Consider the following 72,089-nt stretch of genomic DNA (forward strand, 5'->3'; position numbering starts at 1 on the left):
AAATGCTTCTTTAAGCTTTGGGCCAACACTGATCTCCTATTACTACAGGTAATATAGTGTAACAAAGTTAAATTTGCCATTTAGCCCCCTTTAGCATTACTTTAGAAGCAAACATACACCTATACACCTTCACGCAAGCTTTGTTATACTGAATGAGTTGCTCCTCTCCACCAAATGACAGTATGCTAGAAGAGAAGGTGGCTGGCACAGCTCCTAACATGCTTGGTGCTAACCAAAGCCCTCAGCAGCTCGGGGGAGGCTGCAAGGCAGCCAGCTGCAGGCAGGGAGGCTCAGCAGCCCTAAGGGGAGGCAGGAAAGCAGCTGTGGTTTCCATGTATTTGCTTATTTTAAGTCTTCCAATGTGATTCTCTGTTCATGGGTTCACTATGGTGGTGGCCATGAGGGGTGCTTTGCTGAAGGCTTTTCTTTTGTTTTAGTATGGGGACTATGCTTTAGTCCCTGTAGGACTGGAGAGGCTGTGTCACTTCTGGAGCTGCTGGAAGAAGAGCAGGAATCTGTGCTTCTTCCCTCAGGAGATGTCTCACTTTGTTTTCTGTCTTGAGCACCTTGTAATTGTTGCTTTGTAGTGTGGTTTTTGACATTGGTTGGGTGCTGTTGGGTAGGTACTGAGTGCAGCATTACTGGGGGATTAGCATAATCCAGCTGTCCTCTGCCCAGGGAGTGAAAAACTTGCAGAATCAAACCAGTATTTCTGTTTTACTCTGTGTAACCCTATCGTGACTCTGTTATTCTCATTGTAGAGATGAGACCAGCTCTCAAAGCATTGCTCATACGCCAAAGAAATTAGGATGAGGTTTGACTGACAAAGCTCAATAAACAAATCTCAATGCAACTGTGTGAAATAAGACTATCTCTGAGGAAACAAACACAGCTGCTCTAAATGATGGTCATTATAAAAGAAGTCCCACCTGTTCTGTTGCCAGTTTAAGTTCACTGGCTTCTTCAGGTCCAGTTCTAATTTACCCAGGACTGAAACTCTCCCTTTGTAGATATGTCTGTGTTGAATTATCTGCTAGGTCAGTAGTTGTGTGTTGATACGACTATGCTATATGCTGTGGATGTCTGTCTTTGCTTCAAGTTTACGCTCAATTATCTATGTCAGTAACTGGCTGCCATTTGTTACAATGGAGAGAATTCCCTGAGTAGGTGAGGTCTAAGTCTTGTCTCTTATTTCAAAGAAGGCAGTTCCTCTTAAACAGAGAGTGAAAGGCCTGTGTGTCCTTTTTTTTCTGCTATTGCATGCTGCTGTTACTTTGAATATTTAATTATTATTTTTTTTTTTAATACCCAGTAGACATAGTCAATAAGAAGGAAAATGAGAAGTGCCTCTCTTGGGTGACATAAAACTCATGTCTGGTTACCAGGATAAACGAATGTGGTGAGTAACATATTCTGAATTCTTCTACCTTGTATTTACTTGGACTTTCTGCAGTAAAGTATACAAAAATAAGTCAATTATATTATATCTGCCAGTCATGAATGCATAATTAAAAATATTCTGTCTCAAGGAAACTCTTCTGATGTTTATTATTCAGTGACTATAAATGTTTATGTTCATGTTCTTTTAAAAAAACAAAAGCAAAGTTAAAACTGCAGTCCTGCAAAGGCATTTGATTTCATCAGTAAAAACAAATTGTTCCTTTCAAATGGGAAAAAACTTGAGGAAAATGGAGAAGTTAGCAGAGGGGAAAATATGTAGGCAATAAAGAGCTAGGTAAGAAAAGAAAATGAACTGAATAGGAAAGGAGAAAGAAATGAACAGAAACAGCCATGAAAAGGACATTTATAGGGTAACTGCAGGAAGTCAAAACTTTAAAGAACAGAGCAAAAAGTAGGAAATAAGAAAGAAGAGTTTTGGTCACTTTTCTCCTACTGCTGTGCAGGCATGGGAGGTCTGCAGGCAGACCACAAGCTGTGCACACAGTGGGGTGGCCTGACTGTCCCATCACTTGTTTCTGTGCCTCTCCCCTGAGTGGCCTTGTCCTTCTTGTGCCGGCCTCCCCAGCTACTCCTGGTGCTTCATTCATGCTTGTATACATGTCCGTAGGAGGGCCGGCAGAGCAGTCTGGTGTCGTGGCAGCAACTGGCAAGGCAGACTTTCACCCTGCCCCGGCTCCTTCCTTCCTCTGTGGCTCAGAAGTCATAAAGAGTGAATAAAAGTCAAAGAGAAAATGAAAGCCAGAGGTGTCTTAACTATTGCTATAAACAAACACTGAATTACGATATGTTTGCAAAGGTCTGGATTTTTCCCATAGTAAACGCAGATGGTAGAACTGAAAAGCTGTGGCTGGGTTCTGCCCTCACTGAGGTGGACTAAAGCTGGGTTTTGGAAAGGCTTTCTGAAGCCTCTCTGCACTGCCTGACTGGTGGGAATGGGTTCTGCATGGAGTTTTTCTTTTTTTTTTTTTTTTTTTTTTAACTGAAGTTGCAAAGAGTTGTGCAATGGGTGTCTACAGCAAAATTTTTTTTTCTTGCTGATTGATACATGTTAGAGTGGAGATGGGGAAACCATAAAAGACAATATTTATAGAACACCTGGGGAAATTAGATTAATTTCTACTGGAAATAAAGGACATTGTGCAAGGCTGAGTGCAGCCTTATATTTTGACCTTTGTTCTTATGTTATAACCTTGTTATGTTTGTCATGAGTGTAGAATTATTTGCTTATGGAGAAGTTGGTTTTTTGTTTTTTTGGTTTTTTTAAATGTGATTAGAAACCAAGTAAATACATGGTTCCTCATTTGAAATGAGAAAATGTTTAGTACTACTTTGGAATACTTTTTTGGGGGGGAAGAGGATTTAATTGTTGCTTTTAGAGCATTTTTTTGTTAGCTTTTTCAAGGATTTGACTAACCTGGCAGTACTAAGTTCACTTAACAGTAGGAAGGCAGATTGTACTCTTTGAAAAAGTGAGAAAAGTATATGCCTCTTATGGCTTTTATTAATAATTAGTTTATATTGATTGTCCAACGTGAATTCAGTAGAGGATGTGATGCCATTTTAATATTAGAAGCTCTGCTAAGGTTGCTGTTCGGTTTTCTTAGATTTGGTCTAATCAATAATCTCAGAAGAGGCTTAAATAATGCGAAGAAATGGGTTTGAGTCTCGGACTCTGTACTGGGGGGGTGTGGGGTGTGTCAGAAGAAACAGGATCAAGTCCTCAGTGTGAACCTGAGTGATGCACAGCTTTTAAATGGAAGAGGTCTTAGTTCCCCATTCTTTCTTTTTCTTGAAAAGGTTTATCAACAAGAGAGACCTAAAACTCCATGCTCCTTTCCCATTAATTCTACCCCTGGCGAAGTCAGGGAAAGTTTTGATATCAGTTACAAAACTTCAAAATTGACCTGTAGGTCCTCATTTCCAGTAGATTATCTACCACTTTCTGCTGGATTTAGGGTGATGCTGCCTGAAGCCCTTTAGATGTTCATGCATACACATTTTTTGCATCCAAAGTGTTTTGCTGTCTTAGAGAACGAGGTAGGGAAGCTATAGAAGAAATGTGAGGAATCATATGCATCTCTCATAGATCAAGGGGAGGTGCAGTGGGGTGGCTGGAGCTTTGCAGAGAAGGGGCTCAAGCTGGACACCTGGGTCCCTTGAGTCTCGCAGCTGGATACCAGGTTGTACAGTCAGGATGTAACAGAAGTTGTTATGCCCTCAGCTTGGGTCCTGCTGGAAACTGGGAGTCAGTCCTGTAGCTAATTTTCACGTGATTGATGTTAACAATAGTAATTGCTAACACTAAGCTGAGGTTAATGCTCCAAAACACTTGCAATTTCAAGTATCTGCGACTGCAGGTATCCCCTTGAGGGTATTGATCAAGTAAAGCAGGGACTCCTTTTCAGATATTTGATGTGAAACTATATTAATTTAAAGAAGCCAGTAGAGTTTTAGGTTTTAACAAGTGTTGAAGCACTAGTAGGCATGTTAATTTCTACTTTGTAGTTGAACATCCAGCAAAATACTGATAACATGTAGTGGAAATCAGTGTGTTTAGCTTTTAGGTGATGGCTGAAACTTTTTTGTCACAGAGCAGAAAAATCTTGGAGATTAAGAATGCATGACTTGGGTAAAGATTTAAATAGACAATTTTCTTTGCAGAATTGTGTAGAACTATTTTTCAGTTTTAGATAGATGTGTGTTCGGCAGCTGCAGGCTAGTCGTGCTATGATTCAACATATTTTAGTGAGTTGTAATGTATAATCAGTCATATTTCAGATTAATGGCTTGATTAAATTAGGAAAAATGTGTATACATTGCACTTTAAACTACTTTAAAATAGCAGTGTGCAGTAATGAATCAAGCTAATCTCTTATATTACCTGCCTTATTAGAGTAATAATGTGCAGATCTTGTTTTGCAGTACGGTTACAAACACTTTTTGACGTGTAAATTCACTCATGTTCTGCATGCTTCTATTGATTTTTACAAAAGAGAATTGGTTTATTTGACCTACCTTACTTTGTTTTTTTTCTCCCAAGAAAATCAATATAATAAAGTAATTCTTTCCTGCTATCCTCTTCTTCACTAAGCTCTTCTGAGAACAGTCAGAAAATGTCTTCCCTTCAATTATTTCAGACTTGTTTGCATTAAATCCTTTCAAAGGGACCCATGTAAATGTGCTACTTTAATAAGGATGTCTCCCTGTGATATAAGCTAAATAAAATTTTACATTTAAGGTGAGTAAGAACCAGTTATGGAGAAAATTGTTCAATATATGTTCCATCCTAATTTCTTTTTCCATGCAAAACCTGCTCTAGCTCTAAAGTAGGATAGGAGTTTGACGATACAGTATGCATAATTCATGCTTTTGGCCTTCTGTCTGCCCTTCTTTTTCTGGAATCCTACATATTTAGATTAGGTAAAATTATTCTTGCCTCCTATCAATACAGTTTGTTTTCAAGCAATATCATGCAACATATAACATAGACTACTTAGGGCAAAGTACTATTCTTGGTTCTGCATGACAGATCCTGACTTGAGTATTATCTCTGAGTTCTGTACATTTAGGAAGATTAGAATAACATGGTATTATGAACAGAATTTCTCTCTGATATCCTAGTAATTCACCTCATTTTCAATAGAGGTTTAGATTACTTTTAATATAGCTATTCTAGAAGTTTTGCCAACTTATAGTTTTGATTAAAGCTGAATTTAGCTGTTGCTTATTACTGATTAAAAATAATCTGCTGGCTCTATGGCTCAGATATCATTCACATGGCCAAAAGCCATTTTCTGCTGCTGAGCAGGAGCCTCACTCGTGCCGATACACATGTGCTTCGTCTGGATGATCAGACTGAGGGTACTGTGCTGTGATGTGGTCAAAGGAAGGAGGCAGCCTCCCACCTCTGACAGCCATTTGGCTGCCCTTAAGGGCCCTTACAGCTGGGGAGAGTGAGACAACTGGACCCTGTTTTACAGAACAAGATGTTTTCTCCCACAAAGTGTATGGGTCTCATTTGGGAAGTTCACCTCTGTATCAATCCAGGTATGATCTAGTGATGACTTTCCAGAAACAATGGGATACTTTGCACCACCCTGACAATGTTAAAGCAGTGTTTCTGTTTTAATTCAGTGGCAGCAATGAAAGTATCGGTGACTAGACTGCACAGTGTATCAAACACTATTTTGATGCTCATTGCGTGTGGTTTGTGTCCTTCTATTCTATGTTATGTATTACCATTACTGTAAAATCTTCTGAAGTGTATTTTTGAGATTTCCCCACAAAGTGTCATTTTAAATCTCATAATCCTTCCAGGCAGTAGTTTAGACCAACATGCCTCTGAGCTATTGAAAGCTGAGCAGGTCAAATATGATTTGCCAAATTAAAAGTGGCAAAATTTGGCATTACCAAGTGTTTGCAAAACAACATGCTTGTTTTTCATATTCTTTCAGTGATCTAGAGTCATAGTGAGCAAAAAACTCTTTATGGGTTGAAATTTAAGTGTCAGATATTGCTGTCTAGTTCAAATGTGGTGATGTGAGATGCTACCATACTAAAGAAAAGTAGTTGAATTTGATTGAAAATAAATGTTTACTGTTAAAATATTTTTATGGCTCTGACATCTAAAGTGTATTATTGCTTTAATAATAAAAGATTGTGAAGAGACCAAGGTAAACAATGGACTCTTGGTTTTGGGAATTTAAATGCTGACCTTCATTTTAGATTCAACTGGTAATAATGTTGCTGAAACTTTTCAGCAGATTTACAAGTTGAACTTTTTTGGAAAAAATTACTATTGTGGTTTCCATTTCTAATAAGATTTTTGAAGTAAACTACTCCAAATTATTCACAAAGGGAAATAGTTCATTAAATGTCAACGAACTTCCTTATCTCAGTTACCAGTCTTTTTCCAGTGTAATTTTGTGATATCACAATGAATTAACTGAATGCTTTGGTTAGCATAGTTGTCTTTAATTGGAAAGAACTTTGCAGAACCCCCAAACTGATCCCATTGTAGCTTTGAAATGGCAGAATTGAATAGAATTCCTATGTAATATTGCTAATCTGGAATTTAAACATAAAAATAAAGTTCTCCCAGTCAAGAAATCAAGAATTAATTTATTTCAGTTTCTTTAAGTTGGTCTTTTGAGTCTTTCAGGTGCTTTTTTTGAGTCAGTATTTTCACCCTTCAACAAAACTATAAAGTTCTATGTTTAGAATAACAGCAACAACAATGTTAAATTTATCACGAAACTTTTCCATACTGAAGCTTTAGGGAAAAACACCAGACTACTCATGCAATTGAATGTTTGAAGCCCTGCTTTAGAGGGAATAATTCAAATTCTTCCAATTGTTTACAGTGGGGTGGGGAGCTGCTGGCTGTGCTGCCTAACTGCAACGTCTGCTTAAGGCACTGGGGCTGAGCTTCACAGCTGGAAATGAGTTTGTGTGCAGATCCACCTGCAAGGTGGAAGAAGGTGTTCTTCCAAATGCTTTTCCAAATGTTTCATAGTTTGCCTCCTGTTCAAATGTATGCTTACAGAAAGAAAATTAAAATTGAGGAGTATTCCTGCACGTGTAAAATAAACCAAAACTTTCTTCGTGTGCCCAGATACTGTAGCTGCTATGACTTTCAGGTGCTGCAGTCTGGAACTGGAAAATGGCTGTGGAGAGACTTTCTACTCTTAAATGTGGAATTTCCCTTCATCCCTCTGAAGATATTTACTGAAAGACAGGAATTGGTCCCTGATGGTTAATTCACTGTTACAGACAATACAAGCCCATCCTTCCCAAACAGGTTTTATTTACCCATACTATTACTCAGAAAGAATAGTACTGTGAATGCCACCACTTCCCCCAAAGGTCCACTGCTTTGGTATAGATCCAAAGTCTATGAATTTGTGTCAGAAATTCCTACGCATGAGTGCTGTTGGTTGTTTTGTCTGCAGTTACTTAACTGTCCCAGAAAGTGCAATAATTGTTTAGCACTGGAACTGCATCAACTGTTGTGATGTGTTATGTGTTGCAGCTTTTTATTTTAGCTGCAAGGTCCAAATTCGTGGTGCTACCTTCTGCTATGTAACCTTTCCCTACTGAGGTCAGGATTGCTTTTGTAACAACTCTTTTTCTGTCTTGAACCCATGTTTGCCTTTGACAACACAGCCCCTACTTGACTTTGTACCATCTTGCAACTATCTTACAGTAATGACGACTTCTACACAGGCCTTTGAGATGCTGTGCCCAGTGTCTGTGTGTAAGGCTTGGTTCCTGGCTGTATCACTGCTTCCAGGAGAGGGTTTGTGGCCATGGACTTGTCACAGACTCTGAATTCCATGAACTGGGTGGTGGCTCTCCCACCCGTGCACCCAATAACTCAAGCCCTGTTTCCTTGCACCTAGTGTTCTTTCTAATGAACGCTTTTTCCCTCCATGATAGAAACCCATGATAGATAGGGAGAAGCTTAAGTATATAAAATATACTGTTTATACAGCTCTTCTCAAAGATACTGCCTTCATCATAGGTGTCTGTAGTAAATATAGCCAGAGTACCACTGAAAGAGGCAAAATGTGATAGGTGATTAAATCAAGGCGAGTACACACTGCAAAGCTTCTAATAAACATAATTCCTGGCTGCCATCATAGTGTGACTATTAAAATTTATGAATTTGTGTTTTCAAAAATATCTTCATGATTATTTCAGTCTTTCACCTCCAGTGTTATACCTCTAATCAGAAAGCAAAATAGGCACATCAGGTGAGGTTTAAAAAGGGGAAGATAAATGTTTGGTTTTGTGTGGGAGCAATTAGAGGCTGTATAAATGGAGTAAGAATTTGCTTTGTCAAACAGAGATGAGTGTATGGGAGAAGCTTGTTCTTTGCAGCAGGAGGGGAACAGGGGGAGAGAGCTGGGGCAGTGTATATTTGTGCAGGTGTGCCTCTGCAACGCAAGTTGACATTTACATTTATGATTGCCACTACTTTGGAAAACCTTTTGTTTAACGATCCCAAACTGCACATATGAATGCCACAGCAATGCAAAAAGAAGGCATCAACAATATTCTAATAAAAACAAATATATTTTTATTTCTTAAATAAAAGTAAAAATTCTAGAAAGGTCAATTCCTTGCTCTATAGCATCTTGAGCTTTTAATATACCACTTACCACTGACACTGGGATCTGCCTTTAGTGGCTGATAAGTGTCTGATGTGGCAGACTTTAGTGGTTTACCAGACTGTGAAAGTAATTGTGTGAATGGCACTGAGGTGCTTAGTACAAACTCTTGCATGTGAAACAGCTCATATAATTTTAAAATAATTTTTTACTTCATTTGAAAATCCGCTTGTAACTCTTTCAGCTCTTGCTTTTGTTTTAACTGTGCCATAAGAGAACCTTGTTCATATCCATAGAATTTCCATTTAAACCTGTTTGAAAATGATTGTTAGTTGATTATAGCTCTGTGTTCACTCTGACTTTGGACAGTCCTGCTCTACACCTCATATGACTGTTATGTGGCTGTTTTAATTAAAAAATTCAGTAAAACCCATTCATAACATTTCAGGATGACTTTTGCTAGAGTTGCTAGACCTGTTGTGGGCTTTAGTTTTCTCAGGAGTAGCACTATTCCTGTAACTGTAGAATTGAGCTGGAAAATGCCTAGCACAATGCAAGCAATGCAAAAAATACTTTTTATAAATGTCTCTAAGCAGTTTGAATGGTCAAAATTGGATAGATGGTTGAAGAAGCTTAATGTTAAAATGCTTTCTGAATCTTTTGCAATGTCCCTCATCTTCATTTCCCTTTGTCTTTCTGCTCCCCCCTACTTCTATCAAGTTGTTCTCCCTTTCTTGGTGCTGTTCATGAAGCTGCAGCCCAGGGAAGCTGCTGCTCCCTGCAGTGGTGGCAGGCTCTGCACCTTGGTCTGGTACCTTCCCTCAGTTTCTCCCAGCTTGCAGAACCATGACTTGTCCGTCAGCAAGCTTCAATTTTACTACTTTCTTTAATACTACATTCATAATTTCTCAGTCCTAAAGCTGTGACTGAAACTGGATCCTGTGTATTGTTGCTTTAATGATTAAAAAATGTTTCAAATAAGTGTGTCTGACACACACAAAGTGTGTCTGTGAGGCTTACTGGGAGCTTCATATGCAGGATGCACAGCGTCTACAGATGATTATTACTGAATCAAATATAATTTCAAAATAATTGGGTTTGAGAATCAGAAACAGGTGTATCTGTTCACTTATGATCTCTGAGTATATACCATTGCCTGGATCTCACTGCATTGGCTGCTTAGGGAGGTTTTCAAAAGCTTTTCTTCTTGCCTCCCCTGCATATGTTCCTGGGCCACCTCTATCCTTCCATGCCTTTGGTATGGGGGTGTTGTCATCCTTCCAGTTACCTGCCTTGGACTGTGTGTGAGGCAGCAGCTGGGCAGTGGCAGCAGCTGGATACTTTCTAAGCATGCATCTTGCATTAAGGGAGGGGTTGTCCATCAGAGAGCAGTTTTCTGGGTCCCAGTTAGAGATTTTGCGCTGGGTCCTCTACATTCTCACCATGATATGGGACTAAGGGTGGTGTCATAGCTTGGGTGGAGGGAGAAGCATTGCATCCAGCTGCTGAAGTTGCTGTAGATGGAGCGAGCAGAAACCTGGCCGCTTCTGGACTTAGTCTGGGATATAAACTGTGCTTGACTGGTGAACTTCATTGATGACTCTGTATTGACTCTGTTGTGCAGCTTGCTAGGATTTTTATTTCCTTTCAAGTATTTTATTCTGCACTTCTTGAGTTCAGCAACATGTCTTTACATAGAAATCACTGTCATAATTTATGACATGTGCTTGCTGAATTTAGTACTTTGTAAAGGCAATAATCCTAAGTATGAATAAAAATTCAGCACTCCAGGCAGTAATAGAAGCAATTCTTATATTCCTAACATACTGTAGCATTTTTAAAGGTTAAAAAAATTTTGTTTTCAGTTTTTCTCTAAATGGCTTCTGAATGATAGTCTTCTTCAGCTGATTGTTTCTTTGACATCCAAATGACATCCTGTGTTGCACATTCATAATTTAAGATATGAAATGTGTTGCAAAGAAAAGAATGGAAATTGAGTTTGGAGTTAAATATATAGCTCTCAAGACAAAATTAGCAGGGAATAATGCATACATTCCTAGTCTTTATATTTACTTAGTACATACACAGGCTAGGAATGAATAAATTGTATCGTGATGTATATGTTCTCATACATAAAATGGAAACCATAAATATTTGTCAGTCATTTCATATGTAAAGTGCCTATTCTAAGTCAGTGGGAATGTTGTATGAACGAAGTATTCAATTTAACCTCAAAGACCAAGACCATCTTTGATTTAACTGAAAGTGGTGGAGGTGGCCCTTGATGAATTTGAAGAACAAGTTCCTCAGTTATGCCTGTTGTCTTTATTTATGTAAAATTCCGTTTGCGAACTCTGTTACAAATTTTTTCTGACTTAGCAATATTGGCTTGTGATATGTTTTAAACACAATTTATTTATGCTAGAACTTCTGTTGTTACAGATGGAATTAAAGGATTACATACCTTTTTGTTTATAATCTCTTTTGCAGAACAAACTCCCTCATAAACCGCGTTGGAGAAAAAGCACTGTGGAACAATATAAACTTTTGCAAAAACTGGGAGGGTTTTGCAAATACATTGTATTATCCTATATCGTGCCCCTTAGATGCAGACCAGGCTTTTGAAATCCATGCCATTCAGTGAAGGTTTATTGGATTATGGATCCCTAGGAGCAGCTCAGCTGGTGCACATCGGCACGTGGTGACTTTGGTGGTGGTTGCATGAGACAAAACAAATTGCTGTGCCTCACTGCTTCTGCCAAGGATGTTCCAGTCCCATTCCCTCTCCTTTCTCACAGCCTTATGCTGGCACAGGCATTGCTTACCTGGCAGCAGCTCTAGCAGCACTGAGCTGCCATGTGAGCCAGTGGGCGCTGAAGCCTGCAGAGGTGGTGGGAGTTCGAATAGAAGGACCTGGGCAGTCGCAGGGTGGTACTGGGGAGGGAGTGGGACCGCCTGGGCAGGAGCAGAAGGGAAGAAGCTCTTCCCTTCCCTGCTTTTTGGGCCAAGGTGCTCTTAGCTCAGCTGTCTTGGAGACTGCAGAGTAGCTGGGGCATTTGATGGCATCTGAAAAACTGGTTCCAGTATTTATTCCTTCTTTCCTTCCGCTCCCCACCCCACTTGCCTAGAGCTGCGAATCACCTGTTTATGAAAAGCGATTAAAAAATCTGTACATTCATGCAAAATTTGGCTTTCAGATTTGTACATCTTTATATAGTTATAACAGTTTGTGTATTTTAATACTTCTGTATGAAGGATGAAGTGACTTGGTTTTATATTCTTGGTATCCATTTTTATCTACAAAGTATTACTGTTCAATTCTTCTTGTCTGATCAGTTGTTGTTCTCTACTTCTGCATGTAAAGGTATGGAAGTGACTGCGCTTTAACAGCCCTTTTTCTTTTTCTCCATCTTTTTACTTTCAGTAGTTCAACCACAGGTTCTGTTAGAGCGATCTGTGAGCTCCAGGAGTGATAAAGAGCAAAAATCTATTCTTGGGGATGCGTTTGCTTTTCTCGATCTGCCTTGCCTTTTTGCCTATAGTCTTTTGTCTGTAGTTATTAATTATAGTCAGGGCAACATTTTCAATGATTAATTGACTACTGCTTAAAACAATAAGGCTGCTTAATAGACAAAACACAGTGCAAACTTCTATTTTTGTGAGACCTTCTTTGGTAAGAAAGCTCCTATGCACACTAGCGATTTTGGTGCTATAAAATGAGAGGAAAAAAGTTTCTCATAGATATGTGCTGTTTAGACTAATAAACCACTTGCTTTAAAGAGGTCTCCACTCCAGTCTTGACACATTTCTTGCTTTAACTTTTGATTAAAACCTAAACTTATTGGCATTCTTTAAACAGAAAGGGGAAAAAACATTAAAAGGGTTGGACTCATTAGCATGGGCAGAAGGAGGCATGAATTACAGCTTTTTGTGACAACTGGCTTCACAAGATCCTAGAAAGGAATGATAAAGTTCAGATGAAATGAGGATGTGATAAAGCCAATTCCCTTCTTAATTTCACCATGGGATTGAGTTCAAGCTACTGAATTAAGGTGCAACTCCCAGTGTCTGTCCATCTCCAAGTTGCCATGTGCTCCAGTCACTTTTTGGATACTGTTGACTCCCACTGCCTAAGAGATTAGCCATATTCTTACAATAACTTAAACAAATCTTTGACTTCTCAGGTGTCTAAATATACCATCAAGATACTGTCAACGTTTTCAAGATACTTTAAAGACTTTGCAAACCCACTCGATGGGTAAAGTTAAATGGCCTGCAGGTAGTGCTGGCTTAAGCTGAGGCCTGGCCAGGTGAACCAAGTCACTGTATCAGTGTTTCCATGCCACAGCCTCCTTCTTTTTGCCTGCATGCTTTCTCCGTGTGATGGCTCAACAGCATAAATGTCTTTTGCTAGCTGAAGGGAGACTTCTGCACTGCCTGAGGGATTATGACCTCCCCCACTCTTGCCAAAATTAAGTACCTTAAATAGCTGCCATATATGTATAGTGTACTTTTCACAGGAGTACTTCTTAGTCTTTTATTTTTGATGGTTTGAATTTCTTTCAGCTCTTTCCTCTCCCTTTATCTGTTTTTCCCTGCATAATTTATTTCACCATCTTTCTTCTAGTTCCACATCTCTTAACTGGGATGCAAATATAATAATACTTAAATATGACATCATAAATATTTGAAATCAAGCAAAACTAGTTCTATCCTCTCGCCTTCAAAAGCTGTAACCCCTTGTGATGATACTGCTTCCATTAAAGAAGAAGCCTTGATGACAGTTAGTATGTCCCTGCGTCTGTCACTTGGCCCATCTTGCATCATTGCTTTTCTTCTGATTTTGGAAGGGCGCAAGCTAAAAGAGCTAGTAGCCACAGGAAAGTATGAGGTTTTGTGTTGATAGAGATATTTAAAGTGTCTCCAACACAGTTAATAGTAGGTATTATGACACTTATTCTGAGATTTGCTTGTAAGCCTGTATGTCATCTATAATGGCTCTCTTTATAATATGGAAAATGAAGGCACTAAGCATCTTGCATATTGCCTGACCTACATCTTTCTCCACTAATGGAGCTGACAGCTCTCTCCCAGGAACACGACAGGGACATTATTTGTTTTCTCGAGTGCTTCTTGTAGCTTCTGAAGACCTCATCTTACTGCTCTGCAAACACACAACAAAAAGACAGCCTGATTGCATGCTTTAGCAGTCTAATCAGAGATTAAACCAATCAAACTTGATACACTTTCATGGCCTCTAACAGAGTAGAGCCTCCCTTGGAAAGCCTAGAAGTAAAATTCCCACCATAATAAAGGCAGATCTTTACCACTGGCTTGACAGGAACAAGTGCTTCCATGGGTCTCTAACCATAACCCAGACAACTCTGTTAAATAGAGCAAGGAATAAAAATTGGAAATGTACTATTTTAAGATTACTGGAGTCACTTGGTCTGAATGTAATAAAGCAAAAACCCTGCAGTTGATTGAGTTTAGTGATCCTTTACTGAATCACCCCAATTCTACTGGTTTACTGGGAAGCTATGTGAATACAACAGCAAGCATTTACGTCCTCTTCCACTGGCAGGAGAAAACTTTTGTAGAGGTTTAAAATACATGATAAGTTGTATCACCAGGCAATATTTCCCCTCCCAGGATTGTCCTTGGCATCATTTATGTCTGGTTCCTGAAACTAATCGAGATGTAGGGAACAACAAAAAGTATTCTTACAGCTGTATCTTTAGCTTTCTGTCTGTAAACTTTCAGGTCATCTGTAATATATTGTAGATGACACTGCTTATCAATAAAATTGATTTAAGCATCTTAAATCAAACCCAGAATTAGACTAAAATTGGCATTGCTAATATATGTTAGTAATAGGATGGAAACCTCATTTCGTGAAACAATAATGATTTGTACTAGTTAAAAAATTAGACTTTTAGAGTGTTATAATTGGCCTACTAATGTACTGTTGTTAATGCCTAAAGCAAGCCAAGTTGATCTATTGTTAGGCAATAAAGCTTTTGGAAACAAATGGTGACAATAAATCAGAGTTTGGTAAGTTTTTTTAGTTAAAGCCAGAGGATAGATCCTTAGAAAGGGATCTGAGAGAATACCACTTAAAGTGCTTTGTAGATATGATTTAGAGGATAGCAGTGTCAAGCCTTCTGCTGAGCATAGCAAAAAGAGGTGACCTGTCCAGAATTTTTTAAAGATCTGTATATTGCGGGAAACTTATGTTTAGTGAAAGCAGTGCACAAATTGTAAACTCCATAAATACTTAAACATTTCAACTGATGCTGTATAGTGATTACTACCGTTTTTTGGGGAAGAGGATTAAATGTATTAAACGAATGACCTATTTAATTATTAAAAAAAAATACAAGGAAACCCTTTCTGTTTGGTGACAGTTTTCTGCTGAACACCTGTCTTAGCACTTAATATTGTTACACTCCAAAGTGCCCATGTCTGACATCAAGAAGGTCTTTGATCCAAAAGTGATCATGGGGTTATTAACCTGTAAGCCATGTGAAAGACTTCTCCAGGTTCAAACAAACAAAAAAACTTCGCTCTAGCAAGGCAATTGGGAAGAGTGGCTGCTAAGGGCTGGGCACTGGGCTGCTTGGACAGACCTGGTGAGAGAAAAGCCATGGGCAGAAACTTGTTTATTCTAGAGCAAAAAATGGTAAATGGCAAAGAAGAATGACTTTTTGTGTGTCAAATCCATTACGTGAATTTGACAATTTCTAAATCGGAAAGTGTGCTGTTGCTTTTCTCTTTTGCTGTTTTCAAAGGAAAAAGAATTTGTGTTCGGTATCTGTGAATAAGCAGGCTGTTACTGAGATCCCGTTACCTCTGTTACTCCTCTAAATGGAAGCAGTCCTGCAAAGCTTGTTTTCCAAAGATTAATTATTGGAGCAAAAAAGGCTCTACCACTGAGTTTCAAAGTAGAGAAAAATCCTACGATCGTGGAGAAGATCTAGCCATATTTAAATGTATGAAATCTACAACTCTGTTTATATCAGTTGGAAGCATTTTGATTTTTCAGGTTCTCTGACCAAAACAATCAATGTTTCCTTTTTCAACAAAAACTGTGGTCATCTTTTAATATTATTGTATTTTCTTCATAATAATCAGATGTGAAATAATAAACATCCATGTTATTCAGACCAATACTTTGGATATTACATTTATATTCTTCCCAGAATATTTTTTGGATTTTAATAATCTTTGAAGTGTTTGCAAGTAGCAGTATTCCACTGTAGTGTATTCATTGACACTTCTCATACTCACCAAAACAATCCTCAGCAAAATGTGAAGTCCTGATACAAATAACTTTCATTTTTGAGCTTCTTATATAGTCCTGAAAATAAGAATTACTTATTGAAAAAGACAAGTGATTAATCTAGTTAGATGTATTGTTTGTGGACAATGCCAAATGTTTAATATTAAATTAAAAATACTAATACTTGTTTTCAGTTGATTTAACATGGCCATACAAGAGGAATAAACTTTCACTGCAACCCCTCAACTTCATGAATTTTGTTAATAACTTCCTCCTGCTACATAGGTACACTTACCTCTACTGTAATAACTTTGGTGTTCTATATTCATGTTATACCTTCCAGTGAAGGATGTCAAAAACACCCTGTAGTGAATTAATGCTAGCTTTTTGGATTTCTGCATCCTATCATAGCTAACCAGATGATATGCCTATGTAGTGAAACTCCCCTGGGAGAGGAGTTATGATTCTATTGAAACAAATAGAATTTCTTTTTGCAATTTAAATTGCCCTCTGAATGCTAGCAAAAGTCTTTGAAATTTTTTTTCTAACCCTGAAGGTAAATTACTATGGAGGAGAAAATTTTAAGAAATGCTATTCATTCCTAATAAAGAAGTTACAAAACATGAAACTGATCTAGTAGAAGAGAAATACTTAGGAAATAGAAAAGCTCATAGAGAGGCTGTGAAACTCTTGGTGTTAGTTGGGAATCACGAGATGGAGGAAGAAGACGCAACAGGTTAGTTTGGAGCTCCTGAGGTACTTTAGTGTATGCAAATAATAAGAAAAAGTAAGAAGCCAAATATCCTGAAAGATGCTTTCAGGATTTGTTTATGGTCCACCTGCAATTCCAGAAAACACTGTGAAAACAGTTTCTCTTCCGTATTGGCAACTTGCTCTATTTCTTATCAGATTTTTATTTTTACAGACAACAGGCTTCTGGCTGATCACCCAGAACTTCTAGTCACAATACTCTGATGTTAGACAGTTGCATTGGGGTGATAAAATTGTCATAAACCTATATTGGTACAGGAATACATGAACTACCATTATGGGTCTGACCAGTGGTCCATTACATCCAGCTAGTCTCTCTAACAGCAGACTTTACCATTACTGTTATAGCGCTATAAAAAAGGCCCTAAGTAGAAATGGATGAAAGACTGCTTGTAATTAAGTCTACAAATACTGTTTTGCTGTTCTCGGAAATTCTTTGATATGTTTATTATGAATTTTGCTAAAGCACTTCTAATGTGTGCTCAAATAGAAGAAATGAAAGTTCTCTTCTGCCTTGATCAGAGCTGGACCTGTGCAAGGCAGTAGTGAGACTATTCCACAAGGATTTTAGTTTTAAAATATAATTCTGTCCCAGAGCCAGAAAATACCAATGCTTTCCATCAGTATATCAAGAGCATCCTGAATCTATAGCCTTGGAGGGTTCCCTTTCCTATCGTGCAGTCTTCGTAGTTGTTTTAGTCATATTCAGCTGCCCTGAAGAACTATGCCTTGGACTGCCCAACCACCTCTGTTTCCCCTTTGACGTTGAAATTGGGATGGAAAATTCCTGGACGTTCTCTGAACTCTGTGACCTTATAGGGTTGGCCTAATCCTGCTTTGAAATAAGAGGTAGGAAGGATATGTGTAACCAGTAGCAATTACAGCTAGACAAAATCAACTTCGACAAAGATAAATCAGAAGGAAATAACTTTCTTAGGAATCTGCCATGGGACGTGCAAAGAATTCGCTGGTGCACCTCTGAGCTAAAATGCTAATACATACAGTGTGTTTATCAGCTTTGAGGCAGATAAATGATGGTAGAAAAGTGATGTGAGTACTTGGAGAGGGGGCTGGCATATGCTAATTTCATTGTGTGTTTTGTTTTTTTTTTTTTTTTAAATCCCCTTATTAAAATTCAGTGGGGCTTAAAAGTGTGAGGGAAGATCTGCACATTTAAAAGTAGAATTTATTCCACAAATTGATGACATTTCAAACAAACTTCCTGGAGGAAAAGAAGGGGTTGAGAATGGAGAGAGGAGAAGGGAGCAATCAGCAGGTTGCAGCTGTTTGAAGTGACAGCTCAGAGGATTTACAAATGTAGCTGCTATGACTATATTGCTTGAGTCACAATAAAAAGTAATAGAAGTGGAGGTGTTGAGAGACAATGACTAAAGTTGATGGAATAGTAGCAATGCGTTTAAACATACAAATGATTTTGGAAATGGAGGAGCCACAGAAAAAGAAAATCGAGGAAAATAAATGAAAGAAACCCAGAAAATGGATATAAGAGTGTCCCAAGCAGGTCAGCATGTGTTGGATGTGCATTCTAGTGGAGAGTATTTACTAAAGTATCAGGATTGTTCATGTGGCTTTGTATTGTGAAACATGTTTTGTATAATGGGGAGCAGCTGGGAGTATTGGTACTGGTATGAGGGATTGCTACTTGTACCTAACTCTAATGAAGCTATATGTTTCCATATGCAGAGGTAGTATGCACAGACTGGAGAAGTTACAGCACCAGGTTGTTTAAGTCTAACCAAGTCCAACAAAGGACTTGTGCATGAGGCTAGAGGAGTGTTCCTCTTCATTGTGGTCTCCTTCAGCAGTGTCAGTTACTGTAACCAACCACAGGCATCCCAGTAATTCATTGTGAGTGAGCGTGAGATTGCGAGTAATGGCAGTGGATGTATTTTGAATAGGTGGCACTGGCAACTCCGGTACTGGGACTGTTCACTTTTGGGAGTCTGCTGATAGAATGCTTAGAGACAGTCCATGCAGGAACCTAGAATAAGCTGGAAACATCACTGGTGTCAGTCTCTTGAAGACATACTGGATCAAATGGGATGTGGCAAAGGTGCTTGGATGAAAGAAAACAGGATACAGCCTTTGAAGTAATGTAGTAGAAAGAGATGTGTCAAGTATGGTCATTTTTAGACCTTTCATTAGTCCAACCTGGAAGTTCTCTGAAGGTTTTATCTCCATCAGCCTGGAAAACAGCAGCTCTGAGGTAGAATGTACAAAATCTATAATTGCCTTAAGCTCACTGAAGGAAACTTAAAAAAAAAAAAAATTAAATAGCTGCTATGCAATAGTAGATGAAATGAGTAGAAAGATGCTAGGTTTTAGATAGCAAACTAAAATGACCATGTTAGTATAGCTGTTCTTCAAAAGCCAAGGATGTTACAGTTGTTATGTACGTCCCCCGTAAATGAGATGAAATCAGAGCACTATAGTAAAGGCAAAGGAAGGGAAAATAGTATCAATCATTGGCAAGGCCTTTATTCTGAGCTGGAGAAATTAGTGTTATTTATAGAAGAAATACGATCAGAAGAGTCTCTGAAATGTGTACCGGAAAAGGCAGTCTGAATTTCTTATCTTTTTCTTCGTACTTAATTTCTACCGGAATATACCTTCTCTTTCTCAATTTGAGTGAAAATACAAAATTAAGGAGCTGAGAATATTGCAGTTAAATGTGGAACTGTTGTTCAGCACTTCCTATCGTTCATCCATAGGAACGCAAAGTCTGTAGCTAACAAGTAGTTTGTATAGTACCTTGAAATGGAGAAATCTTTTAAGTCTTCCTGCAGAGTACATCTCTTCAGTTTACTGTTAGCTGCTGCACCTTTTTATGGCCACTATTATCTTTCTCTTTTTACATATGTACAGTATACTAGTATATGTTAAAGTGGCCTGAAGAAAACCTAAGGGACGAATTCTACCTTCTGATGCACTGCTAATACCCAGTCAATAAGAGCCTCAAGTGTTTTGTTTTAAAAGAATTCATTGCCTTATAAATCAATGTGCTACAGTTGGAATTTTTAAAAAATCCTGCAAAACTTCATAATAAAAATGTCACTGGTCTGTTCTGGGCTCATCCACTGTGATAAACACAGGATTCAACAAAAACAGGGACGGTGTGAAAGTGTTAATAATAGCCAGGTTCAGCATCTTGATCCAGTCTGTTTTCCTGTTGTGTCATTGTAGAATTGCTTCTGACAAAAGGAAAAAGTCTTCCAAAGATATATGTGTAAATTAGTACCAGCTTATATGTAGGCTGAAGTGTTCAAAGCACAGTTAATTACAGCTGTGTGTGCTGCAGCTCTGCACGGAGTGCTTGATCACACTCATGCATTGCTGATGGAAATGTCACTGTGGAGTTAGATTTGACTGGAACTGGACAGGCAGGGAGGTACTGTGCAGCCTGTGAAAGTGTTAATTAGCCTGATAGCCTACATGCAGCAAGCGGCTACCCAATACGCTCAAGTTGTTTAAAATTTCAGCAACACTAACAAAACAATAATGAAATACTGAGCTGCCATGTATCTGCAAGTCTTGCATGGCAGTTCCAACCTCTTAGAGAGAAAACGCAGTTGGAGAAGCTGCTGTACGGATTGTGGAGGAACTGTGAGGGAGAGGTGCCTGCAAGATCTGAACAAACGCTGTAATCATTTCTGCAAGTATTCACCTTCCGAAATGAACTAACTTTTAATTTTACTTATGGAAAATGGAAAGCCTTGTTCAGATACAGATTGTCAGTCTTAGTCTGCACCAGGACAACACATTTTGTTGCAGAAATATAAGCATATTTATACTGTCCTAATTTAACTCACTGGCATATAAATGCTTTTGTATTAATCTGACTAAAACTCTCGTAACATGGATAGATACACTGTAAGCCAGGAAGGCCAAATCTTCTAAACTGGTTTTTCCAAGTGAAAGGGACAAAGTATAGAAAATTACCAGTTGCTATGCCCTCTGCTTACTTGTACCTTTTAATATCTAGAAGCTAAAGCTGGTTTTAAGCTAATATTGTCTCTAAGGAGAAACTATTGCTGCTTTTAGATGTCCCCACGGGTTTCCCTCTGAAATACTTTCTTACTGCTATTTTGTTTGCAAAATTATTTTCCTAGGTTTGTAGTAACCTCACCTCTCTTCAGGCCATGTATTTTCATGTATCGTAGTTTTTCTTACCATTCTCCCTCTTTGCATCTGCTCCCGGTGAGTGCTGCATCCTGCAATTCCGTTGCTGCTCTGCTGTGTGTTTCTGTAGGTATCTCTGTCTCCTTTCTTTTGTAGCTCTTTTTTTTTTCTTCTGCCTCCCCAAAGCCACGCGGTGTGTATGCACATAAGTACTTCAGGCCAGACTTATTTATGAATTTGTGAGAGGCAGATGTTTATGGGTATTCTCTGTTTATTCTTTCATGCAGCTGATGGCTGTTGCTGCTTTGGTTTAGAGCCACAGAAGTAAATGAGTCCTTGAGTGAATAACTACATGTCACCCTGAATAGAGCAACCCTCATGTACTTCATCTGCAAAAAATTCAGAAAACTGGAAACTGCATAATAGCAACCAGCAGGATACTGAGCCAGTTCAAGACTTCGGCACCAGAAGACTTCTGTAGCCATCTTCTATGTACCCAAGTCTGTCTATTCTGTTTCATTCCCAAATGTATCTGCCTCATAAAAAATGCAGAGATAAAATGACATAAATGTGTATAGAAAAATATCATCTAGCAAAATCAACAGAGGGGAAAAACAGTGTGTTGAAAAGAGAGTTCTACCACAACCAAACAAGACTCTAAAAATAAAAAGATACAGTAGTAATAGCACTACAGTTTGACCATCTGTTTAATTTAGAGTCTTTGTGGGGCGGTACTGAGTAGAAGTTCAGGAACTACCTAAGTAGGAAGGAGACAAAGTACGCGGTTATGCCACGGCACACTGAGCTGCCCCTCTGTATTTTGATAACAGGCATTTCCCTTTCTGATGCCAGTTTTAGTATGTTTAAAATTGTCCCTCCAAAAATGCAAATGTGAAAGCTCAAACCCAAATAAGTTTCAAAATGTATAGTTCAGAAACAAGAGCTAGTTTCTACCACAAGTGGCAAAATCAGTATGAGGTATCTCTTGAAGTATTTGCCTCTATTTCCTTCCTCTGCCACTTCTGCCTTAGTGGAAAGGAGGCTGCTTACACAGTGGCTGACACTGCGTGAATACCTTCTTGCCTATTCCTGTAATCATTCAGTGTTCATCATAGGATTTTTATTTTTATAAAGCAGCTTGATATGTTTTGTGATGGTATTCCTGTTAACGTCAAAGAAAAGCATTTGGCTGAGAAACACCAGCAACTCCTTTAAAAAAATCCTCTAATAACTGGGTTTTTATTACCCTGATCCTAAAGGTAACATGACAAAAAAAGGAAACCAGATTTCAGCCAGAGCTGCATGGCAGTAACAGCTTAGAGAGGTAATGGTACAAAGTGAAACACTGGAGTTCTCACACACACTCTTGCTGTGGATTTGTTTTTTCCTTGCCTCCTTCAAGTGCTTGGGAAGATTCTACAAACAGATCTTCAGCACCAGACTCTTTACTCTAAATTTCTGATTTGACATCACTAGAAAGCTCAAATAGTGAACTACTTACGGGCTTTTATTTTCTTTGGCCACCAATAACAATTACTCTACTACTAAACTTGCCTTTAAATTGGGCTTCACAGATACGACATAAAAGGTCAGAGCAGGGAGAAGAGCAGTGGCCCCTTGGGCCTCTCTGCCCAGAGTTGCAGGGAGGGTCGGAGGTCCATGGAGTCATAAGTGGGAACAGATCCATCTTCTCAGCCTGGATGCAAAATTAATTTGTGGGGGAATACAGAAAAGGAGGGAATTGTCTTGCTACTTCATCTTCTCCTCACAGCTGGAGGAGGAGTATGGCTTGGTCAGGATGGTTGCCTGTGGTGCTGATGGGGGATGGAGATCTTTCTTCAGCATGGATCATTTAGGCTTTCCTAAGCTGAGAATCACGTTGTCCATCTCTCTCCAGCTTGTTGCTCTCCTCCCATAAACTTTGCTTTGTTTAAAGGCAATAGTTTAGTCTGTCACTTGTAAGTAGTGAAATATTGCTTTTTGAGCCTCACATATTGTGTAATCCGGTTTTACAGTTCCTGGCAGTATATAGAAGAATAAAAAAATGTCTTTTTAAAAAAAAGTAGCTCTGGTTATGAAAAAATGTAACAAAAATAATGTTTCATTTATGATAGTGTAACGTATTGCTGCAATTTTCGTATGGATGATTGAGCGACACAAAAAAGCAGTGCTTTAGTCACTAGCACAAGCCAATTTTTGAGCGTCAGGTGGGTTAATGCAAGGGAGAGCTCTTATCCCTCTCCCCATGGGGAACCTCTGCAGGGCTGAGGGCTCGCATCAAGCATGGCGTGATGTGAAGGATGTGGGGAAGATTTTTCAAGTGCTTGGGACTGTGGGCAGATGGGGGTGCTCAGAGCACTTCAAACCAGTGTCACTGTCATCAAGGGCCTCTTTTAGAGGTTTTGGGGAAAGCATATGTGAAAGACTGTATAAGCAGAAGGGAAGGATGTGGGGAGCCTTGTCCATGAGAATTGCTGGAGGTGGGCAAGGGAAGGGGATTTGGATGCCTTCCTGAGATGGGAGATGAAGAAATGCAGCAGAAGTGAGCTAAGCCTACAGAGTCTGGGTCTGAAGAGGATGTTTTGCCAGAGTGGAGACCTGAATAAAAGTGGAATAGATGCATCTGCAAATGAGAGGCTTTTGAGTAGGGCTTGGAGGCAACAACAAACCCAAAACACTGCAACTTAGTTGGTGGCCTAAAGCCACAAATTGTTCTTCAGTGACTTCTATGCAATTAATTTTAGTCTGTTTAATTTCTGAGTAATTTAGGAGACAGCAGATAAGAACTGCTTGAGTTAAGAGAGAAGGAAAAGAGTGACAGCAGTTTCAACATCCTCTCCTGACTGTGACCATTGCCATTTTAAAAATGCCTGAGACTATTAAAACTGCATCTATTGATTTTTACATGATTTTTCATGTATTGCAAGCCTTCTTCTTTAACATGTCTACCATGTAAAAGGTGCAATTGCCATTTGCTATATATCAAGACAAACCGATTCTATATGGAGAAATAACTCACGTAGCTGTTGGAGTGTTGAATCTAGACAGATCTATGACACTCATTCTAGTTGCAAATTGGTTCTAGGTGTTTGAGAATGTAGCATCTCAAAAAAATGTCAACAGAGAAAGTAAAACTTGCAATAGTTTAAACAAGTTTCAAGTACTTAAAAAAAAAAAAAGCTACTCTTTTTTTTTTCCCCTGCCTTTTTTTGGGAAATAAATATTGCCAGGAAAAATATTGCAGATACATATTTGGCAAAAAAGTGTTTTTTTTCCCTTCCTATGTCTCATGATGAAATATGAATAAAAACAGTACTTACAGCCAAGGCCAGTTCTGCTTTAACATTTCTACTTATTTTTCACTGTGTTCTGTTTTCTTAAATTCTTTCAATATAAAAATATATTGAATTCAAGTGATACAGCATTTTAGGATTCTGCAAACTAGACCATAACCTATGATCTTTTTCTTTAGATCTGATTTGCAGAGTAACTGTCTTTCTCCACAGTGAGGATGAGATGCTCCCCTATGAATGTTCCTTAGCTCTTAGACAGCCATTGCAGCCTCTGATCCCCCTAAGGAGCACAGGCTGAAAGAGGAAAAATCTGTTTGTATTAGCTACGTAACCATTCTAAACATAACCAGCTAAAAAATTTAGATTGGGCGCTTTTATTTGATCAAACTGGGATGGGCATCAGAATGATTTGATCTTCAGGATCACTATAATATAAAATTCTGTAGATAACTATGAAATTTAAAAACTTAATGTTTTGTCAGTGGTATATAACTTCTGGAGCTGACTGTGGATTTTTGTGTCCCTTCCAATTATTATTGTGTTGGCTGTTTTCTTAATTTTTCAGTATTGAATAGAGCAAGCCAAAACACCTTTCATTTTCCAAGTAGTCAAGAGTATGGGTGTGTACGAATTAGTGACAGCCAGACCTGGCTTCAAGATGCAGAGTTTGATCCAGGTTATGCATACTCAGTAAATTTGGGAACATTCAGATTCTTGAAATATGTTGTACCCATTTAAAAGAAGGATTTATAAATTAGTCTGAAATTGGAGTATTCTCTACTAGAGGATGTTATGTTGATCCTCTTCTAATAGCTCCATCACATATGAAAATATTAACTTTGAGACCTTGCACAAGAAGGCATTTGCTTGCAATTTTGTTTGTAAAGGATCAGTCCACCTTGAGTACTAGACTTGTAGATGTTGTGTTATCCTATGACTAAATCTGAGTGAAGATGCTTCCCCCCCCCGCCCTTGTGTTTGTAACAATGATAATTCTTGCTTTTTGGCACTCTGCATGGAGTCTCTGCACTTTTCATTGTACACAGCAACTTTGGAAAATTAGAGCAATATAATATAGAAGGAAAAACTTTTGGTTCTTTTGTTGCTGGTTTTAGCTCCTGCCTTATCGATCACTGACTCATCAGGGAGAAGATAATAATTTGTTGTCAGATAGGTGAAATGGCTGCCTACATGAACAATATGATTTATGACTGACTGCCACAACAGACAGTAAAGCAAAGGAAAAAAACTTCAAGTTACTCTTAATTTTCTGGGTCCTGGCTATTGTACTTGACTAGCATGTGCTGTTTTAAGTCGTGTCCACTTATACGCACCTATCTTTTTCTATGGCTACAACACTGACCATGAAAAGCTTGCCTCATGAGACATGAGGATTCTGACTTGGTGGAAACCATCTTAATCTCTGTTAGAATATTGCTGTTACCAGCTGCATTACTAAACTAAGTTGACCTAACTTGAAACACATTTCTCTAGCCTTAGTGTTCCTCTCTATTTTTACTAAAAAGAATTAAAACCAGATTTGCTTAACCTTTTTTCTTCTCCTTTTCTGTCCTTTTCTTCCAAGACTGTAGAGGAAATAGTTTTATTTCTTTGGGTTTGCAGGAGGTGAGAGGGATGGAAACCTTCTAGCATGAAAGTCAAATCAGTAAGAACAGCTTATTCTTTTACTGCCAGAGAGTTAAGCTGAGCTTTTCACTTGGGTCTTACAGCAGTAAGTTCCATAGCCGAAATCTTAGGAAAATTATCTTTTGTACTGCAGAGGCTCTTGTTTGACTAACTTTTGAGACTTCAGTGAAAGTCAGCTGTTTGAAGACTGTTACGGTCCTGGAGGGAAAGAGCCAAGACAGACCTTGGGATGTGGATCACTGGTTTTATTGGTGCATCAAGCACAGGTCATGTCTGTAGCTCTCTAAAAATTACTGCTCAACTAGGGAGGATTCAAACTCTTTGAAAGGTGCAAGCATGGTCCTCTCAAACACAATATTTTGGTAGCCCTGATAACCCAGAAACAGCTGTAGTGTCAGGGAGAGATAATGTTGCTGTCTATGATGACTCAGGCAGGGCTATCTGTAAATGTCACTCCACTGGGCTTCACTGCCAAAAGCCATTTTGGCAGTAGAGGCAGGGATCGGTCCTCAAAGTGAGGCAGAAATGAGACAAGCAGATGTAGCTGGTGATGATGTGATGAGGAATAAAACAATCCAACATTGTGTTTGCTTCTTGCACTCTTATTTACACACAAAAATGCCTTAAGAAGAAGTTGTAGCTAGGTTACAAAACATGAGTACTGATTTCAGTTTGGTGAGCTGCCGTTGCATATCTTATGGGTGATTAACTGGCATGTATTTGTCCATATGAGGATTTATTTGTTAACTCTTCTGTTCACTCTGCTACAAAACGACTTCAGTTTGTTTCCACTGATGTTAGTATGGGTGATAGACTACAGCTCCTTCTCACCATTAATTTCCTCTTTTCTTTGTCTGCTAAACTGAAGATGCGTTGGTAATCACTGCTGGTACGTGTCCTGGGGCAAAGGTATACAGCTGGTCAGGGAAGGAAAAGAAATATGTACTGGGCCGGGCTGCTGTTAGGTTGATGCATCTGTGTTTCCTTCCCCTGGAAAAACTGAAGATGTCTGACTCCAAAAGGGAAAAATGAGGACAAAAAGGCTATTCTCAGCTCATTCTCCTGCTATGAAGGAAAAAAAAAAAAGGGAGGGGGGAAGAATAAAATAAGATTTCTTCATGTGAATATTATTTCAATATTTAAAATATTAGTATTGTTATACTTATAGGAAACTACCAATCTAGACGTACTGTAAACTAATTTTATTCTAGTTCTTAATACTGTGTTGTGTTAATGATGCTTTAACAAATATTACATTCTTATGTGGTTTTTTTTTTTTCTCCTTGGAAATATGATTCTGTGTTTTAAGATTTAGATTTCAAATGGCATTCTATCCATAAGCCCTGTGACATTTTTGCAATTCAATGATACCAGCACACTTTATTTTCAATGTTTTTATTCCCCTATTTTAATAAGTCAAGGCGGGGGGGGAACCCACATAGCCGTACTTACAGATCCATCAGTGTACACTAATGCTTCGTCTCTGATGCAAAAAAATAAACTCAGAAGTGCTTTATATATGCTCTAGAATGATATTTTTCACCCTAAAAAGTAAAGGCTAATTTCAAAAGGCACAATTTTTGAACATGTTTTTCCTTTCAAATTTTCATTTACAAAGTTTTTTTTAATGAAAAATATATAAACCCCACCTCCCCTTCTTAATCCAGAAAACTGTCCCTATATAATTGGGAATAATTTTTGTCCATTGATATTGCTCATACATATGAGAGAATGGGCTTAGTTATTATCTGTGATTCAATCTGCTCTTTGAAAAAAGGTCCCAGCAATTACCAGGTCAGTAAGTTCATCTTTCCAGTTGCCTTCAAGTGTTGTAGATTTAAGTGCTTGTTTGAAGGTAAGAACTGTATTCCCTCACTGCGTGAACAGTATCATACTGTGAGATTTACAAGCAAGCAGCTTAATATCTTCCCCAATATTGTCTTCAAGGTATTTCACTTCCTTTATTTTCCTTCTTTAGTAAATAAGGCTGCAAGTTTCCAATCTGAGTGCTTAAAATTAGGCTTTTAGATATGTAGTCAGGCTTTTAAGTAGCAGTGTCCAGATTCTCAGAAGTGAAACTGGGTTGATTTTGGAAGCCTACAGAGTGTATTAGAAGAACAAGTTTAAGCAGCTAGCTTTGGCATTTTTTTTAACCTCAATTTTATGATTTGTACTGAGGTATTTTCTTCTGATAATGGGGAGGTATGTGGTCCTCCTCATACAGCAGCAAACTCTAAACTAAACTGCTTACTTAGAAAGAATTCAAGTTGTAAGGCTCTTCTATGACCACTGAGTACAGTTGTCAGATCACAAATCATCCTTAATTTATTTTACATCTTAAAGTTATTCCATGCTTGAGTGTCAAAACTGGGTAAAGAGCTCTGAGTGTGTGAAATGAATTCTTTATTCTCTTTAAATTAATTCTGAAGTTTGAATGGTTCAAATATGAAATATAAAAAAAAATGGTTTTCACCTTGTAAAACTGCTGTTTCACCTCTCTCCTAAGATCACATTACTTAGAAACCCATGACCAGTTTTTGTGTGCTACCCTCCTTTTGCATTGCTTGTGCAGTCCCCAGAGATGCTCAGCAGAAAGCAGCTGTGTAGTGGTGGATCCTAACAGCCAGGTTAGATGGTGCTCCTGCAGCCATGGTGCCGGGACATGTGTGCAGAGGCAATACAAGACGTCCCATGATTAACTTCACTCCTGTAGACAAAGGCTCAAGTTAGACAACTGTAAGACTGCTCAAAAATAACTGCTTTGGAGCAGATAATTTGAGCCAGCCCTGTATATCTATAGCCGCCCACACTAAGTGGTCCTGTATTGCTTCTCCCTGCCAACGTTCTGTCGGAAGGTAAATTTATGGTTGTGTTTGTCCGTGCTGCGGCTGGGTCAAAATAATAAGCTTCCTTCATAAGCAAGTAGAACATTCTTTCTTTAAGGAAGATTTCCAAAAGAATAATGTGGAGGAATTGGTGTAGCCACTGCACTTAGATATAATTGCAAACAGGTGCCTTTAATAATGGGTCACTGCTGCATTTAGTCAGGTTAAACCCCACTTTGCCATGCCAAAGTGAGATTGGCTCATTGCACAAGGGAGAAGACTCTTGCCAATCTATGTGAGCTCCAAAGCCTAAGTCGTAAAAGCCCTTAATGTTTATCCCATGTAAACTACCATTGCTGTTATTTTATAGCCAAATCAGGATACACAAATAAAAAAATTGAACCTTCATAGACTGTTTTTTGGATGAGTCCAGTGTATATTAGAAATATCTAAATAACATCTAGTGTTACTAAGGTATTTAGTTTATTTATCTTCATACTTAACCTGTTTCTCGTGGTAAGAAGGCTTATGCAACCACTGCCTCTGTGTCCTCTCCTTCAGCTAGTGAGAAATGGCGCTGCTCAGACTAATGAATAGTTTTTGTGTCTGTTGGGCAGCTTTATCGGGTTCATTTCTGCTGGTTTTGCAGTGGGTCACTGGGTATAGGAGAGATGAGTCCAAAAGAGCTCTGAGCTCCATAAGGCACCAAAGTTGGTCAGTAATAAATCATTTGGAAACCAGACTGGATTAGTTCCACCATTCACTGGACTGCTTGTTGTCGTTTAGGAAATAGAGGATCGTAGCAGTCAGGCTACCTGGTTGGACTTGAACAAAGCTTCAGTCACAGAGCTGAAGGGGAAACTGGGTTTACCACCTCTGCTCTTTCCTCCTTCATATGGTTAGCATCGTCCTTAACGTCTGAAAATTAAGCTGCTTTGGAAAAAAACTGTTTAAATGTACTTTCTTTTTCTATAGGTTGATATTCATGGAAGAAAAAGTTTGGAGTTCGTTATTTGAAGGGGTCAATAAGCCTAAGGGAAGAGGTGATTCAGTCGATATCTTCTACCTGAAATTCCAATAGGTTTTTAACAATCTCCCTCACCAAAAGCCATTAAGGAAATTAAGAAGCCTTAGGATAAGGGGGGGAGGTCCTTGCACAGAGAGATAATTGCTCAAAAGATAGGAGACAAACAAGGGGTGAGTGCTCGGTTACTGCAGCAGATGGGGTTCATCAGTGGTGTCCCACGGGTTCTGTACTGTTTATAAACATGTATATAAATGGGCTTGAAAAGGGAGAGAGCAGTGAGGTGACTAAGTTTGCTGTTGATACACAATTATTCAAGGTAGTGAGGATGAAGGCAGACTGTGAAGAATTACACAAGGATCTGAAGAGACTGTGTGACTGGGCAATAAAATAGTAGATGAAATTCAGTGTAGATAAATGTGAAGTGATGCATGTGGGGAAAAACAAGCCTAGCTTCACATATAAAATGATTGGCTCTGAGCTGTCTGCTGCCACTCAGGAGTGAGACCTTGGGTTATGATGGATAGTTCCATGAAAACATCAGCCCATGCTCAACAGCAGGCTAAAAAGCAAATCAAATTTTAGGAATTATGGGGAAAGGACCAGAGAACAAAACAGATAACATCATTATGCTGCCATATAAATCTATGGTTCACCTGTACCTTGGATGCTGCATGTAGGTCTGACTCTCTCATCTCAATGAGGATGCATTAGGACGGGGAAGATTCACAAGAGGGAAAGGAGGATGTATTCAAAGGACTGAGCAGGCTGGGACTCTCTTGTCTGGGAAAAAGTCAACTGAGGGTGATAACGATAGAGGTTGACAAAACTGTGAATGGGTGGAGAGAGATGGATCTTTCATAGTCTCTTTCAGCACAAGAGTTAAGGGCCATGGAATGAAGCTTACAGAAAACTGGTTCAGAACAGGGAGAGGCATCTTTTTCAGAAGTGAATAATGCACCTTGCCAAAGGTGTGCAGAGGGTCTTGGGGAGACTGGGCAAATAGTTGGATGAAATGCATGGTCAAGGATTGCTAGATGCAGAAACCACAACAAGCTTGAGAAATCTCCTGAAAAAGTGCAGGAGACTGGAAGGGCTTTATGTTAGAAATGCTACATATGTTTGTCCTGTACTTTCCTCTGTGTCCACTTTTGGCCTCTGTTTGAGACTGACAAGTGGATTTGAGGAGATCAGGGTCTACAGACTGACTATTTGAGCCCTGTCAGAAATCTATGAAGTGTACGCATGCAGGCAATTCATACATCAATTGCATAGCACTAGGACTTCGATCTCTCCTTGTCCAATACTAAGTGCAAAGATTATTACAGAAAAAGGAGTCTGACTTTGATAACACAGCAAGCCAATTGTTCCAGTCTTATGTACGCTGATCACGTTAATGTGTCAAGAAATGCTTATAGTGCAAATTCAAATGTGATTGATGCTGGAATCTCTGAGCGTATGTTAGTAGTAAGAAATGTATACCTTGTGAATTTGAGTAGTATTCAAGGGCATCAAATAGCTTTTGAAGTTATGCATGAAGGTATTCACAGGTAGGAATCAAAGATTTTGGTTGGAACCTCCTCCAAATATATAGTATTATAAAGTTTGGGGAAAAAAAAAAGTAAATAAGTCCTCCTTCCTACGTTTAAACTTTTTCTAAAGCCAGCTCTCTATTTGCATTTACTGCATGTGTTACTGCATGTAAGCATTCATTTCACCACATAGTTATATAATTAGAGAAATGAACTATTGCTCAATCAGTTCCAACAAACGGAATACTATGTAATAATTGTGGATCAAGTACTTGTTTTCTTACCTGTCTCCCAAGGAGCATGCTGATTTACTTAAGCAGTGCTGCTTGGGACTGAAGAGAAATCTAACTGTTATGAATGAGGACAACAAGATAATATAATGTGTATAGCAAATATGACAATGCAAATTCTAGGAAGATATAGAGGGAGCAAAGGGAATGTGCTAAGTGTATAAAGCCTGTGAAACGGCAACTGAGATGAGTAAAGAGTTTTCTTGAATTCTACTAGTTTTTGGAATGTTACACCTTTTGTGTCTTCCATTCCCCAAATCAGAATGTTTCTGCTGAATAAAATAGACAGATAAATACTGAATTCAGTATTTCTCTTGAGGTGGTAGTTGTCAAAATTATGAAAAAGAAAGGCATGCTGCTCATCTCAGGTGTGGGGAGTGGATGCTAGATGTGCATGGGGAGAGGAAAGGGCTAAGCCTGAGGCAAAAATGGTCCAGTTAATTGCTAAAAGCCTTTAAAAATAAACTGCTAGTTGCTACTGTAGTAGGTCCCATCTGTTCTAACAGAGCATAAGTTGACATTTGAAGGAAAACATAACTGACTAAATGTCAGCCAATGCAATGAAGTAGTCTTGAGAACTTAAGTTGATTTAAAAGTCCTGAGTCTGTCTGATGGAAAGAGACAGGGAAGGGCTTTGATTCTGCAGCCTCTCTGGGGACCCCTTCCTCTACTTTGCTCTCGTGTTGAAGGATTTTTTTTCCACATGTTGAATTGGAGTTTTGCTTGTTAAAACCTGTGACCATTGCCTGGAGAGGACAGATAGTTGTGTAGCAAACGTGATTACAAGAATGAGCAGACGTTCCTATTTGGGATGATAAACAAGTTTCTCCTGTCATTTTAGTGGTGGAAAGACTTAAATCTGCAGTGGAATGCCTTGCCTAAACCTAATAATTGACATCTGTCTCCATGTGTAGTATACCTGTGGCATGTACTCTTTGCAAACTGGTTGGTAACATAATAGATAATCTGTTCCATCTAGCAGGTTATGCTCTCTCTGGACAATACTGACCACCCATGTAAGTCCCTTTTTCTCTCAACTGTTGGTGCAGATGGTTGCCTTAGTGACAGTCTGGCTTGCGACTTGCAGGTGTGTATCAGAAAGAACCAAAGCTGTGACAAGTATGCAAGAGACCTGTGTTGCACTATGAATGATGATTAGTAAATTCAACAAAATTGTGTCTTATTTTATGAATTAAATTACTTTTTCTTGTCTGTTAAGACTGAGGAGAGGATGACTTCCAGGAATGACTTAAATCTCCCAATCATCTTGTAGGCTAACTGAGCAAGAACTCTTACTGAGTTACTCCCAAACTTTGTTATTACCCATACCTACCCCTCGATGTTCCTGATCTGCCTTCTAGGAAAAAACTTCAATTTCTAAAAGGTCAGGAGAGCACAAGTGTTTCTTTGTGTATGAGTAAACTCATTTTCCCTACTCTTCTATACCTATTCCTTGATCAACTTCTTATATCCATCTTCAAAGGAAACTGCAAGGTGAGGAACTCAGCAAATCGTGGGGAGAGAAGAACTAGAAAATTAGACTTTTTATTCATATATTATAGGGAATTTTTGTTTAGTACAAGGAATTATTCTTACTGACTACTTCTTTCAAAAAGGCAGAAAAATCAAACACAAAATACCCTAAGTATATGTATTACAGGGAAAGTAGATGAAGTATTTTCGGCTCAGAGTGTTCATTTGTCATCTTATGTCCATAAGTTTGCATTATGCAGCCAGAAGTATTATGACCTATTTAAATATTCTTCTAGAGTATTGGCTTATACATATAGTTTAGTAATATCTTGAAATGCATCAAGAATGTGCATTTATTTTTAAAATACATTGTTAGTACAATGCAATGTTGCAATGATAGCTATTGTGTTCAAGCAACAGATGATGGTTTCTTTTGATAACTGAAGCACCTTAGGTCTAGAAAATGTAGAAACTGGCCTGCTCAACACCATATTCATGTTACTATGGCTATAAAAGCCTTGTTAAAATGCACTTGTTACTGCAGTCCCTGACAGCATGTGAATAGTTTCTGTCTTTATTTTGATTTTTGCAACCCTCCACAATGACAATTTGAAAACATTGGCAAGTATTAGTATACAGTCAGTACCCGTGCCGTTCGTACCAAATAGTGGTACTGCTTAGTGTATGTCTATGAAGGAAAATTTCATGTAAACTATTTTCTTTCCTCTCAGAGAAAGGAAAACTTGACTCTGGCATTAACCAGAAAAGCTGTTCTGTGTGAGTGCGCCTGCAGCAGCAGTTGGCCACACATCTTTGCAACCCTTTAGGCAATTGTTGACTTCTTCAAAAAGTCTGCCAAAAGTTTTTCTATGACCTTTGCTGTCCCCTACTACCCATTTTGTTTTGAACACAGGGTAATAACATGGGAGGGAAAACCCAAGAGCTTTCTATCTGTAGGAATCAATTTGTGTATTTTTCTAGTTTTACATCTATTTTATCAGTGCTGACTTTGTAGAATGCCAGCATAAACTCCTTGATGCTATCCTATGTTTTGTTTGATTGCTTGCATTGGATGATATGACTGGGATAACGTGCTCATGTGATCATGTCGGTCTAAGTTTTAATGTGCTGATCAGCCACACTGGCACAGCTACAGCACATTTTTCTTTTCAGAACGGTTTGGTGCTTTTGGCAGGCTGTTGGAAATATTGCAGAATTCTAATCTTCTATAGCAAGCTGTAAAACAGTAAACTTGCTGTTGTTGCCTTCCAGCCTAATCTGCTACACAGGCTGGGGCATTTCTGCAAGTCCAAACACCTCTATTAGCCTGTTTATCAAAGGTGTTTTAATTAATTCACAGTGCTTGCTACTGTAGGGATAGTAGTATCTCTCTGGATGCTTTCATCTAACATTTCTGTTGGGTTCTTGGTGATGTCATTAGTTAGATCTTGTTGTGTGGCCAAAGAAATTGAATCCTTTTTATTTTTACACAGATTGATCTTAAATACTTAGTGTGCTTTGTGAAGCAAAGTTTGAGTGCTTCACATCTTGGTTTTGTGCTTCATATTTTTTTCAGAATGGAAGATAAGAAATAGTACGACCAGTAGAGAAAGCTGCGATAAATTATTTGAATATCTATAGGGGAAAAGGTTGGCAGCTGTAAAAGGGGTCTGTTGCTCACTTTAGCACTTCCCAGCAGAGATATCTGATAGGTGTTGGAACCACTGTAAGTAGCTCATGGAGGGTTTTCAACTGGAGCTGTAGAAGGAAGCTAAGGGTGAAGAGACTTGCACAGAGGTCTCTAAGGAGGCTAAGCCTGCACCTGATTTCACGACCTCAGAGTGCTGCATCCTCAGAGCTATTCAGTCATGCTGATGCTGCTCTGGGGCCTAAGTTAGCACTTCTATGTGGTTCTGCTTTATTTTATATGGATACACCTGCCCAGTGGTCTTTCATATCAGCATACAATGTAAGGTGATCTCGCGAAGGAATTATCACTGAGATACCGAACAGTTGTGAGATAGCTTTTTTGCTACTGAAGGTAATGAAGATAAATTATCAGAAGTTTCCCTTTCCTTTGCTACCTTCCCACTTTCCATTAGGAAAAGATGCATATGTTCACCAAGTCAGAATTTTGACCAACTTAACTGGAAATATGGTAGACTTGCCATCAGACAACAATTGTCAGTTCAAGACTGAGTATCAGTCTGAATACTGGTTTTAGTTCAATCAAAAGTTAGTTGTTGTTCCCACCTGATGGTCCCTGACTGCCTTTTTGCAGGGCCAGAAGGTTGTAATAAGCATTAACAGAAAGAGCTCTGACATGTACCAATGCTTCCTGCGCAGTCCATGGCACTATGTTACAGCTGGTGATTTGAGTTTGTGACTTAAATTGTTTTGTTACAAAGTTAATCCTATTCAGGTTTCAAAATTTTCATTCTGAAGTTTGGAAATGTCACATAGCTCTGAATAAAGCAAAAAGAAAAAGAGGAAAGAAAACTACATAATTGAAAGAATAAATGTGATTAATATTTCTTTATTTTTATAATTAGGACCACTACTCTACGGTAATAGAAGTTTTTTCTTCAGTTTTCCCAGGGGAAAAAAGTAATAGTTTGTCCAGGCTCTGCCTTGCCTTGTCACTGTATTTCACTATGCAACAGCACTTTAATTTCTCATTTTTTGTTCTACCTGCTGAACAAGGACAACATAGATATGTTCACTCTCTTGACCCCTTGGTGAAATATTTCTAGAACGTGGAGGGTGTCCTCAGTCAGCCCTTTAATCAGTTAAAGCTCTGAAATATTAAGCTTATACCTATCCTTGTAGAAAGACACCTCCAAATGAAATATAATTTTAGATATCACTGTACAGACCTGACACTTTGTTCTGCATGTTTGCTGTGTTGCATCATCTTGTTGTGGATTATGTGACAAAAGTCACAGTTCAAATTCAAGGTACTCTTAATCACTGTAAAAAAGTCAAGTTTCCTTGTGCTCTTTAGATGATTCTATTGAGTGATATATGCTTACTAACAGGTGTGGAGGGTTTTAGTTGGGCCATTTCCGTGCTCACAAAACTCATAATGCTTCTACTCCAGCTACTGTCTCAGGAAAGTTAAGAAACAAAAAAATGGTTTCCCAGAGCTATTGTACATAGCTGTAGGAATAAAATCAAACTTATGACAGTTACCCCATAGCGAAGGAGCCCAAATGATCCATCTGAAAGTGAAATATTAATGCACCACCTCTCCTCCTTACCTTACTTTTCTCTCCTGCAGTCCCTTAAATGCAGAACAGGTAACATGAAAAAGAATTCTTGTATAAACAAAATACTTCAGGAACTGGAAGTGGGGTTGGGAGGGCTGTTAGTAGCATAGCTTCAGTAATTTAAAAAAAGGTAACTAGATTTCACCCTCTGTTTTCTGCCTCTAGGAATTAGAAAATACTTCTTGCTTCTCTCAGTTTAGTTCTGGTTTATTTTCTTCATGCATAGGTTGACGAATAAGGTAAAGGAATCTTAGAAAATGGATTAATGAAACTGCCAATATTTTACGAAGTAGGAATCCAAACTCTGGTCTGATCTGTCACTTGAGTATTGCTGAATATTGGTATAGAAGACACCTGAGAACTTACTGATGCTGAGCCATGAGGAGATATACTGTGAGGTCTGTGTGTGTGTGGAGAGAGCCTCTCTGATTAATAGTCCTGCTGTGAGTGTGACATATCTGTGCTGCTGTGTAACTTTTTCCGGATGCTAGACACTTATGTTTAATGATATTTGCCACTTCAATAGGAAGAAAAAGATTGAGATGATGTTAAATTGCTTTGCTCAGTGTGTGCGCTGTAGAAAGGGAAATGAAACATTAATTCAGTGTTTTTTGTCTTTTGTATGTGCCTGTGAAGTGAGGGCTCTGGCTTAACCTGTTAGTCTGCATGTGGGCAGATCTGCTGACCCAGCTGTGCCCCATCTGGGAGGGGGCTGTCTCTGTTCTGTGCGGGGATAAATCCTGTGTATACAGCCTCAGGACAGTCCTGGACAATCACGGCACCTCTTTACACCAGAAGAACCTTCCCATAAGTTTAGAAAACACTTCCCAAAAAACTGAGAACCAGACAAACTGAGAACTCAAAATCAAGCAACTGAGTTTAAGGGCTTCTCGTGTTCTTCATCTGAAACTTATTACTATCCATTACTGCTTCTACAGCCTGAGGCCTCGGAAAAGATCGTTTTGAAAATGATACCCTTAAAACCGAAAAAGATACTGTTTTCACATTACTCCTAACAATGATGCAGTGTTGGAGGACTATGGAAATAGTTCAGTGGCTTGACTGCCACCTACTGCTCACTGCTCCTCACTCCCGAGGTCTGCCGGCTTCGGCAGCTGGAAGGATAACATTTTTGTCAAATTTGAAGAAAAAACCCCCCTATTTATGCATTTTTGAACTAGATGGAGGCTACAACTGAATTTACAAATATTAAATGTTGCTAGTGGTTTACAATCTATAAATTTCCAGCGTACGTGATGCCTAAGAACCTGAGAGATATGTTTAGCATACGGAGCTGGGAAAAAGTTGGAGAACCTCCACAAACCTACAAAGTTAAACAAAGGAAAACACTTGATTTAGAAGGCTCTTGGACTTTAAATGGCAACTGCAGGTTTTCATCATTTTTTAGCTTCTAGCAGGATCTGTCAGTTAACTCTCATTTCAGCCAGGTATTAATTCCAGGCGAAGGGGAAAATAGAGGAGCTGTCTACCAAACAGCCTCCGTTTTCTGCTTCGCAAAAGGCCGCATCCTGCATCACACAGAACTGCCTTCTCTAGCGGTGGCTCTCACGGGGACCTGGCACCGCTCGCCATCGGAGTCTTGTGCAGTCTTGAAAACCTGAGAATCAGACAGCACAGTTCAGACCCTTTTCATGGCAGCATTTCTGGGGAAAAAAAAAAAAAAAAAAATCTCCAAACCAACAAAACCCCCCAACAAAACCCCCTCAACTTTTGAACAGCTATAATCTACAGCCTTATATCATTACTTTAGGGACTGTCCAGAGCTGTTGCTGTCACTTGGTGCCCTATTGTCTCGTGCTCTACAGTAATTATAACAGATACTGCCCAAAAAACACTGGGAGCATGCAGATGATATAAATGACAAACATGAGGAGCAAACTGTATTGCTTTATTAGTCCTAACTAATGAGATCAAAATAAGAGGTGAAATAAAGATTCTTCACAAGAAATGTAAACGTGGTCACCATAAACTACGTATAGGGGAGCTTTTTGTGTAATAGTCTTGCTGATAGTAAGCACAGTTTGTTACCTGCAGGGTTTCATTTACAACATCCCTTTTCACACTTTAAGTGCCAGTGTTGGGAGATGGATTTAATTCCTATGAAAGCCTTTCACTCTGTCCAGAAAAACCCCAGAGCGCATCCTCCCTATATTTACAATGCTGGGGATGCTAAGCTACTGCTCACAAAGTTCAATCAGAGCCCTATAGGCTATTCCAAGAAAAAGGAAAAACCTATTTAATGCTTCCCAGAGAATTAACCATTAAGGCCTCATCCATGGAGACAAACCAGTAGTGTCTTTGCAGGGCTATTATCACCCAACTGAGTAACAGAAGAATAATTCCTGTGATTTAGGTGACCAATCAAATTATGCAAATAATGAATAACAAACAGCTCTGCAGAGTAAGCCACTTATATATTATTCTGAGCTTAAAATTCCTTTAAATAGATTTCTCACAGAGAATGTCAAAGATCCAGCACCTTTCTAATAATTACGATCCATGTGTGGGCTTTTCAGGAATCAAAAATTGCAAATAATGTATCTGTTGAATTTAGCTCAATGAGTAACTCAGCCAGTTGTACCTGTAACTTTGGGAAAGCATTATCTTCTGTTTGTTTGTCTGGAGCCCATCTGAAGGTAAATGTTATTATAGAGATTAAGAAGAAATGCTTTTTGATCTGGTAACATCAATGTGCCCATTTAAAAAATATATAACTTCTCCCTTCTGAGAGGGTGAGTAAGAAAACTTGGTGACCTTTAAAATTTCATTTGGATAAATAATGCTTACAGAAGCTTAGCTGCCCTACTAAATTTTAAACATGGTAGTGTGAGACACCTGTGAAACAAAAATATTTTACACTTCCAGCTGGACTTTTAAGAAAACAATATGCTACTGTAAGAAAGCTCCATAGTGTACACAATGCAAATATACCATTAACTGGTTAAAGATATTTTCTAACATATAAAATTCAAACATAAGTGAACAAAATCCAGCTGATGAAATATTTTTTAATAATTTTTGGCAATATTGAGCTGTTGATTGTTTTACTGTACCCAAAACCGTTCTAGACCCCTCACAGCCCAGATAAATGAAAGCATGCAAGAGCTTGTCACTTAATCTCACATATGACAGAATGAGAAGGCAAAGCAGTGGGCTTGGTGAGCTAAAGGATTAGAAAAGGTTGTATTAATAAGTCCATATGATTATTCAGCAAAGTCAGTCCACAGAGTGATTGAACTGCTATTATGGGCACAAATAATTTAAAAAACAAAACACAACAAAGTTGTGGCTGAGTCCCTCCCTGGGACACAGCAGAGGGATGGGTTTTAAAGGGCATTTTGTGGCCCGCCAAGCCCATTCAGGAGGGCAATGTGTGCTTAGATGCAGCGTTATCGCTGAACATGAGCTTTGCCTGCAGGAAGGTTTGAAGGATTGGGTCCTTTTCCATTGTGTGAGCCACCATCGTTGTAAAAAGTTATCGGATCGAATTCAGGGCTGGCTGTATTACTCAGGAGCGAATTACACGTCTCATCCCAAACCAGCGCCAATGAATCCTTTGAATCTGAATTGCCAAGAGGTAGTATAATGGCAAAACTGACACATACTTGATAGCTGTAACCTTATTTACATTGACTCTGACAGAACTCATCACGTTATAAAGCAGTATTAATAACATGTTAATTGAACTACTAAATGCCATCAACCATTAAAACTATCAGTTGCTGCTGCAGTCCACTAACACAATATTTACTGAAAGCTAAAGGAAGAAATGGTTTTGCTTAAAATATTGGTGAAGAAGCTGAAAGTATAAAATTAAGTTGACCTTTTGATGGATGTCTGTTTATTGATTTAAATTCACCATTTTGTGAACAATGTCGAAGAGGTCTGTTAGAATAGAAGGATGTATAATAACATGAGCTAAACAATTTTTATTTCTTTGTGTGTCATTATGGAGAGATTGAAGCAAGCTTCACCTAAGTGTAGTGATGCAAAAAAAATAATAGTACCCAGTCTGGATATGAAAAAGCAGAGGAAAACAAGAGCTTCATATTAAAGTGCCTTCTAGGTAGCTGACATGACGCATCTAGTCAGACGTAAATAATGACAGACGGAAACTATCATGAGGTCTGTGAAGCATCAACATGCTGCCATCATTTTCTTTCTAACCTTGCCTTGCTAGCAGCTCTCAGACTTACAGGCTGAGAGATCATTTAAAAAGCAAATCCTAATGATGCTGCCCACTGTAACAACAGCCAGTGAGATTGGCATCAATTTAGCTCAGTTTGGGAACTCAGGCTAGCAGCCATTGCTGGCTCCTGACACCCCAAACGAGTGCTGTCCCTCCCTCCCTCCCTGGCTCCCCGCAGCTCCCTGCGCATCTCGCTGAAAATGATCCACCTGTATGGGCAAGGGGGGGAGCAGCCACTGCTCCTTCACCTGCCTCTCAGCAAATAAGCCCTTCAGTTATTTCCTTTATTGGATTGGGTGCAGGATGCCTGGAATATGTTTTTCATTGTATACATTTTATTTGTGGTACGCGTGCATAGGAAAAGAGAGGGAGTAACATGCTGGTGTCCCTGTAGCTTCAGCTGAGCAGTGTTATGGTTCAGATAAACACATCTGTACATGGCTGCCATAATCAATGTAGAATGGCAGAGCAATTTTGCAGATGCAACTCAGGGAAAAAAAGCAAAACAAAAAACCTCACAACAGTTATCTGTCTTGTCCAGCTCAGTAGACTCTATTCATCAAAACAACCTACAATAAAACAGTTGCACATTTTATTTAAGCTGGTGACTTCATTGCAAACCACTGGGAAACAAAGCTGATGTGCAATAACGTAATGGCATTATCACTTTGCAAATCAGCATGTGGCTTTGCTTGGGCGCTAGCAGGGCACGAGGGCTCAGAGAGAGACAGATGACAACATGAAAAAACAAGTAGATCAGACTGCTTGTTTTTGATTGTAAACATTATTTTCATATACCACAATGAATTTCACCCTGTTTGGTAAGCCTGACCTCAGGCTGTATAACTGCATTTCCATTGTTTGTATGTAAATTAAAACATGACAAAAAAAATCCCTCCCAACCCTCCCCATCAGAAGGCTATTTATGCTTCACAGATCTTTCCAGTACTTTAAGCACAACTAAGCAGCTACCTCAGGTAAAGAAGATGCTATTTTTCCAAGGAGGCATTTTAAAAGATTTCCCCACACACACTTCTGAATGTTCTAAATACTAATGCAGAATTCGTGACTCTCAAAGTAAATAGATGGCACTTAATTATGCTGGTGATGTCAGGTACTGTATAGGTTGATTTCCCAAGGCGTAAGTGAAAAATGTACTATTTGGTCTTAAATTTAGACTTAATAAATAGCTAATTTAGGATCTTGTTCTATATGCAAGGATATAATCACAAGGCATTCATTTTTAAAAGGTTTCATTTATTCTTGTGAGCTTAATTATTGCAAGGAAACTGTGAGCAATTTGTTTTTTTACCAGTGTCTGATTTCTGAGAATGGTTATTAAATATTAAATGGATGCATAATTCAGGCAATTAAGAAAGTAATCACACAAAGTAATGTAATGGAAGTTAATTATTACTGCATAAGCAAATAGTTCATTAATGCTAGTAGTTGCTATGGCTGCATTCTTAATACATGCAGAACTGAAGCATGAATCCTCTGTGTATTCGGAGGTACCAGAAGTATGGTACTGCAGAAAGAGTGCTCCTAATGAAAGGCACAGGCAAATAAGGTCATATTGACCCCTGACTTGTCTGAATGCTGTAGGATCATCATTACTTAAGAGAGTTTTATCAAGACCATGGCTGCTTTACATGCTTATAATTGCTTCTGTTTGTAATACAGACTGTGGCTTAAATCAAGGAAGAACTTGGGGAATTCAGCTGGTTTAAAATAAATAAATAAATAGCCAATCCTGTTTCCCCTGTTAAAATACTACCCAGTGGTGCTCCTCTTGTTAAAAGGCTATAAAATCATTATATGTAACTTAAAAGGATTGTACAATTTTTTCAGTACAAAAGCGTAATAGCTGACAACCACCCTTGTTAGATTTTGTTCTTCAGCGACGAGAGCAAAATCTGACATTTCTTTGCTAACATTATTTCCCTAAAGCATAGCACTTCATAAAGACTATTTTAAGCCAAGAGACACTCACGCAGCTATATTCACCTACTAGACTGTGATGCGGTAATATTAACCTTAGTGCTATATGGTTCAGCCAGTGATGGGAAGATCTATGAGTGAGGAATGGACGGTGCAAAATGGTAATGAGGTTCTCATTGCAGCCTTGAAAGGTGTGAAGACTGGACAGTCGGTTCCTTCATTTCATGGCTTTGGAGATAAGCAGCATGTCACCTGTCAATTTTAGGCTATACATTATTATTTTAAAAGGGGAAGAAAAGAACAAAACAGTAATTACCATGCTGGACAACCCCTGCAGGTCATCGCATGTCTACTTCTGCCAACTGCTGGTTCTCACTTGCTCCTCGCTCAAAATACAGCCATGTTAGGTGGATTTTGTCACTAGCTGTGCACTGCGGCTAAGTGAAAAATGGGATTGGATTAGTTGGCATAGAGACTGCTCTGAACTGCCTGGGATGTCTGTAGCCCCAAAGGACCATTTGACAACTGAGGACACTGAGGTTCACAATTTTTAGTCATCTACTCTCTTCATTTTGGCGCACCCCACAGAAGGACCATAAGGAAAAGAGGATGTAGGAGCTAGCTGTTGCTAGCTCAGTGCTTACTGAATTTTCTAGAGAAATCTTCAAATGGTTACTTTATGTTCCCAACATATCTAGGACTTGAGGAGGCTAGGGAACATAGGGATAGGAGGGGAAAAGCATTGTGGTGGCAGCTCAGCATTGCATTCTTGTCTTCCCAAGGAAGACCAATCAGTTAGAATACTGAGATGATGAATCTGGAAATAAAACTCTTGTGAAGCCCTGTGACTGTCTAGGGGAGAAAAGAGGTTAGACCTTTGGATTAAAAATGCACTCATGCACACACATGCATGCACACACGCACAATGACATTTCTTAATTTATTTTTAGGACCATTCATTCCATGAAAGTGTTCATTATTTTGAAATTTTTAATGCTGTTTCAGAATGAAAACAAATGTTGAAGTATGGGAAAATCCTGTGGGACAGAAATTGTGTTTTTACCAGCTCTAATAACCACCAATGCAACAGCATGAGCAGTCAATCAAACAGGAATTGAGCCAGCACAACCCCAGGAAAGTTCCTTTCATCCCTTCTTTATTTGAGAAGCAAACCCTTAGTCTTTTTGCAAGCCCTATTAAATGTACAGCTTTTGCAGAACGTCTGGGAAGGCATGAGATTTGGCTGCTCGGGGCTGAGTGTGAGGGAACAAGTACCAGACTCTCCCAGGCCCCACAAACAACACCTTGCAAACGGCCATCTGAAGCTTTCCACGTTCAGTGCCTCTCTTGGCAGCGTCACACGGGAGGGTGGTGAGCCCCTCGGCTCAGGCGGCTGCAGACCTTCTGTGGTGCTTATGGCTCATAGCTGGGTCCTCTAAAGTCTATCTCAGTGTCATCCACACCAATTTTGGAGCCCTTCTGTCATATTCTCGTGACAAATTGCCTTGCTTAGTGCATAAACTGCTGAGTCCGGTGCAGCTTTGCACCCAGACTGGTTTCAAGGTGCAGCCCTGTGCAGAGGGCAATACAACCATCCACAGGAAAAAGAGATAGCAAAGGTGGCTTCTTGTGGATAACTGACCAAGCTGTCATCCAAAAGAATACCTACTTCAATTCAGGCAGTAAAAAGGCAAACTTGAATAATAAATACATTCCTTCAACCCTGCACCTGATGCAGTATAATTGAATTATATTTCTTGAACAGGACAGAACATGGACAGAAATGTGTCATGAGCCTATAAAAAAGGCAATTCCACGTGATGCAGTTCCTCATAGGCCAATGAATAGTGGGAGACCTTTGGTATCTAACCTTAGAAACTGCTTAAGCAGAAATGATCAACCATTATTGCCTGTCATGCTGCCCTTTCCACCCCTCCTAGGAGGTGAAAGCAAGGAGTGAGTGCTTAATGATCAGGGTGATAGTGAGATTGGCCAGGTCTTATATGACTTGTGTGAATAGCTGAATATCTGTTACCCAGAAAACTGTTAACCGGCACAACCTGTTGCGCTAGAAATGTCCTTTGCAGGTCTGCAGCCAGACCTCGCCACCTACCTATCCCTGATGCCCTGTGGCAGCTGGGGCTGGGATGGGCAAGCAAGGCATCAGCACCCACAGCTTTCCAACAGGTGCCTGCCGGCTAGTGCTGCCCGTCAGCACTGGGACTGCACCTGGGTACTGTGGTGTCTTTGTCTTTTTGGTGGGATTCTTAATCTAGTATGTACATTTTTTGGTGACTGCACTAGAAGTTTCGATAACCATGTTGACAGCTGCTTTAGTTCTCGTATAGACTGCTTATCCATATTTTTGGCAAATGAATGTGTGCTGAGTGCACTTGAAGGTTTTCCTTTGAGAACTTGCTTATTATATACAGAGGGATATGCACCAATCATTCCTAATAACGATTTTATTTTTTTATTCCAATGACACTACTAAGAAAGTAAAGATTTCTAGAAATGAGCACACAAATGGCAAAGCTCTGATTAAAACTATGATCCTCTGAAATGAAAGAACTTGATATATCGTTAAAATAATTAGTTCTGAATACAAAACTTACTAATGTAATCTTAATGCTATAGTCTCAGTATACTATATTTTTCCAATCAAATAGTTGTAATTTATTTCAGATACAAATTTTAAGTCTATTTGCTGTGTCATGTATTACAGAAATAACCCTCAAAACTTTCATTTAACAGCAATATTGACACTAAACATTTTTTCTTTTATTAAAACAACTGGTCTTTTTGTGAAGCAAAATAATCAAGCAAAAATAATTTCAAATGTTGAATTTTATTTTAAACCACATTGTTGTAGTTCTAAGTTCTGGTTTAATATGAATAACTGGTGGATGTTTTGTTTTCACTTAACATGCCAAAAATGACCTGTGTGAGAACAGCCCAGTAGGCCATGGCACCTACCTGGGTTCATAATCCTACCTCTCTAGTTGGGGATACATTCTAATAAAATACTGGTAATGCCTAAGTATTTTTCTTTAACTACAGAAATTAAAAATTCAAAGAAAAAAATCTATAATGTTGAAATTATACCTGTCTCTCAACCTTGTCTATAAGTTTATCAATCTCTAAGGTCAAACAAAGCATGACAAATCTAAAAGCTTTGGTAGTTGTCCACTGTGTGAACAACTCCCAGCTGACTTCCTACCTATGCAGAAAATGAGCGTCCCTTGTTCTGCTTACAGCCATGGCTTTATGTGGCATGAAAGACTGACTTCCTCGCTGTGTCCAGCAGGCAGAATCTTCACAGGAAATAGTTTAGGCATTTTTTCTTAACTAGCTCTAACAAGTTACGTTGGGGTGGCTTATTTTGAGTGATTCCTCCTTATTTCTGCAATGGTCCTGTTGATTTAACTCAATATAGTCATACAATAAACATTTCAATAACCAGGTCAACATGCAGTATTCATAAATTCTTGCAGAGCTGCTCTACATCCATCATGCAGCATAGTAAAGGTTGAACATCACAGTCTTACCCTATTTTTCATTTTCCTTAAACATATGCACATACTCTTTCAAATCATACCATACTGTTATTCATAGATTCTGGGAGGCTGTCATGAAACACAACAAAAAAAAAAAAGTGTACGTATGATTGTATGGACTCTAACAGAGAAAACAAGGAAAAGTTGAAGTTCCAAGTACTTATTCAAGTTTTGGTTAAGGAAAATTATTTCCTTTTCTGTTTGGTCTTTGGCACACAAGCATCGAAGCAACAAATGCCCAGTTGTAGGCTGTCTGTCTGTATAAGCATGGTGATGTTTTCTGTTATTGGTTGTTCTTACAGTGTCTGTTCATATTACATTTGTTCTCATTGTGATAGAATTCCCTGTAGGTATTCAGAATATCTAAAAAGCCACCATCTAAGTCTTAACAGAGAATGTAATGAACTTCAGAGGGGCCTGGGATGAAAAGTTTGCACAAAAGTTGAAAAAAGTATGTACTTGTGATGTTTCAGAATCATTTGCTTATTCTGTAGGGAGGTTTTGGTTTTGAAAATACAGCAATTATTCATCAAAGTATAACTCCATGCTCCTTCAGTGTTTTTCTTAACTCTCTGCTTGTTTTGTTGTTTCATTGGATGTAATGTTTGTCAGAAACCATTTTTGTTTGCTGTTCTCAGTTGCTTCTTTACTTCTCACTAAATTTTGCTTGAACATCTTAAACAGGTCAGTCACCTGCTTCCTTTCTTGTACGTATTGTCCCTGCTCCTTTGGTACAGAGAATTGTCCCACTCTTGAGAAAACATGAAGGCATCCTGGGAGGAGGTGGGCCTTGGTCAGGGAGCATACAAGCTGATCTTATGGCACATAGGTTGTGCAGGTCCTGGCTGCTAGTCAACTCCCAGTCTATTGGATGTCCCTTACAGTCAAAGGCCCATCATCCATGTACAGGGACTAGCTTGTGTGACAGTACCGTCAAAGGACACCATGTGAGAGGAAGACAAAGGTGGTATTGCATAGCGGTGCTCTGGGAGAGGAAAAGGAGAGGAAGGCTGAATGTTATCCCTCACCAGACCTGCCACAGACAAGGCAGGCTCTGCTCCTCCTCCTTCCCCCCGCCCCGACCTGCTCTTGCTGTTGGAGGCTGCTACGGCACCACAACCTTCCTCTTGAACCAGGTGCTGCAGGAGCCTGAACACCAGGTGGCCTTGTTGGTGGCATAGATTATCTCTGCCTTAATGTAATGTTTCATCTAGTCAATGTAATGTGATTACAATTGGGAGTTTAAAGGAACAGGAAGAGGAAACGGTACAAAAGTACAAACAAAAAGTGCTAAAGAGAGAAAAATGCCAAAGACAGGTGAAGTTGAATGCAAGTAGGGTACTTGCAGGTTGCTGGTGCGGTGGTAGTTGTGTGTTTGCACTTGTATAGTGGGAAGAAATTAATGGCTATAGAAATTCGGATGAAGTTAATCTTGCATCTGAATTAGCTTTATAAGCATTACTTTAAGCTCATACTTCAAAATTGGTTAATGGGATGATAGGAGTAGATCTACGCTGGATAATTATCATCTCACTTCCTAGTATCTCTATTCCAAATACAACCTGGAATGCCTTGATAATATCCTGTGGATAGATAAAGAATGATCAAAATAATTCAGATGAAGTTTTTATTTCTATTTATGGTTTACTACCAAAAATGTAATGTGTGCTGTATAACAAATACAGAAAATGAAGGCAGCTCCAAAATGGAAAAGCTTAGTCTGAAAAATAGAAATGGAGAAGATAGGGTAGCTGTTGAAAACTAGAGGATAGTCTATTTAATTTTTAAAAAAAATAGTAATTTTTCATTCCCGCTTTCTCCCATGAAAGACTCACAGCACGACCCAAGTGCTTTGCTATGCCTTGGGAACTGCTGTGCTTCTCAGGGCAACTTGGCTCCTTGCGGGACCAGATATCTGTAAAGTTGCCTTGATCAGTGATACTCAGCAGCAACAGTTAATTTCAGGTGGAGAACCAAAAAGATGATGCTGACCTTGAAAAGGAAAAAAGCTCCACCCTCCAGTTACCTGACCGCACACCCCTTCAGTGAAGGGATCTTGGCATTTTGATGTCAGCCTTAGCAGAGTACAATTCGCTTTGAACTTGTGTAACTGAAAGCTATCCTGCCAAGGGAATACTCTAATGTTATGGGTAGTTCAGTGTCATGCTAGTACATAAGGTTTAAGCACAGCTTGCCTGGACTAATCTTAGAGGTGGAACATCTTGAAAATCACTTCAGGACTTTTACTTGCATATGCAAGTCAGTTAACAGCTCTTGGAGTTCAAGAAGTGGTTTATCTGTTGTGTAGATAGCACTGTAACTTTCCATAGAAATTGTTTGCTAGATCCAGAACTCATTAGTGAAATCTTAATAGTTCATCTCAATGCTTGCCCCTGAACTGAGATGCTGATGGGTTGCCATGACTTGTTTAGCAAAAAACTCCCAGGGAAATTCTCAGGAGTATGAGATCTGCACACAGTTTCCCTCCCTTTGTCTCAGTAAAAATATAAAAGTTATTTCAAGGCATCTAATGTTAGAATCTGTTACTAAAACAAAATAAAGCAGTACAGGATTTTTTTCACTCTGCAGCTCCAACCCTCCTTTCTGCAATCACTTCCTTTCCTAGAACAGTTCAGCTTTATAGCTATGGCACCTAGCAGTCATGAAATTACTCTAGGATTATTTCATACACAGGAAAAACATAGCTGAGCATTAATATTTTTATTAATAAGTAACTATTACTTATATTCTATTAATATTTATTTATATTTTATAATATAGTTATTAATAAAATACTTAATATTTTTATCTATTATATAAGTAATTTATTAATAAGTAGTTGTTGTAAACCCAAGTTATTTGTCATTCCTTCTAAATGAAAAACTGAAGTTGAGTTACAGCTTCCTATTTTAAGTAGGAAACTAAATGTTCAGCAACTGCTTTAAAAAAGCCTTTTACATAAACTTGAAAAATGTAATTTTTTATTTTTCTTTTTTTTTTGTGTGGAGACAGGAATTCTTCATTTTAGGTACTATGCCATCACTCTGGCTAGGTTTTGAGCCTGCTAAAATACGTTAAGAACATATATTGCCAGTTAAGATGACCTCTAAAATTTGCATAAGCTTTGAAGAAGTATTAAATATTTATCCTTTAAACTTCTAAAACTTTTTATTTCCTGTATGTCAGGCTATATTCTTTTAGCCAGTCTTATTAGTATACTGCATAGTACCACACACTTTGTTGGTACTTGCCAGTTATAACACATGGATAATAAAAACATATATGTATTTTTTTATTTAGAATTTCTTTTTACAGTTTATGTATTGCATGCAATTAACTTGGTATTACTGCAACTCATACAATATCATGGAATATTTCTTTCCTCAGTGTAAAACAATAGAACTTTATTACTTGAATTAGGAAGGCAAATTTAAGGGGAGACAGGAGCGCTTCAGTTTTCACTATGCATCTTTTAAGCCATACTGGAGCAAATGACGTTTCCAAGTAATTATTAAGATAGACTTGTGAATGGGATATGTTTATCCCTGATTAATAATGTTCAAAGACTGAGCTGATAAGGTCATCCAGAAATCATGTACTGTGATTTCTCCAGTACAAGAAGTCAAAGGAGAAACAGTAAAGTTATTAAGCAAAAAAACTTGGCAAAAAATACATTTTTCATTTTGTTCAACTAATTAACACTTCAGTTTCAAGGAGTCAAGCTTGCATATACTGGAGCTAAATTTTCTTCCTGGCTTCAGCTTGCTGAAATCAGATCATAAATGAGATCATTCACTTGGTATATCAACGTGGGCATTCTAGTTTACTTAAAATATGATGTGTGAAAATGACTGATTGGTATATAGAGCTACGGTTATTTAATGTATTTATGTCCAGTCCCAGGCCTTCAAAAAATGCTGCTACTTTCTCCTTGAAAGAGCATCCTGCCCGACTTATAATTGTATAATTATAATAATTGACTTATTTCTTGTATTTCAATAGTCTTACTGAACAGAGGAAAAGACCAAAAGGATGTTTTTCTTCTCTGGACAGCAAGTCTCAAGTCAAGCAGGACATGCAGAATTCTTTTAGTCTTTAAAATTTTTCAGGAAGTACAGTCACTAAAATATTCAGGAGTGAATGAATCCACATGTTCTGGATCATCCTTAAGGCTATTTTGTAGATAAAGATAAGATAAGGAGCAAAGGACAGCTAAAAACATGGAGAAAGTGCAGACAAGCAAGGCTTAAAAACATCTTGATGTGAGCCGGCAGAAGATCTTGGATAAATGTTGGAGATGAGAAACACAGATGTCAGTTAAGAGTCTGAACAGCTAATATTGTTGGTGAGAGGAGGAAATTAAGGGCAAGATTAAGAGCAGTGGTGGATCAAGATGGTCTATAGAGCCATGAACAAGCAAAGGTAGTCCCTGCAATGTGCTATGTGCCAGGAGAGATGTTACCCTTCAGCAGTACTGTGTGGTCTCTTTTGAACAGGTCTGAAGGGGTGAAATTTAAATTTTTGCCTCAAAAGCAAACACAGGTCTTGGCTGAAGTGCTGGTGATGTCCTTGGCCATCTTGGCCCTAATCCTGAGCTCAATGAAAGCAAAGGAACATGATTCCTATTGACTTCAGAGCACTTTGGGTCGGATCTGCTGCAAGGTACTTGGTAAGAACCAGGTACCATTGCTACAGTCTTTCCTACAGCCAGCTCCAGTATGCAAATTAATTCAAAAAACTCCATAGCCAGTGTGAAATTAGTTGTGCATTGCCATTTCTACTTAGGGATAATTACTAATCCCTGCAAAGACAATAAGTGTGAAAGTCTCTGCAGATGCTGTCTGGGGCATTCCTAGGCAGGAGAGAGAGCTTGGCGCCATTTTTATAGTTATGCCTGTTAAGATTTAATAGAAGGAAAGTTTCATTAGTGAACTGTGTTGCAATTAACTTGAAGGAGGTTCCAGCCTACTGTATGCAGTCCTTCCTCAGAGAAAGTTGTTTACATTTCCTTTTGGTAATAATTTATTGGCTTTTCAGCACTTGAATGTTAATGAATAGCAAGGGCCACGATTTAACAAAAAAACCCACCAACAACACATAACATGATTTTCTCATTACTCTAACAGAAGATTGGGTCAGTTGTATAACTTCTTATTCCTCAGTGAACGCACCAGTTGCTGAAAGTCAAGACTGAGTTGACCCAAGGGCAAGGGATAACACAGAAATGCAAATTTAAGGGAATAGTTTTCTCCTTGGTAACATCTGTAATAAGGATTAATGGGGTAGTGACCTGTTTTTTGTTTGTCTTTTTGCCAGTCCACCCTGAGGCCAGATCCTGCATGCTTCACACAGTATTTTCATTGCAAAATAGATTAGGATTTAGGCCTTCTCGGTCTTGTGAGTGACCTGCCATAAGAGAAGAGACACACAATTCCTACTAACTTCAGAGCTGCTGCAGACTAATTTTAGTGCATTTACTGGGGAATTACCCTGTGCTGCTACTTTTGAAAGAGGAATATGTGGTCGCATGAAGCTGATTGATGTTCATAGTAACTGAAGATCCTGTTCCCTGAACCTTCTGGGTCTACTTGAAAATAGCTCTATCAAAGCAAGCAGCGGTTGAGACCAGCCCTGCCAAGCCCAGCTCCTGCTAGCTCCTAGCTCTGCTGCAGCAGACAGCCCTTGCTGCCCTCACGAGCCATGAGCTAGTGTTGGTGAGATGTCTGGATGATGCCTTCCCCCTTTGAGAGGCTCCCAGCATGCTTTTGCTGACATTTGTAACCATAAAATGAAGGCAAACTGCTCTGAAAAATTGTTTTTCTTGATTTAGAGTCAACTTCCTCAGAATTCTGTCAAAAACTTTGGCAAACAGCCCCCCCCACCCCCCTTAATAGACCCATTTAAACATCCCTTAGAAGTCAGGTTTGTGCTGGCACTGGTGAAGATGACGACTTCCGTGCAGTGTAAATATTCATGCGATGCCAGCAAAATTGAGAAACAGAGATCATGTACTTGACCATGAGGTTGTGGTGACCTGAATGAATTCCAGGCAGTTCAGAGCACTGTAACTGGTGGTTGTTCTGGTTTTCACTGTACAGACATTTCTTCTCCGAGCGAGAAACTGATGTTAACAGGAGCTGGAAGATTTTTGCGTTTCTTAGTATATCAGGAAATAGATGCATGATGACCATTGTGTGATGTGTGACTTGTTCTTGGCCTGGCATCATAATTTCAAAATGAATGAACAGAAATAAGGAAGGCATTATACTATTTTATGCTAAATTAACCTATCTGTAGAGTACTAAATATCTATCTCTGGAGAGGCATCATAAAACCTAAGTATTTTCACTGCAACAGTGGTATTGTAAGTATTTCATGTTTTATTGCTAGGATGTAAAATTACTAACCAAGATTTTTTAAAAAACTAGAAGCAAATAGGAAAATGGGAACCATTCAAACAAATTTCATTCTGTTATTTAACCGAAATTTCAGTTATTGTTCCATTTAGCGCTAATCGAAGATCTTTTCTTTTAACATACTCTTGTGAGGGGCCAAAAGCAGATGTCTCAAAGCTTAAATACTCTGTAGGAGTACAGTGGCCTGTCTGAACTCTCCTGTGGGCAAGGTTTGCAGGGCTGAGGGTAGAAAGCATTGTCAGAGTGGACACAGGCAGACTTGCCAAATGGCCCTGTGTGCACACTCAGCTGGACCACGCGGGCTCAGGTCAGGGCTGTAATGTGAAAATTGCTGTTTCTGCCATTGCAGTTCCAGCCAAGTGCTGCCTTCTGAATGAGGGCCTCTGCCTGCAATGCTACAGATGATCCATTTTGTATTAAAGATTTAGGGGGGGCAGAGAACGGAGGGGTATAACTACCTTTTTTAGTCCTACTCCAGGGACTGATTTATGAGAAGTGGAAAAGGAGAGTTAGGGATGGGTGCAAGTATCCCTCGCATATCAGCTTATTGCCCCATGAGACCCACCAGTCTAGTGGGAGATTCTTTCTCTTCCCTTTTCCTTCTCTCATGGTGCTGTGAAGTAGTCTGGAAGGTCTTATTTTTTTGGGGAAAAGAACAGAAGAAAATCTGAAAGCTGAAAAAGAAAATATTTCCTGCCCTGCTTCACATGTGATTGCCACTGTGGAGGCTAAGGGGGAAGCTTTGGACACGTACAGCTAATCCTTTACTTCTTATTTTGATGGATTTAGAGTAGAAAATAAAGGATGAAATATTACACAGAGGAAGTGGATATATATGTGAGAAACAAGGCAAGGTGTACACTTTCAGAAAAACAAGGTGTGTTGGCTGCGTTGCCACGATGCTAAGAGCAGGACATCTGCAAATGTGCACACATGCCCGCACACACTGCAGCCATGCCTTACAATGAGGAAGATGTTAGCTTTTTCTTAATCTTGGATCTTCCTACTTCATTTAATAAATGAGATATTATTAGTTAACGCTAGAAAATTTAGTCAGAGTGAGTTGAAATCCAGTGTGAGGAAAGCAGCAGACTCTGGTCAGTGTGATTAGAATGAAGAGAAAGACCTTTTCCAGAGCGTTCTCAAACCCAAATGATGGATCTGGAGCTACCCTGAGGCAAGAGTTAAGGTGGTGCTCTCACTATTGTGGATTTTGTCACCAAATGTGTCTGAGACTCTCTGAGTCAATTCAGTTAGGGCTGCAGTGCTGTTGTGGCTGTGGTTTGATGGGATAGCAGTGCATTAACCCACAGCATAGGATAACCTTCCAGCCTTCCCTGTCTCCCACCCTCCACCAAATTATTCATTGTATTTGAGTACTGTAATCCTAGAAATAATACTTCTAAATGGCTTAAAAGGAATGTCATGCAACCTTTATTAGTTTGTCACTACAGCAGAGATGCCTCCAACTTGCTTTGATTTAGTGACATAACTTGTGTTTAAAAGCTTTAGGCGAGGCCACACACATGCAAACAGCGACTGGTGATTTGGATAATTAGTAGGAATGGCAGAGCCCTGTCTCTTTACAGGAAAGGTAGCAATGATATGCAATTAAAAATGAGCTGTAAAAGGTAAAATCATGTAGCTCTATGGAATGCAATAGGCCAGGTTGAGTAAAGCAACATAACAGCTACCAAAAGAAAGAGAGGAGAATGCCCTCTTTTTGAGCGTTGTTTTCAGGAAAATCGTTTCTAAAGGTGGAATGGAAGAGAATCTTTGGCTTCTCTGAAAGCAGGAGTAGCTCCATCACAACAACAGGTGTCCTGACGCTCGTAGGATCTGTTTTCTTAGAATATTTATAAGATGTTAAAGATGTCTGAATGGAGCACCTTGATAGTATGAAAAAATGCCAAAAATATCATAATTAAGCAGAAAAGTGTGAGGTGCAATTAATGTTTTCTCTTAAATTTTTTTTTTCTACCTCTTGGTTCTTGCTGACTTCTGAAGTGCTTGGCCCTGCCACCTGTTTTCTTTGCATTGAGAAGGTTTCAGATTGGCCCCAGCATTATTTGTTTTGACAAATTTGGGCTATGTTCCCTTTTTTGCCTATCTACTCCTCCTTATTTGCCTTCTGGAACTGAATTTCTGACACTGTACCATTTCCTTGGCAATAGTCTGCCAGTTATATTCAGTGTCAGAGAAAACAAGAGGACGGTTATAAAGTATTCTAATAAATCAGAATGACTTCACAATATTTTCAGTACTGCATATTTATAGTACAGCTCTACATCTGTAAATCTGGAATGAGGTAGGCTACAATACGTGCTGGCACCATCTGATCTTTCTATCAGATTATATAATACAGAGGTCTTGATCACTGAGGTCACTAAAGATCCCCAAACATGCTGCACAAAAGAATTTTTAACCCTACTGTTCTGGAAAAAGAAATTTTAGATATTTCTGGAATAACTATATTTTGCTGAAGTAAGTTCTTGTCCAGATTCGGTTTTATGTAGTGTTATATCTCATTTCTGTCAATGGGTGTGCACTATTGACTGTATAGCATCAAATGCATAACATTTTATGTTTTAAAGGTAGCTCTATTTCAATAGCTGGTGAATGATTCAAAAATTAATATATAGGTCCTGTATTTCAAAATACGGTAGGTAATTATTAACAAATACAGACTAGCCCTTATCTTTTTAGTATATAAGGCAGACTTGTGTTCATAGTCATGTTTTTGACCACTTTGATATACATAGAACACTAACATTATGATGCAATATGCTTTCTAGATTCGTCAGTTTTGTGTCACTTTAACCACTAATTAATCAAATACCATTATACAGCTAGAATTTCTGTCCAATTTTTTTTTAAATACTCTGAGTAGCCAACAAATGTTAACATGACACCTTCTTTTACAGAAAAGCAGATGTAGTGAGGTGTCGCCTTCTCTTTCAGAGGGTTGTTTTTGTGGTTGTCTTTCTTTGTGTCTTGAAGCCTCTAGTGGAAACATGTACATCATAGGAGTGGCACCACGCAGCTAGGTGTGAAGGAAGCCTTTTACTTCTAGACAGTGATGTGTAGCTACTAACTTTTGAAGCTCTTATTTATCTGAGAGGTTGCTCTCTAAGCAGTAATAAACAGCTCGTATGGCTCAGAACTGAGGATGAAAGAGACTTGAACAGTGTTAGGATGAAATCTTTGTGGTGACTCTGAGCTAATACTTCCTTAATGGCCGTGCATTTGTTAAAAAAAACCAAAATAACCCCCCAAAACAACAAAACACCCTCCTCCCCCAGCACAACTCTGGGATGAGTCTGCAGATAAGCAAAAATGTGCAACTATGTGCTGAGAGGGGCTCTTTTTCCCTCTTACCCAGCTGATCAGGGTTAAGGTCAGGGATTGGTCAGGAAATATTTGTATAAAGTTAATGGTTATGTTGTGGAAATGAGCTCAATGAGCTTAGTGGGTGTTAAAATAAGCTTAAAAAAAGAGGAGGTCTAACAAGATATCTAACAAAATTATCTAGTTTGCTTCCAGTAATCTAGCAAATCTTAAAAGACGTCTGATGAGGGAACACTCCTGAGTGATGTTTTAGTTCCTAATAAAGCATAAAAATGGTAATAATTATTTTTGAAACCTTGAGGACTACTACCCTCTCCTAAATCAACCTCCCACAATTTATTATGTATTGCATATATGTACAATATACAATGAAGCTATGGTTAAAAATTTTGAGACTACAGACTGGCCTACATCTGTGCTGGAGCAAATGTTTGGCTCTGTCATAGTACAGAAGTTTTGGTCAAGAGAAGGAATGAGAATACATTATGGATGCATTTGATATGGAACTTCTTTTTGAGGGAAACGTTTCCATGGAAGTGAGGATTGATGTGTGTCTATGATTTATATAATCATATTTGGAAAAGAAAAGAGATTCTGATTAACTGTGTACTAACAAAAAAGGAATCCAAATGGTTCAGAAATTTTAGGAAGATTTGGCACAGGGTTGGTCAGAAATAGTTTGTGACTTCTAGTTTTGTCCTTCTCAGCTCTCTGGAACATTGACTGAATCTTGCAGGGCAGAATAAAATTGCAGACTGCAGCAAGACTGTTAAATAACATAGTTGGAAAAAATCAAAACGTGCTCACACGTCTATAACCTTTTATTTTGAGTGAAAAACTTGCCCAACAGCTTACATCTTGTGCAAGCTCCAAGGAAATATTGCAACTGATTGATTTTAATATTGCTCATAAAGCGATATCGTTCAGTGCTGCAACGGGATTGTGCTTTCAGGGATTGTCTCCTGATTTTCAAGACGGCTGTTGAGGTCAGTGGCACAGAGCATGATGAAAGACCTCTCTGTAGGTCTTTCTCTATTTGACACAAAGTGTATTTGAGTATTTGTATTTGAGAGCATTGCATGGCATTTAGGATAAAGGGATCCTGTTCCATGACTCAAACACTTGGACATCACTGCTGTGAAAATTGTTAACTAAGAAGCTTGGCTTATGAGTCTGGATTGGCAGGGTTTTTTTTAAAGAAATTAATCCCTTAAAACAAAACCAAGACCCTCCCTCTGTGTTAGATTCTTTCTGTTGATTATTTTTAATGAATGAGCAAATAATATTTTGGGTGAGAGCTGATGTGAAAGTGAATCTAAACTTGCAGCCAGAAAGCCCTGTGGTATTTTTCCATATTTCTGTGGGTGCATCTAGCCACTTTTCTCTCAGAAAGAGCACAGCTGCGATCTGTGTCAAGGAATAAGTGATGCTCTGAGATTGCAGTGATTAGTTGATTTGCATCTTCAGTTGAAAGGAAATTCTAGCTAATCAATGGACTCAACTCCACTTGTTTTGATTTAAATAAGCAAGTCTAAAAGCCTTCTCTGCACCTCTGTTTGTTTAAGTTGGCTTTGTCTCTTTGATCTCATGTTAACATACCTTAATGACAGGTAATGATTGATAATGGTGTAAAGTTCAGGTAACAAATAGTGTTTTACTCATAATAATGCTGAATAATGTACTTTTTATGACCCGGTTTGATGGAAAATTTCCTTGTCAACTCTGCCGAATTGTCCAAACAAAACCACCCATTACTTAGAGAAATACATGTCTAAACTAGACACATTAATTAGGGTCATGACTGAGCTACACAAAGGAATATAGTAACACTTCAGTTATCTTTAACTATGATCTTTGGACAGCAGTCCTAATGTTAAACTGAAGTTTAATGGGAAGCTATTGTTTACACTATACTTTTGTAGCTCACAGACATATGTTGGAATCCATCCATAGTGGCTGGGTGATGGGAAAAGCAGCATCTCCCCGATGGTCTTTAAAGGTCATAAGCAATATTAGTTTGAACACCAGAAATCACAAAATCGAGTAAGCCTGGATGAAAAAGGAGGAAAAGAGGTTTCTGGGGTTTTATCCAGTCAGAAACTGAAGTCAGTAAATATCACGTTCCATCGAGTTGAGGGTTAAAAAGGGGCTTAGTTTTTAGCTGTCAACACCCTGGAATACCGTACATTTGAGTGCTGTGCCAAGCCCTCTATGAGTGCTGGCACTCTCACAGTATCTCATCTGCATTGAAGTTGCAGGGATTTTTACTGATAATGTAGTGAGGCTCCAGAAGTACCAGTGTAGACTTTAAAATGAAAGTCCAAACTTCAGAAAACTTTACGAATAGTGAGTCACTCCAAATTGTAAAGAACAATAAAAACCTAATTCTATGAAAACGTGAGCTTCCAAGAGTAGACTGTCCTGTAGGACCAAGTAATTTTCTAATGAAAGGCTTCCTTGATGCTGAATTCAGATCCCTTTAAATAAACAATGCTCACTTTTATAAGTATCATACAAGCAAGCGTGAGATACTGCTGATGTAAGAGAATCTGTATTCTTTCCCACTGCCCCCGTGCAGCAGAGCATTCCTTGGGTCTCGGAAACATAACAGCTTCGGTGCCAGACAGTGTGTCAGCATGCTTGGAATGAAAAGAAAAAGCACCTACCTGTCCCTTTCCTACCTCTGTTGTTTCCATTCAGTATTAAAAGTGTATAAGATGTTATGCCAAAAGGGATTTGTCCTTTTTATCTAGGAAGATGAATGCTTTTGTTATTTGCATTTCTGAATTGCTTAGCTGCCCAAGCATGCTTTATGTGTGCTGCTTGAAATGTGTCACCGGATCACGTGGCCACTGTTCTCCGGCTGATGTTGGACTTTCTCCAACAAATATGGATTATGTTAAAGTAGGTTCTGAATTGACGAGGATATGTTAATAACTCCCAGATGGGCATCTTTGTGCAGGGAAATACAAGCAGTCTATGGCAGGAGCTAGTGTTTGGCAGGTCCATCATTCCGTCATTAAAGGCCACATTATTACTTACAACTCTGCTTGCATGACAATTGCTTGCATAAACTCAGTCTCCCAATAACAAATACACGCAATTTGCTTTTAGATATATTTTCTTCTTGGAAGGCATTTTTTTTATGCCAGCCGATATTTCCTTCAGTTTAAAATATGGATTTTTATAATTAAATAATAGGATGAAATAAACACTTAGGTTCCACAAATGCACACCTAAGGCCATTTTTTCAGATGTGTGATACAAATACAAGTACAGAATACTTACAACTTCACAGTGCAGCCTGTATCATTCAATGTTGTGTTTATCTAAATTTTGCTTCTATTTAAAATTGGGTATGCAATTTTTAAAAAAAAAAGTTTATTTCATGCTCTAAAGGGGTTTGTAGTCTTCCTATGAGCTGTTAAAAATAATGTTGCTTTCCACTTACTTGCATGGATGGAAGAAGTTGTTGTAACTAGATTAAAAAAATACATAAGCAGTATGTGCAAGTGTGAATTATATGACAAATGTATTTGCTATGCATCTTGACCACTGCACTTGTCCTTCATCTAGTAACCCATTTCACCAAAACATTCCAAAGCTCTATCCATTCAGCAAGCATTTATAAAATGTGACTGGCTGGAAAATGTTCTTTCCTTCCTTCTCCATCCAACTTCTTTCCCCAATCCTAACCCTCCTAAGTATCCAGTCATGAACTTGAAAACAAAGGCAAAGCCGTGCCAGGGTTTTTGGGGTATTTAAAAAAAAAAAAAAAAAAAAAAATTGTTAACAGATTACATCTTTCACTGCTAGCTATGAGTGGAGCAAAGACTTTGGATTCTGGAAATGGGAAACTTCCAGATTCCCAGTTGTTGGGAATCTTTAGTCCTAGAGCCATGCCTCCAGGAGTTGAATCCTACAAAGCATGACTTCTGGTAACAATCTGGGCAGTAGTTACCAAGTAAGATAATATAAATAATACAGGCAATAAACATTTTTTTAAAAAACTTCATAAAATGGTAAGTTTTTTTTTTTTTTTTTTGCAAAAAGACTTAGTGACTAAATCATGAGTATTTTTATCAATTGTCTAGATTATTCCACCCCAAGGTCAATGATCTCTATACCCTATTTTAATGTATTCTCACAAACACATATCTGTATTTTCTCATGCACCTATACTTAAACCTGGATTTTGACTGACATATCAATGATAATGATTACTTTATTGTTCTCAATAATAAAAAGGGTAAAGTATACATTTTGAAATAACATCGAGTCAGCTGATGAGAATTTACATTTTGCAGCACATTCTGGGGAATACTGCTGTGTCGGGGCAGTATTTTCTGGTGATAACCCAAAACGTCAATACCATCAAGTGTTTGGATCTGACCCAAGTGACAAAGATATCATGAGGGCTCCACATATTTTTGTACTTCTCCAGTCTCTTTCTGCATATTATGATATTATTACTCTCAAACTGGCACTTAATTTTCTTGGCTCTTAAAATGAGTGTTGTAAGAGTAGTTGAATGTAATATGTGGTATTTTAATATTGTGACTCTTAATGCTACATAAAACCTTTGTTTCCTACAGGTTTATTGAGCTGGTGTATTAGATTTCCTGCTGCATGAGCAAGAAGATTATGGTGGCTTACGTCTAAGTATACTTTTGGGAGGCATTTTGTATTTTCTCTATAAATAGTCTTTCTAAAACACAATTGTGAAACTATTAATGTTTATATCGCATTATACATCTCTCTAAGTTTACTGTGCTGAGTATACAGTGTGGTAGCAAGAGGAAATCTTTTTGTCTAAGAAACGTGTTCAGAATTGTTATTGTTAAAAGGCTACTAAAAGGCAAGTTTTTTAATATTTATCTTCTTATCTGTAGGGTATTTTTGGCTTATTACACTGAGTCATCCCAGTTTTCAGCAATAGTAAAATTACATCTCTTATGGAGTTAAGGACTTCAATAGAGCTTGCAAATACGAAGCTTTCAGCAGAAATGTGGGTATTCTGGCTATTGCTTTTGTGTGGGAAAAATGTGAAATGAGTCAATTGCAATTACAAGTTCTTCACAGATAAAATTTAGACTCGGGGATGAGAGCATGTGCATAGAAAAACTTGTATTTTATGCTGGATAAATGTTTTTGCCTTAAGCGAAAGAATCCATTTATTATGGACTTTAAAGATACAAACCCTGGAAAGATCCTTCGTCCTAAGACAAATGGAAAATGTATGTGGGGGGAGGGATGTAGAGGTAGTTCATACCTGTATTATATTACTGACTTGCATTCTGTTTTGAGAATAATTTAATGAGCAATTTCTTCACGATTTATAAGAAAATGCCACAGGCCTAACTCCACGAGGTCCCCTGGAGCCATTTATTCATCCATATGTGAATAGCCAGTTTCATTATTTCTGAAAATGTAACATGAGTGAAACAAATGGTTAGTGTCGCCCCATCCAGCGAAATGAAAGATCATCGTCTCCGAGCAGCGACCATTAGGTGGATCGGCTCCAGCTCCGAGTCCTCCTCGGGTTCAGATGTAGCATGACGTATGGGTAATCTGCAATTTGCTGGGGGCATCGTTAGCTCGCTCTGCCTGCGGGGCAGGATTGGAGCCAGGCCGGGAGCAGCTGCCTGCCGGGCTGCCCGGGCACGTGGGGATCCGCAGTGCCCCTGCCATCACCCACCTCGGGCTGGTGCCGAAGCCCCCGGTGACATGGAGGAGGTATTAGGTCAGATGAGTTACATTAAGTGGCAAGTGATAAATTCAAGATGACAATTCAAAACAGCAGTGTTTCTTCTGGTAATTAATTCCAGTGGTGCCTGAGGCAGTGCTTAACTGCTACAACCAGTGTGGCCAATGCTGAGCAGCTAATGAGAAAACATTACAGCAAGGATTAGGGGCTGGTACATTCTGGCAGGATGAGGTCACTATGATTAGAAAATATTAATGCAGGCTTAATGTGATAAACTGACTATGACAAAGAAACTTTATCCATGAGTGGTTAAAATGCAAAAATCCTTTTTATTTATTTATTATTATTTTTTTTCCCCTCAAACAGCTTTTACACTCTGCCTGTAGTCCAGTGGCACCAAGAGTTGCTTCGGTGCTGTTGTACGTAAACCATGTCAAGGCTAGTTAGCTGTTGCAGCTGGACACAAATCCTTTCTTCTCTTTCATTTGTTTTAATTACTTTTGTCATGTAACAATGAACACTCAGCTTAGAGGAAAGATCTTTATGGTTGTTACCTATAAGCAGAAAGAATGACAAGAAGATAACACTTCCACACTCCAGCATCCTACTGCCTTTGGTCAGCAGCAATGGTGGGATTGCACGGTACTGTCTAGCAAAAGACAAGAACATCCTAAAACTTTGACTGTCTCCGATATGGGGAAGGGTGATGCAAGAACAGAGTTTTATAGTCACAGCCCTGCCTTGCTGCTGCAGCACGGGTTTGAGGGGTTAGTTGTGAAGAAAAATCTGTACCCAATGGCACTTCAAACAATGTTTCTGTGAGCTTTTCCCAGGCTGTTATGTTATACCCCATAGGCACAGGATTCGTGTTATTCATACACTACAGGTGCTGTGTACTATCCTAACGGAAACCTGTGGGTTATAATGTGCTTACTAAGCACTTTTACCATTAGAGTTGAAACGGTGTTCTGCTAATTATGGAGCGAGACTTATTTCCTAACTGTTTCCTATTAATTGCAAGGATATAGATGAGATGGACTGCATATTGTGGCACTTGCATTTTTTGTTGTCTAAGCCTAACAGTTATTTTCACATTTTTGCTTTTTCTCTTGTTACCACATTTATGTAACGATCACTTTTCAACTGAAAGCATTATAAATACTTCAGTATAAATGCTTCTATAAAGCAGATAAAAATAGTGTTTAATCACGTCAGCAAGACTTCAACTAGTCCCAAATGTCAAATAATATAATTAATTGGCAAGCTTGTAACCAAATCCTTATGTTATTTCAGAATATATCAAGCTATCAGAGACTTTCTTACCCTGTATCTTATTACAGTGCATACCTTTATCTTTTAAAGAAAAAAAATCTTTAAAAATTTTTCTTATTTCAGCAAGACATTATGCATTTTCTTCTTTATTTCACCCACCTAACTCTTATCTTTTAGAACAAATCCAGAATACTCATAGAAGAAAACATAAATTCCATACAATTTTTTTTCTCTCATTCAATTATTTTTATACAGTATTGAACTAGTATAGTGAAAATATATGGTCTTGAATACAAAACTTTGAACTCATATTTGAGGCCTACAGTTATGGAAGAAGTTAAAAATAATTGTATTAAATACACTGACTCTTTCAGTAATTGCATAGACTTGCAATGACACTACTATTATTTTTCTGAACGATGAAAGCATCATGAAGGGTAATATGCTGTAATCTGATAAGTGACATTTGTTTCCATGGTACTAAAATCTTTTTGGACATACTCCTTTTTCTGTTTATATAACAAGCTTGTCATTTTACTCAGGTTTTATTCATTCCTTCCTGTAGTTACACAATGGACAATTATTTTGTCTTCATTTTCATGCAAAGAAAAAGTATCCCATAGCTTAACCCCTATAACACCTTAGCCATACCCCTATAAGCAACCTTAGAATCTCCATTAATTAGAAGATGAATCGGAAACTATAGCTAAAATATATTAAATGCAACAATTTTACTCAGGCCCTACTGCCATTTATTTTTAATATTTAAACTCCATTTAGGCAAAAAAATTTAAGTGCAAATTAAGCTCTGAGCAGGATAATTAAAACCCAGGTTTAGAACTGTTAAGAGTCCTAGATAGACTTTGGAATTTCTGTAGATACCTATAATGTCATCATAGTGGTGAAACAAGGAGTTATGTAATTATCTGTATTTCAGAGGAGAATACGTACTTTCATGGAAGGCCCAGGAGAACGCTTCTTGACTGCATCAGTTTGAACTCATCTCGGAGCTTGCCATAGGAAGAGATAACAACACGTGCAGAATTGTGTTCAGGTGAATAAATGTGTGTTCATCAGGTCAGTAGGTAAGATCTATGTAGTACTAATTGCCAATAATTTATAACCCACACTAGATCAATTTATTTGCTCATCAGAATTTTGTGGGCATAATAAAAAGTGAACAGGCGTAAGAAGCCTTTGCCTAGGTTTTCTATCTGCAAAATGCAACTGTTGCAAGAGCCTTCATTTTCACAGAAGGCACATTTAATTGTCTCATCCTATAGAAGGGAAGGTTTCTGTGTGTAACACATGGTAACCCAAATGGGGGAGAGGAAGGTCTACTGATACCATAGTAAAACAGTGTTTTGTGACAAAGGTAGCTTTTACCTGGCATGTCTTCCTCTACAATTTGATAATTAGTGAACAGATAGCTCTGTTTTGCTACTGTTTAAATTATAAACTGTCAGGGAAGGGAATTGTAAGGAATGGTTCAGTCAGTTCGAAGAGGTAAAGTTCTCAGCTCTAAATAGGATATTAAGTTCCACATGGTATATTTTATGAAGGTTGTTTCATGTTAAGTTGGAGTGCCTGGAAAACTAACTCACTGTAATTTTTTGAGAATTTTAAAAAGTATTTTAACTAAAAACTATTCTAAAGTGTTCCATTAATACACGTATCAAATAACATCTCAGTATAACTTCCAGTTTTACGTATGAGCTATTAGGCAGACATTAAATGTAATACACAGTAAAACTTTAAAAATAGATTTTCAGTATGGCTATGGGATATGACTCTACACTGGAGGATGGCCAATGAGTCTGGATTTTAATTTTGATATAATAAGCCGTAGTATGGTTTAAATACAGATTTTCCATTTAATCCTGACTACTGAATTTCACAGCATCGTATTTTATTTCACAAGTTTAGCCAGGGTTTTGAACAGTCTGTGGGGTTTTATGTTTTCAAAACAAACCCACAGAGATTTTATAGATTCTTCTTCAGATCCTGATGCCAAACCTGTGTGGCTGGTAGAAGAGATAGATGCTTGGAAATTTTTTTGCTTTGTTCTCTCTATAGTTTATACTCACTAATACCTGCATTTGTATATTCTTCTTCTGTTCCTGAGTACCTGAAGCTATTTAGTGTAGTGCGTGGGGCCAGCTGAACACATAAACATTGAGAGATGACAGGGTTTTGCTGCAGTTGGAAACTAGGGAATATATAATTGCATCATTGTCTCTCATTCTGCTCCCACGTGTAACTTGCTTAAATGTCATTTCATGCTGCAGGCTCTCACTCTTCCCTTCCCCGTAAACCTTATTCAACCTGCACTCAGCCATCATGATAGCGGTGCCTGGGCCCAGAGTGCACCGGCGTCCCGGGTGGATTCGTATTCAGGCATCATCGATCGTTGACCTGGCTATTGTTGTTTGTGATACTTACTGGTAAACTTCGCAATCAATACAACATCAGCCCGCCTAGCTCCTGGGAATGGAAACCTGTAACAGTGCACTTAATCTTGAAGCTGGCTCCTGCTCCCTGCTCTGCTGCTAAACTGGGTAGTTGGCCTACTTGATGCAGCATTATTGCTGCAGAGGTCAGATGTGAGCCGGCTTGGCAAGCGCTGATGAATGGCTGTTTGTGATGAAGCACCTCTTCCGTCCAACAAGAGACGTTTAATAATGATGGACCATAACTGCGCACACAAAAAACCTTGTAGCTTGTTTGTGAGCTTATATAGTGAAAACTGGAGAAGGCAATGTGTTAGTCTGCAGCAAGTCTTTGGAAAAAAAATTAATGAGGAAAGCGAGGTCTTATTAAAAGTTAAAGAAACCTTCCCGTTTGTTACAAAATTGTAGCAGTTGCTGCAAATACATGTATTTTCCTGCCATTTTACTTGCATTGGTTCCTCTTTTCCCTGCATGTAAAAAAATCGCTTTGCAGATTGACAAAGATAGGAAATAATCTCAAAGGCCAATAAATTAAAATTAACATAAATTATCTCTACAGGAATTTATTTTACTTGAACTGTATGCTCTGCTGCCAAATACTATGTTTTGCTTGAAATCAGTGATATGGCTGAGAGTGGGTACTTAAGTACGTCTTGCAAAGATCAAGTTTCTTCTCTCTAGAAAAGAGGGAAATCTTTGTGAATGAAATGAACTGCAGAAAAGCTCACCTTAATGCTGGAGAGAGCTTTCCACAAGGTTTGTGCCTTGAAAAGAAAAAGCTAAAGTAACCAAATAATCACTTCTGGATTCATCTAGGATGTTACCCAATGCCTTTGTTCCATAGGTTTTCCACATCTCCTCTGTCTCTTACAGACATTGATTGCAGTATCCAAACAAAAAACAAAGAACAGCTCACCTGCACAAAGTTTGGCACTAGTTAACCACTAAAGCTATAGGCCAGCAAGACTTCTGTAATAGGCTCTATTGTTCTGTTCAGCAGCAGATTCAAAGGTGGCAGATGATGGTGTTTATGGACCCAGATATTCATAACCATGGAATCACTTCTTACAGATGTAAAACACCCCTGGAAATCCATAGAGGAACACCTGTGTATTGTGTTTTAAGATACATTAACCAGCCCTGGGTAAGCAGCTGTTGTAAAGTTTGTAGTGGGGAGGACATGAAAGCTGGTAGAGTACCTCCAACACCCTTAGTTTTCAAAACCTCCTCTTAGCCTGTGGACAAGCATCACTCTTGAGAAAAATATGTGTTCTATCTTAGAAATTCCAGTTCTGCAAGCTAATGCTTTACAGCCAAAAATTTGGCTGTATGATGAAGTGTCCATTTGAAGCCTGATGCTTTTTCACTTCTGGTATTGCACATGTTTGAAAACTGTTCTGTAGGAGGAGTTTTGCTCCAAACATTTGCATGTTTCCTATTTCAGTCCAATAACTGGATGAGTCTCTATGCAAGCCCCAGCACTCTTTCTAAAAATAGGTTCAGTGCTCAGATTATTAAAATAATATTCGCATGATGTTCCTAGTTTTCTGACAGTGTTTCATTGATGGCTTTGTGATATTTAATATAACTTTCCCCAAAATGTTTCATTTCCTTTATTTTTCCTTATCCCTAACACATGGTGTTGAGATTCTCACTAGACCCTTACACTTTATTATAGGAATAGCTGCGTTTATATGAATATAGATTTATGGAAGGGTAAGTGTTGGAAGGCAGAGTTGGCTGATGAGAATTGAAGCTACCCAAATAAGGCCCGTTGGCTTTAACTGAGTGTAGGCCACGTTATTCCTGGTCATGACTGGACTTAAAGTTGCGAGTTTCTGGCATAAATCTCTGCGGTGTGGCTCACTGTGATAGCAATTGTGCTGATGCCTCCGGTGCTTGGTTGTTTGCTCTTGCTGTGTTGCATGTTGATGGAGTTGTGTACAGCTATTGCAAAAAACCCCTATTTTGTATATGCAGGTAGCTCCAAACTACTGCTTTTGATTTTCATGAAGAGCAATTAGCTGCAGTGTGGGATCTTTGACTCATACTGGTTCCGTTTTCTTGGACGAAGGCAATACAGGCTGTGAGAGGTAAACTAGTGTGTTAGGTCACTCGGGCCAGACTCAAAGGTATGACTTCTTTAAACTGGTAGGACAAACTGATGTGATTTTACAGGTATGGGAGTCAGGAAATGAGTCACTTATGAGCAATAATATGGAGGAAGGTGCTGCTTTGGCAGCCTCTTATTTCTTGTTCCTCCTACCGCAGTGCTGCCCCTCACTCAGCATAGTTACTCTGAAATGTCTGGAAATGATCTCTTACAAAAATTTCATTTGCTATCATAAGGAAACCCCCATCCTGCTAACTGTGTGGATGATCTTGCAAAGGAGAACCCATTTCTTTTCTTACTGAAAATACATTTTTCTTGGTTATAACTAAGGCAGGAGGCATTAGCATGAGGCCAATATGCATATCTGTGAATGGTCCAAGAGGCACTGAAGAGCTGAGACACAGCTTTGTACTGAGGTCCTTCCCACTGTGCTGTGACTCCGGTGTCCAGCAGCAACGGCTGCAGGTTTTAGACATGATGTTGTTACTGATGAGCTCTAAATTGCATTCGAAGAGCTAAAGCACCAACCCGCGTGGGAGAGGGCAGAGCGTGTGTTTGCAACTTGTAAAAGAAGTGGAAGGGTGCAACGATTAAAGATGCAGGAAGTGGATACGGTCCTTAGGGTGAATCAAGGAGACTCAATTGGAGTGAAACTAAATATTACAAAAATTTACCTAAGTGTAAGGTCTATTAGGTTAGGGAACAATTGTAGAAGAGAAATACTGAAAGCCCCATTTCTTGAGACTTTTAAAACTGAACAAGTCAAAACTCCGGAAAATATACTGTAGATAGCACAATATAATGACGGGAGGATAGAGAAAATATACTGTAGATAGAATAATATAATGACGGGAGGATAGACTTACTCTAATAGGCCTATTTAATGTCTAATTCCTATGAGTCACTTAAGCTATTTATGCTTAATTTTACATAGTTATGACTACAGAGTATAATAATCCAAATTGTAATAAAATCCTTAGATTAAAAAAAAAGCAATATCTCATTTTGCTTTGAATGGGCTAACCTGCCTCAGAAATGAATGACAATCCATGCTGCTGGGGAAGCATCGGGGTCACCAGTGATGCGTTTAAGTAATATCAAGTCCTATACTCAATTATACTCCTGTATTTTGTTTGTCCAGAAGTGAAAACCAGAAAGTAGATGATTCTGAGTGCTGTAAAACTATGAACTACAATACGTACTCCAGAGTTCTATCTCATTTGGCTCTTAACTGATGAGGGGGCAATTCCCTGGCTTTGGCTTGTTTTCAGGCTGTGGTACCCTTAGTCACAGGTCTTGAGTCGTGCTGTACTTTTCCTGTCTTGTTCCTGTGAGCACTGAGTCGTGCTCCTTGCTGGAGCGCAGGACAGCAACTGGGGGCTGCTCACTTCGGCTCCGCTGGCGGGGAGGGACGTGGAAAGCACCTGCAATGTGCCTAAATGCTTCCCTGCCAGGTGAGGGAGGGAGAAGGGGCAGAGAGGGCTGTGGGCCCATCTCCCCAAGCGTGATGGGGGCTGCTGTAGGCAGCACCCACTGCAGATTAGTATCAGGAACAGTGTATGCACATATACTTAGTTTTTCATTCATCTCCTAACATACTTGTTTTATTCCGTGACTGCTTTCCCCCAACATTGTATTACTTCTTTGGTTTCAGCATGGGTAAAAACAATTCGGACATCAGTATTTCGTTTGCCCTTTCTCTAACACAACCACTACAAACTCTTCTTTGGAGTTATATTTACAGCTGTTTGCAGAGAACTATTCTTATGTTTTGCTGATTACTTTTTCATTGATGCCTGGCTCTGAGATGTAGCGCCCATCTTGTATTTTGTTTTTCTTCCAAAATCCTGTTCTGAATTTCCTATAAGCAAAAATGTACTGTTAACAATTAACATGGCAAAAGCTGCTCTGGATTTGTACTAAGAACTGTTTTGGTGCTTGTAACTGTCACGTAGCATATTTTTAATTTCCATCTGGCCAATCATACCAATGCACAAGATGTATCATCCTGCGAATAGTCATTAAATTGAGCACTAAAACACCTGATTGTGACAGGAAGAGAGAAATTTGAGCACAATAAATTTCAGTTGGTTAGGAAATGTATTTATTCCTCACATTTATTTTAATTAAAATGGAAAATGATGTGAAATTCCTTATTTTACAAAAAATAAACCATTACCTACTAATGGGTTAAAAATAAACAGAAGCCTTCATATAAAAAAAGGCAAAAGAAAGAGAGAAATGGTAATGACAGTTTTGAAGTATCCAGTACCTGTTGTGACAGGAATAACAAATTAATTGGGACTATAACGGATTCTTTGTAAAGGTGAAGTAAACACACTTGACTGTATATTTTTCACCATCAGTTAAGTCTCAATTGGTTCTAAAAATAAACAGAAGACATTGAACAGTTTTAATGGATTTTGACACCTAGGTATTATGCTGTCACTCCAGTATAAATGAATCATAACTTTAGACTGCGCCAAGGAATTACTACACATTTGGAGAAAATTTATGGTGCACCAGGCTTTGAATCATGATGTGATATCAAAACTAAAGTCACAACAGGAAAAAAAGTCTGGCATAAATTATTATTTACCCAAGCCATGCATGCCCATGCGAATGCAACAGGTATGGATTGCAGGGTTAGTTAGAAATGCCACTGTAATTTCTAGATGTTAACACCTCTCAGAGCGGCTGTTCTGGCAGAGCTCCCAGGGAGCCGCATCCAGAGGGGAGCTGAGCACAAACGCTGGACAAAGCACTGCGGCTGCCAGATGTTTGTTGCTTCTCAGAATTCAACCTAATTAAGAGTTTTACCAATGAAGAGGCTAAAAGAGAATTTCAGCATTTGACCTTACAGTTATATTAGGCTTAATTTTTTTTTTCTTTTTTATTTTTTTATATCTAACACAGGAGTTGTAGATGATGAAGTTCTTACTTTGGGCTCAAAGAGACCTTAAACTGTCTATGAAGTAAGGAACATCTGCAGAGCGACTAGTCACTGGGCTCCAAGCTGGCTGCCTAATTTGCTCTGCACTGTCATATATGTAGGTAAGCCTTAAAATATGTTATACATACATGCATACAATATTTGCAGAGTCTTTCTCTTGAAATTTATTTGAAAACATGATAGTTTGTGCAGTTGCTTAGACTATGATAGCATGCTCTTAATACTTCTAAGGAATGCAGGTATTCCTCAAGTATTCCTCATTCATTCTGTACAACATTCCTTAGTAGGCTGAGTTGTGTTCAACGCACAACTGTGTAGTAGTGATTTTTAAAAGTCCTTATCAAAATTATCCTGTTTTTAAAAATGGCTTTATTCAAAGCACAGGTAGGTGGTTGTAAATATTCAATTTACAGTACTTTTACAGCTTCCTTCACAATTCCTCTTGTTTTTGAAGATCTTCTGAACTTGCCTTTTCTAGCATTTTGCCTTAACTGCTTCTTCAGAGATTATTATAAAATACTACAAACAAGAGATGTAATTTTTAAGTCTCTATTAGGTGAAAAGGAACAAATCCAAAGAAGATTATAAGCAGACAGAGAGAAGAGGTTTTATCCGGGAGCCCACAGTGTATCAGTTTATAAAGCTTTTTCACATTCTGGCCATAATGCTTTACAAATTCGGATTGTTTCATTATTTTTGACCCACTGGAAGGCTAATCATCCTTTTAATGACTTTGGTACTCTTTCCTTTGAGCAGTGGTACGGTGCTGAACTTTCTGCCAATGGCCTTGAGGCTCGAGGCCAAATCCTCAAGTGATACAAATGCTATGGTCTTCACTGAACCAAGCCTGCTGGTACTGCCTGCCTATATCTTGTGCACAGAGGTTTGTTTTCCACTTTCCACCCAGCTATTGCCTCTGCAGGGTCCTGGTGTCACAGGGGGTGTGGGCATCCATCGCCTTGCTCCGCAGCAGTTTTCCTACAAAGCCAAGAAACTTCCCAGATCAGTCACGTGCCTGTAGCTGTAAAAAGTGTCCTCTCTCGTCCGCAGCTACCACTGCTTCTTGCTGCAGCTATTAATCTTGTAGAAGAGACCAGTGTGATGTTTGAAAGCAACTTTATATCATCTTTTATTAACCAGGTTAGTGCTGAATGTCTGTCACCAGGAAAGGAGCTATGCAAACGACATGGGGTTTTTGCTCCATTGCTGAACGGGGGGAGAGGAAATGGGGAAAGAGGAGATGGCTGGGTTTGTTCCCTGGAAAACAGAACTAGGAAGAAACATCCAATATTAAAAAAATGTCTAAGATTTTTTTTTGGCTTCAGTTTAAGACAATCTGATGCACGTTATTTTTTCTTACTTTGCCTAATATCTCTTTCAAAGTAACTTTTAAAATGGGAAGAGCCACTTCCCTCTCCCCAGGGGCAGTGTAAGGAGACAGCCTGGTCCACGCTATGGGGGCACCCGGGTCTTGTGCACCGGGACGGCACGGCACCATTGCTGTTGTCATGCCCCAAACTCCCTTCAGCGCCCTGTTTCACACACTGACCTTGCCCATTTTCTCTTAAAATGAGTCCTGACAGTTGATCACTGTGTCATCTGTTCCCTGGTAGTCGCTAACCCCCTGATATGCTTTTCAGGAGGGGTAAGGAAGTTGCCTGTAATGCATTCCCCTGTGAGGGTCAGTGTTTTCCAGGGCTGATGCTGGCCAGGGTGTGTTCACCTCCCACTCCCACCTGTCAAGAGGAGTCAGAACAAAAAGACGATAAAACGCTCAATCTTCCACAAGTATGTTTTTGACATGCCTGTCATAGTCTAGGGGATAGTTTTAAAATGTGCATCAGGTATAATAACTTGGAGAATAAACACTATTATGATATCCAGCTCTTTCCCCTAAAACTGCTGCCAAAGCTTTGCCAAGCAGCGGTAGCTGCACACAGCTCTCCCTTAGGATTTTCAAGGGTGGAAAGTTTCAGCTAATCAGAAATATATACAAGTATCTA

General features: G+C 38.8%; 1 long non-coding RNA gene across 1 annotated transcript; it reads left to right on the plus strand.

The window, feature by feature from the left end:
* Positions 1–1,012: 1,012 nt before the first annotated feature.
* Positions 1,013–22,797, plus strand: LOC127018724 (uncharacterized). Its single transcript, XR_007766820.1, has 3 exons — positions 1,013–1,167; positions 1,313–1,399; positions 21,054–22,797. It is a non-coding gene; the product is annotated as an uncharacterized LOC127018724 (long non-coding RNA).
* The last annotated feature ends 49,292 nt before the right edge of the window (positions 22,798–72,089 follow it).

The sequence above is a fragment of the Gymnogyps californianus genome, chromosome 7 (assembly GCF_018139145.2).
Source record: "Gymnogyps californianus isolate 813 chromosome 7, ASM1813914v2, whole genome shotgun sequence".
Taxonomy (NCBI): Eukaryota; Metazoa; Chordata; class Aves; order Accipitriformes; family Cathartidae; genus Gymnogyps; species Gymnogyps californianus.